Source organism: Ruditapes philippinarum, unplaced genomic scaffold (genome assembly GCF_026571515.1).
Source record: "Ruditapes philippinarum isolate M1 unplaced genomic scaffold, ASM2657151v2 ctg739_1_1_1_1, whole genome shotgun sequence".
In the NCBI taxonomy this organism is placed as follows: domain Eukaryota; kingdom Metazoa; phylum Mollusca; class Bivalvia; order Venerida; family Veneridae; genus Ruditapes; species Ruditapes philippinarum.
The window spans coordinates 13,555-85,643 of record NW_026857088.1 but is presented as its reverse complement, the minus strand read 5'-3'; the positions used below and the strand labels follow the sequence as shown (position 1 = coordinate 85,643).

The following is a 72,089-nucleotide window of genomic DNA, read 5'->3' as shown; positions in this document are numbered from 1 at the left end:
TCATTTCCTGTAAACAAAGTATACCTGATGAAGACTTTTGAGTCGAAACGTTGTATATTTTTCAAATAAAATAATTACATTTTTAAATTGAAACTGGAGTTGATTTCTATATTCAAACTTACAATATGATAATCATTGTGATTTTAAAATAGCATTATTATACATGGAAAATGAAAGCAGACATTATATTGCGCGATGAAAGTTACCGGAATCGGTTTTAATCCCTTAAATTTTGTTACAACAGAATGGCCATTATGTTCAACTTTTAATCATACGAAAGGTTTTGTGACGTAAAAATAATTTATAAAGTATATTGTTTTTTATATATATTTAAAGAAAACACAGACATATTAAATAGAAATGATTCCAATTTTTGACATGTATATATACTTGTCACGGTTCAAAACTGTTCACTATTTAGGGGAGATATTGGGTAAGCGGATGGATAGCTCAATCGGTAAAGCCGCGGTACGGTATTCCGAGGGTCCCGGGTTCGAGTCCCGATCAGCCTGCACATTTTTATACTCCTCCGCTATATTGAAATGGGTACAGACAACAATGTGAAATTAAACTCGGAGTTTATACCATCACGGTATCCCCTGTTGGGCCCCAAATGTCACAAGGAGAGAAAAATGTGCAGTCTGGCCGGGACACGAACCCGAAAACCTCGGAATACCGTATCGCGGCTCTACCGACTGAGCTATCCGGCCGCTTATCACACCAATTCCCCTTAATAGTGATCAGTTCTGAACCGAGACATACTAGCTAGTAAATGTATTATGACTCTCAAATTTTTTATTTCAATATAAAAACAAAGTAGATATTTTTATCACTCTCAAGTGTTAGGATTTCGCCATATCGACAGAATATATGTATTATGACTCTCAAGTGTTGGGATTTCAACATATAGACATGATCTATGTATTATGTACCTCAAGCGTTGGGATTTTAATGTCTAGACAAAATATTTGTATAATAGCCCTCAAGTGTTGGGATTTAAATGTCTACACAAGATATTTGTAAATTGACCCTCAAGTGTTGGGATTTCAACATATAGACAAGATAAATGTAAAATAATTCTCAGATCGTTGGATTTCAATGTCTATATAATATAAATGTATTATGTCTCTCAAGTGTTGGGATTTAAACGTCTACACAAGATATTTTTATATTGACCCTCAAGTGTTGGGATTTCAACATATAGACAAGATTAATGGACTATGTCTCTCAAGTATTGGGAATCAACATATAGACAAGATATATGTTTTATGTCTCTCAAGTATTGGGATTTTAACGTCCACACAAGATATTTTTATATTGACCCTAAAGTGTTGGGATTTCAACATATAGACAAGATAAATGTATAATGTCTCTCAAGTCTTGGGATTTTAACGTCTAAACAAAATATTTGCATAATGACCCTCAAGTGTTGGGATTTCAACAAATAAAAAAGATGTAAATATTATATCTCTAAAGAGTTGGAATTTCAACATATAGATGGAATATATGTATTATGTCTCTCAAGTGTTGGGATTTTAATGTCTAGACAAGATATTGGTATAATGTCTCTCAAGTGTTGGGATTTTAATGTCTGGACAAGATATATTTAAAATGCCTCCCAAGTGTTTGGATTTTAACATATAGACAAGATATATGTATTATGACTCTCAAGTGTTGGGATTTTGACGTCTAGACAAGATATTTGTCTAGTGTTGGGAATCAACATGTAGACAAGATATATGTATTATGTCTCTCAAGTGGTATGATTTAAATGTCTAGACAAGCTATTTGTATAATGGTTCTCAAATGTTGGGATTTCAACATATAGACAATATATATGTTTTATGTCTCTCAAATGTCGGGATTAAAACGTCTACACAAGATATTTGTATATTGACCCTCAAGTGTTGGGATTTCAACATATAGACAAGATAAATGTATAATAATTCTCAAATCGTTGGTTTTCAATGTCTATATGATATACATGTATTATGTCTGGATAATATATATTTAAAACGTCTCCCAAGTGTTTGGCTTTTTACATATAAACAAGATATATGTATTATGACTCTCAAGTGTTGGGATTTTGACCTCTAGTCAAGTTAATTGTCTAGTGTTGGGAATCAACATATAGACATGATATATGTAGTGTTATGATTTTAATGTCTGGACAAGATATTTGTATAATGGTTCACAAGTGTTGGGATTTCAACATATATACAAGATATATGTTTTATGTCTCTCAAGTGTTGGGATTTAAACGTCTTGACAAGATATTTGTATTATGACCCTCAAGTGTTGGCATTTCAACATATAGACAAGATATACAATGTATGTTTTATGTCTCTCAAGTGTTGGGATTTAAAAGTCTACACAAGTTATTTTTATATTGACCCTCAAGTGTTGGGATTTCAACATATAGACAAGATATATTTATTATTTCTCTCAAGAGTTTGGATTTTAACATCTAGACAAGAAATATGTATAATGACTCTCAAGTGTTGGGATTTCAATGTCTAGATAAGATATATGTATTATGTCTCTAAAGTGTTGGGTTTTCAACGTCTTAACAAGATATTTGCATAATGACCCTCAAGTGTTGGGTTTTCCACATATAAAAAGATATAAATATTATGTCTTTAAAATGTTGGAATTTCAACATATAGATAGGAGATATGTATTATGTTTCTCAAGTGATTTTAATGTCTAGACAAGATATTGGTATGATGTGTCTCAAGTGTTGAAATTTTAAGGTCTGGACAAGATATATTTAAAATGTCTCTCAAGTGTTGGGATTTTAACCTCTAGGCTAGATATTTGTATGATGACCCTACAGTAATGGGAATTCATTACATGTATATAGACAATATATATGTATAATGTTTCTCAAATGGTTCGATTTTAATGTCTAGAGAATATATATGTATTTTGTCTCTAAAGTGTTGGGATTTCAACATAAAGGCAAAATATATATATTATGTCATTCAACATAAAGACCAAATATATGTATTATGTCTCTCAAATGTTGTTATTTCAACATATAGACAAGAAATATGTATTATGTCTCTCAAGTGTTGGGATTTTAATGTCTAGACAAGATATTGGTATAATGTCTCTTAAGGGTTGCGATTTTAAGGTCTGGACAAGATATATAGAAAATGTCTCCCAAGTGTTGGGATTTTAACATTTAGACAAGATATATATTATGACTGTTGGGATTTTAATGTCTGGGCAAGATATTTGTATGATGACCCTCAAGATTTCATTATATAGGCAAGATATATGTATTATGTCTCTATAATGGTTGGATTTTAATGTCTAGACAATATATCTGTATTTGCCTCTTCAGTGTTGGGATTTCAACATTAAGACAAAATATTTGTTTTATGTCTCTCAAATGTTGTTATTTCAACACATAGACAAGATATATGTATTATGTCTCTCAAGTGTTGGAATTTTAACATCTGGATAAGATATTTGTATTATGACCCTCAAGTGTTGGGATTTCAACATATAAACAAGATATATGTATTATGTCTCTCAAGTGTTATGATTTTAATGTCTAGACAAGATATTTGAATAATGACTCTCAAGTGTTGGGATTTAAACATATAGACAAGATATTGGTATTATGTCTCTCAAGTGTTGGGATTTCAACGTCTCAACAAGATATTTGCGAAATGACCCTCAAGTGTTGAGATTTCAACATATAAACAAGAAGCGCCGCAATGCGACGAAAACCAGGTTTTCAACGACGAAATTTTGATGTGACAGTAATCAATAGGTCGAAGTGCACTGAAGGTATTGAGAAGACGCTGAAAATTCTATTGTAAGCAAATGTCCTTGACCTTGCTCCCAGATATCTAAGTGACAATCCAAAGCTGCCACACAGCAAGTTTGGTGTCAAAAGGTCAAAGCACACTCTAGTTATTACGTGAAATAAATTAACGACACCTGTGTAGCAATCCAAAGATCTATCTTGATGAGCTACCCATTCATCAAGTTTGGTGTTAATAGGCCAAAGCAAACTCAAGTTTTTGAGCTGAAACTGAATTTCTATTTTTAGAAACAGTGACCTTGACCTTGATCACAGACACCTACGTATTAATCCCACGCTGCCTCTTGATATAAGCTACATAAACACCAAATTAGGCGTCAATAGGCCAAAGCAAACTCAAGTTATTGAGCGGACACTGAATTTCTATTTTTAGTAACAGTGACCTTGACCTTGATAACAGACACTGCCTCTTGACATGTCTCTAAAGTGATGGGATATTAATGTCTGGACAAGATATACTTAAAATGTCTGCCAAGTGTTTGGATTTTAACATATAGACAAATTATATGTATTATGACTCTCAAGTGTTTGGATTTTAACGTCTAGACAAGATATTTGTATGATGACCCTCAATTGTTGGGATTTCATTATATAGACAAGATATATGTATAATGTCTGCAATGGTTGCATTTCAATGTCTAGACAATATATATATGTATTTTGTCTCTCAAGTGTTGGGATTTCAACATAAAGACAAAATATATGTACTATGTCTCTCAAATGCTGTTACTTCAACACATAGACAAGATATATGTCTTATGTCTCTCAAGTGTTGGGATTTTAACGTCTGGATAAGATATTTGTATTATGACCCTCAAGTGTTGGGATTTTAATATATATACAAGATATATGTATTATGTCTTTTACGTGTTGGGATTTCTAGACAAGATATTTGTATAATGACCCTCAAGTGTTGGAAATCCCAACCCTTGAGGGTCATTATAGAAATATCTTGTCTAGACGTTAAAATCCCAACACTTGAGAGACATAATACATATATATTGTCTATTTATTGAAATCAACATATGAGACTCATTATACATATATCTTGTATACATTTGGAAATCCCAACACTTGAGGGTCATTATAGAAATGTCCTGTCTAGACGTTAAAACCCCAACACTTGAAAGACATAATACATAAATCTTGTCTAAATGTTGAAATCCCAACACTTCAGAGACATAATACATATATCTTGTCTAGACGTTGAAATCCCAACACTTGAGGGTCATTATAGAAAAATCTTGTCTACACATTAAAATCCCAACACTTGAGAGACATACTACATATATCTTGTTTATATGTTGAAATCCCAACATTTGGAGGGACATTAAAGAAATAGCATGTCTTCACGTTAAAATCCCAATACTTAGGAGACATAATACATATATTTTGTTTAAATGTTGAAATCCCAACATTTGAGGGTCATTAAAGAAATATCTTGTCTACACGTTAAAATCCCAACACTTGAGAGACATAATACATAAATCTTGTCTATGTGTTAAAATCCCAACACTTGAGAGACATAATACATATATCTTGTCTATATGTTTAAATCCCAACACTTGAGAGTAATTATTCAAATATCTTGTCTAGACATTAAAATCCCAACACTTGAGAGACATAATACATATATCTTGGTTATACAAATTTATATGTTGAAATCCCAACACTTGAGGGACATTATAGAAATATCTTGTCTGGACGTTAAAATCCCAAGACTTGATAGACGTAATACATATATAATATGTATGTGTTGAAATCCCAACACTTGAGAGACATTATATATATATCTTGTCTATATGTTAAAATCCCAACACTTGAGAGACATAATACATACATCTTGTATACTTGTTGAAATCCCAACACTTGAGGGACAATATAGAAATATCATGTCTTCACGTGAAAATCAAAACACTTGTGAGACATAATACATATATCTTGTTTATATGTTGAAATCCCAACACTTGGGGGACATTATAGAAGTATCATGTCTAGATGTTAAAATCCCAACACTTGAGAGACATAATACATACATCTTGTCTATTTGTTGAAATCCCAACACTTGAGGGTCATTATAGAAATATCTTGTCTACACATTAAAATCCCAACACTTGAGAGACATAATACATTTACCTTGTTTATATGTTAAAATCCCAACACTTGAGGGACATTATAGAAATATCATGTCTTCACGTGAAAATCCCAACACTTGAGAGACATAATACATATATCTTGTTTATATGTTGAAATCCCAACACTTGAGGGACATTATAGAAATATCTTGTCTGGACGTTAAAATCCCAAGACTTGATAGACGTAATACATATATAATGTGTATGTGTTGAAATCCCAACACTTGAGAGACATTATATATATATATCTTGTCTATATGTTAAAATCCCAACACTTGAGAGACATAATACATACATCTTGTCTATTTGTTGAAATCCCAACACTTGAGGGACATTATAGAAATATCATGTCTTCACGTGAAAATCCCAACACTTGAGAGACATAATACATATATCTTGTTTATACAAATGTCTTTTCAATATGTTGAAATCCCAACACTTGAGAGTCATTATAGAAATGTATTGTCTACACATTAAAATCCCAACACTTGAGAGACATAATACATATCTTGTATTACATATCTTGTTTATATGTTGAAATCCCAACACTTGAGGGACATTATCAGAAATGTCATGTCTAGACGTTAAAATCCCAACACTTGAGAGATATAAAACATATATCTTGTTTATATGTTGAAATCCCAACACTTGAGGGACATTATAGAAATATCTTGTCTGGACGTTAAAATCCCAAGACTTGATAGACGTAACACATATATCATGTGTATGTGTTGAAATCCCAACACTTGAGAGACATATTACATATATCTTGTGTCTGTGTTGAAATCCCAACACTTGAGAGATATAATACATATATATTGTCTATATGTTGAAATCCCAACACTTGAGGGTCATTATAAAAAAATCTTGTGTAGACGTTAAAATGCCAACACTTGAGATACATAATACATATAACGTGTCTATATGTTGAAATCCCAACATTTGAGACTCAATATACATATATCTTGTTTATATGTTAAAATCCCAACACTTGAGGGACATTATATAAATATCATGTCTAGACGTTAAAATCCCAACACTTGAAAGACATAATACATATATCTTGTTTATATGTTGAAATCCCAACACTTGAGGGTCATTATAGAAATATATTGTCTACACATTAAAATCCCAACACTTGAGAGACATAATGTATTTATCTTGTTTATATGTTGAAATCCCAACACTTGAGGGACATTATAGAAGTATCATGTCTAGATGTTAAAATCCCAACACTTGAAATGTATAATACATATATCTTGTTTATATGTTGAAATCCCAACACTTGAGAGAGATAATACATATATCATGTCTATATGTCTAAATCCCAACATTTGAGACTCATTATACATATACCTTGACTACATGTTGAAATCCCAACACTTGAGGGTCATTATAGAAATATCTTGTCTACACATTAAAATCCCAACACTTGAGAGACATAATACATATATCTTGTTTATATGTTGAAATCCCAACACTTGAGGGACATTATAGAAATATCTTGTCCGGACGTTAAAATTCCAAGACTTGATAGACGTAATACATAGCATGTGTATGTGTTGAAATCCCAACACTTGAGAGACATATTACATATATCTTGTGTCTGTGTTGAAATCCCAACACTTGAGAGACATAATACATACATCTTGTCTATATGTTGAAATCCCAACACTTGAGGGACATTATAGAAATATCATGTCTAGACGTTAAAATCCCAAACATTGAGAGATATACTACATATATCTTGTTTATACAAATATCTTTTCTATATGTTGAAATCCCAACACTTGAGGGACATTATATAAATATCATGTCTAGACGTTAAAATCCCAACACTTGAAAGACATAATACATATATCTTGTTTATATGTTGAAATCCCAACACTTGAGGGTCATTATAGAAATATATTGTCTACACATTAAAATCCCAACACTTGAGAGACATAATACATATCTTGTATTACATATCTTGTTTATATGTTGAAATCCCAACACTTGAGGGACATTATCAGAAATGTCATGTCTAGACGTTAAAATCCCAACACTTGAGAGATATAAAACATATATCTTGTTTATATGTTGAAATCCCAACACTTGAGGGACATTATAGAAATATATTGTCTGGACATTAAAATCCCAAGACTTGATAGACGTAACACATATATCATGTGTATGTGTTGAAATCCCAACACTTGAGAGACATATTACATATATCTTGTGTCTGTGTTGAAATCCCAACACTTGAGAGATATAATACATATATATTGTCTATATGTTGAAATCCCAACACTTGAGGGTCATTATAAAAAAATCTTGTGTAGACGTTAAAATGCCAACACTTGAGATACATAATACATATAGCGTGTCTATATGTTGAAATCCCAACATTTGAGACTCAATATACATATATCTTGTTTATATGTTAAAATCCCAACACTTGAGGGACATTATATAAATATCATGTCTAGACGTTAAAATCCCAACACTTGAAAGACATAATACATACATCTTGTTTATATGTTGAAATCCCAACACTTGAAAGACATAATACATACATCTTGTTTATATGTTGAAATCCCAACACTTGAAGGTCATTATAGAAATATATTGTCTACACATTAAAATCCCAACACTTGAGAGACATAATGTATTTATCTTGTTTATATGTTGAAATCCCAACACTTGAGGGACATTATAGAAGTATCATGTCTAGATGTTAAAATCCCAACACTTGAAATGTATAATACATATATCTTGTTTATATGTTGAAATCTCGACACTTGAGAGAGATAATACATATATCATGTCTATATGTCTAAATCCCAACATTTGAGACTCATTATACATATATCTTGTCTACATGTTGAAATCCCAACACTTGAGGGTCATTATTGAAAGATTTTTTCTAGACGTTAAAATCCCAACACTTGAGAGACATTATACATATATCTTGTCTATATGTTAAAATCCCAACACTTGAGAGACATAATACATACATCTTGTCTATTTGTTGAAATCCCAACACTTGAGGGTCATTATAGAAATATCTTGTCTACACATTAAAATCCCAACACTTGAGAGACATAATACATATATCTTGTTTATATGTTGAAATCCCAACACTTGAGGGACATTATAGAAATATCTTGTCCGGACGTTAAAAGTCCAAGACTTGATAGACGTAATACATAGCATGTGTATGTGTTGAAATCCCAACACTTGAGAGACATATTACATATATCTTGTGTCTGTGTTGAAATCCCAACACTTGAGAGACATAATACATACATCTTGTCTATATGTTGAAATCCCAACACTTGAGGGACATTATAGAAATATCATGTCTAGACGTTAAAATCCCAAACATTGAGAGATATACTACATATATCTTGTTTATACAAATATCTTTTCTATATGTTGAAATCCCAACACTTCAGAGACCTCATACATATATCGTTTCAATATGTTTAAATCTTAACACTTGAGAGACATTATACATATATCTTGTCTACATGTTGAAATCCCAACATTTGAAGGTCATTATAGAAATATCTTGTCTACATGTTAAAATCCCAACACTTGAGAGACATAATACATCTTGTCTTTATGTTGAAATCCCAGCATTTGAGAACACTAAATGAGTCATTATAGACGTTTTTACAAGATATATATGTTTGTTCAGCAAAATAAAATGTAAATATAAATGTTAGTATTTAATTATACTTCGTTTCTAATAGATTATTTACAACTGTATCGCCAGTGTTATTTTACTTTATGCTTTTTTGTCCGTTTACTTTCTTTATCGTCCGCGAGTGTCCTATACTGTATATGCACGTAAGAATAGTTTTAGATGAAGACGTAAAAAGTCTAACTACCCTTACCATTTATTGCAATATCTATACGAAGAAAGTTATTTTTGAAGGATAATGGAGTAACAAACATGAATTATCATATAAAATATAAATGTATCTATAATAAAACGTAATAAAAGTGACATAAAATTCAATCTTTTTTTAATTCTTTCAAAGCACTATTAACTAAATTTATCAGATTTCCATTATCACGGATTTTAATTGTAAATTAAAACACGTGCCATTATATCCAATTATTATCAAGCTACCATCGCCAAATTAACCATCTGCTATTTATATCGTCCGTGTTTCGCTCTTTCTCTATAATTATTGTGAGCGTTTAGACTGTGCCATTGTATACACTCAAGTGTTGGGATATTTTGTTCCTGAAGTGTTAATAGATAGCCAATTCGGTGACTCATGCCTGAGAACCTGAGCACTGCTTTAAAAGGGTTAGTATTTATGTGTTTATTATTATTTGAGGTGATATTCATATGTTTCTATGAATACTTAAAGGTTATTCTTGTGAAATTATGTCAGGGTTCTCCTGAGGTTTGTCAACTTGTTTTTGCATCAACATTGATAAACTGATAAACATATAGATTACCTTTTGTTTGAAGATGTATTGTCTTGCATCATTGACATTTGAAATTTTAAATAGAGATAATTTACAGAAAAAAAACAAAACAAAAAAAAACCCATATATTATACAGTATATGAAATGGAAAATTCATTTATCATTTCAAGGGACAATGTGATTTATATCTTTCTTTATATTTTTAAATGCACAGGAATGATTATAATTGTTGTCTGCTAATAGATTTGTTTGCTTTAAATTTTTGTTGATTGATCCCCATTTTTGTGATATTCTATGATATTTTCACAAGTTGCAACTTTGCAATGCCTACTATTTTATAGTCCTATAACATACAATGTTTCTGTTAGTACTTAGGTACACTCCAGTGTCTTATCGACTTCTTCATAAGGTCCTTTAGCAAAACGCCCAGTGATTTTGAAGCGCTTAAGCCTATATAAACTGTTGTAATTTACTACAAAAACAATATTTTGAGTCAAAAGATATGCAGACAGTAAATTTAAACATTTTTGCATCAATGTGCAGCAAAAAAGATAAATGACTCACCTTCGAATGTAAATAAATCCAATCCAATACAATTTATACCACTTTCACAGCTATATACATTTGGCCATGTTACCTGTATACATGTGGGCGCGTTTTGCTAAAGAAGGTTATGAAGAAGTTGATAAGACGTTGGAGTGTACATAGTACTAACGGAAACGTCTTATGTTATAGGACTAACTATTTTATAGTCACTTTGCATTTAATTTCATAAAATATTAATTATTTTAGTTTCTTTTATGGTTTAAATCTCATAGTTGCTACAGATACATAACTTACTCATAGGCCACAAGTCATCAAGAGTTTGTATGGTTGGATATGGTGAACTATGTACTAGTACAGTTACACCTTGTGTTGGCTTAAGATACAATATAGTTTGTTAAACATTGGTCATAGAATGTCACAATATCATAAATTGCATAATGGATAGGAAGAGTCCACTAGGTTAACTATGTGACATCGTGAAAAAATATGGAATATCACAGTCTATGAATGTCTTATAAGAATTGTTATAGGTTAAAACAGTTTAATAGTAGACTTACATGGATCAGTATGTAAAAACGGTTCAATTAGTAAGAAATATACAATAGTTGTTTCATCTTTGGTCAACTTTTTGTAGTTCTCCGAAACTACTTGATAGAATTCAACAAGACTTTATGGGAAGCATCAATACCAAGGGGAGATGCGCATGTGGTCATCTTGTTCTGGTTCGACCCTGACAATACACAGCCCAATTGATTAGTAATGCAGTATGCATGTAGAGCAATAATTGTTTCCGCGCTACTTCAATGTAACTACTGTCTAGAATTTAAATTTAAAACTTTATGGGAACCATCAATACCAAGAGGAGATGTTTATACCATCGCCTTGTTCTGGTCAAATCCTTCAACCCTTGATTAGTTATGCAGTATGCATATAGAGCAATAATCTTTTCCTTGCTATATCTCTGTAACTACTTGCTGGAATGCAACAAAACTTTATTGGAACCATCAATACCAAGAGGAGATGGGCATATCATCGCCTTGTTTATGTCAGACCCATCAACAAAGAGTTATGGCCCCTGATTAGTTATGTAGTATGCATATAGAGCAATAATGCTATTTCTTTGCAACTGGTGGATTGATTTCAACAAAACCTTGTGGGAACTATCAATATGAAAAGGCAATTTGCATCTCATTAGCATGTCCTGATAATACCATTAAATACAGAGTTATGGCTCTGTTATGGCCTCAAATTTTATCATGTACAAAAAATATTACTCTTTATGCCATGATAAATAAATAAACAAATAAAGCCTTATGTTTCCAGTTGTTGTGTTAGTAATAACCAGTACCTGTCTGGGGATATAAATTCAATGAATTTGCCTATTTATTTATAATTCATTGGCGCCACCATTTTATGTTCAGCTGTTATATCTTTACATTGTGAAAATCATGTGCATGTTTCTGGTCTCGTAATGGGTCAAAATAGAAACTGAGCCACTTTGAAGAACCTGAAAGTGGCCAAATGATTGTCTATTTAAAGGGATGAGAATCTTAATTGGAAAATAACCTTATGACTAGGTTGTGTTTATAGGAACGGGTTCAATAGATTGTTTACGCTATTTTGGCATTTGGTTGTCTTTAAAAAAGGTAAAATTGAAAAAATTTCATATGTCATGGTTTTTTAAAAATTAAATTTTTACTTTTTAAAATTTATATTATTTAATTCTTATTTTTTTTTGGGTTATAGATTAAAATTATGGCAGATCAAATCATTGCACTTTTTTGTTGCCCTACCCCCAGCCGGAAAGGGGTGTTTGTTTTCGGGAAAAAATTTAATCGGCAGGCAATGAAGTTCAAGAGGTTGTTTTTAGACCTGCTGCAAAATATGACGCTGGTACAAAGCTTCAGGTAAAATTGAATTGTCATGGTGCTAGTTTCATATTAATTTTGGCTTCTTTAGACCTTTTGATTTCTTCCATGCATCATTTATACACTTATCTGAAAAGGCATTTATTTGGTGATTATACAAAAATATAAAGATAAAATCAATATTTACACTGCTTTGTTTGATGATAAAGAAAAAAAGAAAAAAAAAGAAAAAAGAAAGCTTTACAGTTATCACAAGAAGAAGCTCTTACCCCATCCCTGTCAAAGAACAATGATAATGTTATTCCATTTGTATCTACTTATAATGCGTCACTACCAAATATTGGTAATATTATACATAAATACAATGTATTGGGATCTGCTTAAATTATCAAAGAGTATATCTGTACAGTATGTTTATCAACATTTTAAGCCTATATTAGCTTATAAGAGAGCTAAAAATATTCAGGACACTTTAACTGGCGCTAATTTTAGCAGCAATCTGAATGTAACTTACTCGTCTACAAATTGTAGTAGACGCAGGTGTTCTCACTGCAAAAATATTAAAGTTGGCTCTTCATTTAGTAGTCATATTACAGGTAATACTTATAGTCTACATAAAAATACTGACTGTAAAACTAGTAATGTCATTTACCTCATTTCTTGTAAAAAGTGTCACATTCAATATGTGGGTCAAACTATGCAGCCTGTTTCTAAACGCATGAATAGCCATAGGTTCGATATAAATAACTTTGTTGACAATGATTTTTCTACCAGTGTAGCTATCCATTTTAATTCTGAAGATCATAACTTAAATGACTTTTCTTTCATGCCTATAGATATTGTTGAAAATAACATGGAACGTTTGTGTAAAGAAACTTACTGGATCCATAAGTTAAAAACACTTAACCCATATGGTTTAAATACTAAGGTTATATTTTAAATTGATCTGTATAAAATGTGTGTACTTTTTATCTTGACAGTTAAATACCATGCTAGACACGTATTCGTTTTTTCCTATTTTTGTTTTTTATATATTTGCTATAGGAAATCCTTGTATTACTTTAATCCGTTTACGTGTCGGCATTATTTTATATGTACATGTATGTTACGTTATCTTGATTAACGTAACGTCATTTTTCCGCCAACGTATGTTACGCTATAATTATTACGTCATTATTATTATTATCCTGATGAAGGTGTTGTTCACCGAAAAGCGTAATAAAGATATAATAATATTTTGAAAAACTGTATGTGTTGTTGTTGTTTAAACGTTGTTTTATTTTCGATGATAAAGGAAACCAAAGCGTTTTTCTGTCTCTTGTTTGATGCCCTAAGCATACAAATGTAATTCTTTGTAATATTTAAACAAAGATTCATTTTCATTTATTCTTACATTTGTATACACAACAGTGTACCTATATTGAGATTGAGCAGGCAGCCAGCACATATGCAGTGATACTGAGCAAGCCGTCGTGGATGTGGGGCGCAGAAATGGGGGCCAATGAAAAGGGTGTGTGTATAGGAAATGAAGCTGTCTGGACCAAATTGAATAGCGAAGATGACCTTGTAGAAAGATTACTGGGCATGGATTTGTTAAGGTTTGTTTTTTTATTTGCCTGCAAGTATTATGGTATGGCTTTGTTGTTTCATTTTCTGCACAATAAAATTATTTTGCTTCATACAGTACATATATTTGGTATGTAAGTACAAATGTGATATCAAAGAGAAACATTCGCTAAACACAAAAAATATCGAAAATATGAAAACCTGTTCTGTTGAGGTTGTTATATTGGTAAGTATATGATATCAATGAACAAGTAAAGTACAATACGAATTAAAATTAACAAGTATTTGATAGAGTTATTGCCCTTTTATGGTAAATTGTTTATGAAATGAAATAAAGGTTTATACCCAATTGTTTTTGGAGATTTCACATGATGAGCGAATGTTTAAATTTTAGATTGTTAAGTATGATATGATATACAACAAGAAGTTCAATCGGAATGTAATTAGCATTATAGCATAAAATCGGCTATTTTCCCCTCTTTTGCCCATGTTTTAACGGGGCCAAAACCATGCGTTAACATAGTCACGCGCTCTTGTTATAGCCCGGTTTTACCTATGCGCAATACATACAGGGCCCAGAAAACAAACAAAAAATGACGATTTGGCCTGTTTGCCAGAGTCATGCGCTCTTGTTATATTGGAATTATTAATTCGAGGGCCTCAGTCGAATAACGGCGAGCAGCATTCAAGTAATTATGCCGGCAATACGGCGTATAGACATCGCCGCTTATCTTGGTTGTCGCTCTTTCTTAGAAACGGACGGTTGTCAATGTAAACAAAAAGAATCTGTCATTCAGTTTAATCCCCCGATTAACTTACAAAAATGGAAAGCACAAAATGAATATAAGAAAACGTTGTTTTATTGACGTTTATATTGATAAATGTTCTGTATGTTTCTTTGAGAGAATAATGTTTTATGCCTGATTTTTTTTAAACTCATGCTTAAAAAAACGATTCTGAAATTGAATTTGATGTCACTGATCTTTTTCCTACCGCCAATCTGTAATCATTCTAGGAAATTCTGAGGCGCCTGTTTTTACTTTGGTAGAGTAATGTTATGTTTTTCTTAAGTTAATATATCTCCAAAGTTAAACTTTGTTAAATCAATTAAAATTCGAAATTTCGTTCGGTTCTCAAGTTGTTGGCCCCGGAAAAAATAAAACGCATACGTAAAACATGTAGAAATGGATAAATACCGTTCAAGCACAAGGATTTAATGTTTGTGTTTTATATATAATATACATCATGAATCTGTTTTAAAATTTTATGCTATAATAGCGTCAAGGCATGTTTATTTCGTGATGTAACGTCTGCAGAGTCCCTCGGAACTGTTGGAGCCCTCGCCCTACCGGGCTCGGGCACCAACCGTTCCTCGGGACTCTGCAGATGTTATAACACGGAAAAACGTGCGTTAACCCTATAAAATGATTATTTACTACACTCAGTACAGATCAGATTAACATGAATTTTTTTAAATGATTTCACTTTCAAAATCTTGTTTCAACAACTGTACTGTTTAATTAAAGATGAGGATTAAAGAAGGGCATGTGATGAAATGAGAATTAATTAAGTATGTTTGTTTGATGATATTTTATAAATAATTAATTCATATAAAGGTATATGCACTACAAATCAAATAGACTAATTTCACATGAAAATGTTTCAGGTTAGGTTTAGAAAGGGGAGGTAATGCTCGTGAAAGTGTTGATGCGATTACCTCCCATTTAGAGAAGTATGGTCAGGGTGGTGCCTGTGTTGAGGGAGGAGACTGGTCGTACCACAATAGTTTTATCATCGCAGACAGTAATGAAGCCTGGGTACTGGAGACTGTATGCCAGTACTGGGTGGCGGAGAAAATTACTGGTTTGTGAACATTAGATATTGAGTGACAAAATGTTTTTAGTTTTTATGCCCGCCTTCAAAGAAGTGGGGGTATATTGCTTTGCAATTGTCTGTCTGTCTGCCGGTCTGTAGACCAAATGGTTTCCGATCAATAACTCAAGAATAACTCACTTGGGCCTAAAAACATATATTATGCATATATTATTTGGTAAGATTTGTGGTAATTTTTTCATAACATTGCTGCACACAACCTTTACGGTTACTAGACATGACCAGTAGATAACCCCTATTGATTTGTTGGTCACTCAGTCAAAAGTCAGTCACAATAACCTGACCACATGACTAATTGGCTGCCGATATGGGCATACATGTTTTACAAACAAATCTTGTTCTTGCAATTTTGTAGGGAATGCCATAGTGTAATTTGATTTTTTCAAAAATTGCATTTTGAAATGATCTGATAGGCTGATGTACACCTATACTTGATGTCGCATTGAAAAATATTAATGTCAAAAGTTGTGGTAAATTTGTAGCCTTACCTGAGAACTTGAATATAGGTCAACTGATTACCAGTTCATAACTTGAAAAATGTAGCTCAATGATTATTGACACTTTTTTCTCTGTACCTTTTCAATCCCTGCAACTGTGTAAATCTACAAACACCTTTATTTTTCTGTTGTTTGGTGTTATAATGATTAACCTTTCAAGCATATTAAAATAAAAATGTTATTAATGACTTGTAAAGCTTTGTTCTTTGTTGTCATTTTTTTCATATTAAACATTCTCTGTATTGCTGTATTTAATATGTATTGTAATATATCCAAGTATTTGCTTGGCCATATTGCTGCAACCCTATTGTAACAGTTGAGAATTTAGAGCAGGAAATTTAAAATCCATTCCTCAAATTTAACTGTGTACGGGACAAACATCAACTTTAATATTTCACAAATTTATAATTTCAGAAGGTGTACGGAACATTTCCAACCAGCTTACGATAACAACAAAGTTTGACCTATCTTCACCAAACTTGGTGGAGAAAGCCACGGAGGCTGGTCTGTACAAAGAGTCAGATGGACCTTTCAACTTTGCGAGGGTTTTCGATGAATCTTCTCTTGAGACTAAGAATTCTAGATACTGCAATGGCACAAGATTATTGAAAAAATATTCTAGCAATGGTATATATTGTTTAAATTTGTTTTAAAAAATTATTGGAACTTCCATTGTTATAGTTCTGGATGTATATTAAGCATAACTTAGATTGTAAATGTGGTTGACATCGAAATGGAGGTATTTGAGAGATTTTTTAACATGAATATTATGGTGTGAATAAAAGAAAGGATAACATTCACAATTGTCTTGTTGTGTAAAGTTAGAAAGATATTGGTTACCCTTCACCATGTGATTTAAAACCAAACCAAATAAATCATAAACATTTGATATGTTTATTAGCTCACCTGAGCACGAAGTGCTCAAAGGTGAGCTTTTGTTTTACTACAAGTGTGAACTTTTACTTGCTTGCTCTTGAGTTTAATTGCTCAAGAGTATTTCTTTGTTGAAATTTTTCCAATTCCGGAAACATTTAAGAAGTTGATTATGTTTTCTATCTTAATTTAAAGAATATTTAATATCAGACATTTTTTTTTGTGCCAGGAACTTTTGGTGTTGCTGATATGATGAAGATTTTGAGAGACGAGGACAGTGGTATCAACATGGGAGGCGGAACCTGTGGTAGTCAGGTGTCACTGTTGCCTAGCAACACAACTGCCTCCTCCCACACATCACCATGCTGTCATTGGTTCACTGCCACGCCCAGTCCAGATGCCAGTCTGTTCAAGCCATTTATATTTGGCCCAAATCCTAGTGTTGGAAGCCTGGCCGTTTCTCCAGACTACGGGGATAAAGATCCGAGGGTCGTAAAACCGCGATTCCAGTCTAAGGTCGAGAGGCGGCATGAACTTTTTAAAGGTCACGAGAAACTACAATCATTGTTAATACATGATGAGGCGAAGGCAAATAAAATCATACAAAATTTAAAAGATTTAGAGTCCAACTGTATTGAAGATATGGAGGAAATTTTAAAGAACTTTGATGAATCCAGTTTTGCTAAAGTTTCCAATTTATTTGATCATATGTGCAACATAGAACTTAATTTTTACAAAGATGCCTGAGGTGTTTTGTGATAAAAATATCAACTTTCAAAAGTTGTTAAAAAAGAAGTGATATGTTTACTACACATGTAGTTTTCAGTTTTATTTTATTGTAAGAAAATATTAAGATAATGAAGAGTAATATTCTATTTGGTTTTTTTAAACGATAAATATAATTATATGATATTATGATTCTCCTAAAAATGATCCATGTTTTGTGGAAAAAAAACACCTCAAAATGAATTTTGTCTGTTAAATCACAATTTTAAAGATATTTATTATAATGGCATGAAACTTAATGAGATTGATTTTTACTTTAATCTTGAACTAAATGATACATTAATAGCCACTAACAGTCGGAGACATTCACATTGAAATTTGAAAGCAATTAGGGCTCTAGTGACTAAATGTCATTTACACTTGTAAATTTGGATTTTTAAATGTTTGCTTGCTGAACTTGTGCTAATTTTGACCACTGCACTAAATAACTATTAGATATCACTAAATACTCATCATAATCAGAATTATCATAACCAGAATTATCAAGATATATTTTCACTTTGAGTTGCATATATCAATAACTAATTCAGTGGGCATATAAATAGTTTGTCTCCACAACATTCCTATAGAAATCCCTGCATGTCAACTGGCAAATAACTTTGATGATTATTATTTATTATATGATTGTTTGTATATACCCTGTACCTTGCATTTGTCAGTAATTACCATTAAATGGACTTAATTTTACTGTAATCACTATGTTAACTATAATAGTGTACTACGTCTAATATACAATGTCTAACATACTCTGTGTAGTGTAGTATGTCTAATAGACTATTGCTAACATACTATGCTTTGTGTAGTATTATGTCTAACATGCTACCTAATACAATACTTTGTCAAACATACTATGTTTGATGTATTTATATCTAAAATATACTATGTCTAATAATTTATTGTGTCTAACATGCTATGTCTATTATAGTATTATGTGTAATATACTAAGCATAGTGTAGTTATATCTTAAATATAATGTGTCTAACATACTATTTCCAGTATAGTTGTATCTCTAATATATCTTTGATACTATGCTTAATGTAGTTATACCTGAGAAATTGTTATATTGTAATACTATTTCTAACAATTATGTCTAGTGGAGTAATATAACATACTTATTATGTCAAACACAATACTTCAACTGTTATACATTAACTGTTATATTATGTCTAAAATTCTATGTTAAAAATTTAAAACAGATTAATAGTAAACAATGAAATTTAGTAGCTGTAGTAGATATATATATACATGTACATGTAGTTATGACTATCTGATATTTTTGTATTGTAACTGGCTTATATTTGTTGTGAGAATTATTAAGTTATATATAACAGACCTAGATAGACATATTTCATTAGATAAGTCCTTTGATTATGATTTTTTGCTGGGTGAACTTAGAACAATATTATTAATGTGTAGTGATAAAGTACTAAATGTGTCTTAAATTATAGAAGCAGAAATTAAGGAATTATAGAAGCAAAGCATTAATCTATCTAGTCAAGTGATATGATCAAAATATTGTTTACTGTATTAAATAATTACGATAAAAGTGAATACATTTGTTTTTATCACATACCCATGCTGATTTTGCGACATCGTAAAAATGGTATTGCACAGTCATGCATATATTTTGAAGTGATTTTATTGGCGTTATACAAACATTGCATAAATACGTGCTAAAAGTTAGCATAAAAATATAGGCGTGTCAATGAAAAATTATTCTTTTGTACTTAAAACAGTATTTATTTTGGGTATGTGATAAATGGAATATTATATTCGTGTAGGTTCATTACTGAATTGTCTTTCAGGGAACAAATAGTTAATAATGATGAGAGCAAACTGATCTAGCTTGTTATGTAGTGAAAGGTATGTCTTTCCGACTTTGAAACAGACATTTTTTATGCCACTGCAGCATCTGCGATGTGGTAGCATATAGCGATTCACCTGTGTGAGTTTGTTTGCGTGTGTGTTATATATATTATATAGTGAACTTAAAAAATCTTCTTGTGAAAAACCACTAGTCCAATTTCAACCAAACTTGGCTGGATTGATCCTTGGGTGAAGGGCTTCCAAAGTTGTTCAAAGAATTTCATTCCATGCAGAAATCTGGGGGTCATTTATTTTCACTATATGTACATATAGTAAAAACTTAAAATACCTTCTTGTAAAGACTCAAAAGGCCTAGAGCTTAGATATTTTGCATAAGGCATTGTCTGGTAGACCTCTACCCAGATTGTTCAAATTATAGCCCTGGGGTCAAAATTGGCCCCGCCCAGGGGGTCATTGGTTTTCCTTGTATGTATATAATAAAAACTTATAGTAAAAACTCTTCTAGCAATTGACAAATGCTAGAGGTTAGATATTTTGCATGAAACATTGTTAGTGAACCTCTAGCATTATTGTTTAAATTATAGCCCTTCGGTCAAAATTGCCCCGCCCCGGGGGTCATTGATTTTCAATATATACATAAAGTAAAAAATCAAAAAATCTTATTGTCTGAAGGTACAAGGCTTAGAGCTTTAATATTTGTTAAATGATATCATCTATAGGTACTCTACCAAAGTTGTTCAAATTTTGCCTCTAGTGTCAAAATTAGCCCCGCCCCAGGGGCCATAGGTTTTCCTTATATGTATTTAGTAAAAACTTAAAAAATCATCTTCTCTAAATTTACAAAGGCTAGAGTTAAGATATTTTGCATGAAACATTGTGTAGTGAACCTCTAGAAAGATTGTACAAATTATAGCCCTGGGGTCAAAATTGGCCCCACCTCCAGGGGTCATTGATTTTTCTATGTACATATAGTAAAAAATATTAAAAATCTTCTTGTCTGAAGGTACAAGGCTTAGAGCTTTGATATTTGGTATATAATATCATCTATGGGTCCTCTACTAAAGCTGTTTTAATGATGCCCCTAGTGTTAAAATTGCCCTGCCCCCAGAGGCCATAGTTTTCCTAATATGTATAAAGTAAAAACTTGAAAAATCTTCTTCTCTGAATTGACAAAGGCTAGAGGTTGAATATATGGCATGAGACTTTGCGAAGTGAACCTCTACCAAGATTATTCAAATTATAGCCCTTCAGTCAAAATTGGTTCCGCCCCGGGGGTCATTGATTTTCATTATGTACATATAGTAAAAAAATAAAAAATATTTTTGTCTGAAGGTACAAGGCATAGAGCTTTGATGTTTGCTATATAATATCATCTATAGGTCCTCTACCAAAGTTGTTCAAATTTTTCCCCTGGTGTCAAAATTGGCCCTGCTGTGATTCTCATTATGTACACATAGTAAAAACAGAAAATAAAACAAATGTTTTCTGACTGGGAGAAAGCTACAGCTTAGATATTTGACTTAAAATGTTGTTTGGTGGACCTGTATCAAGATAGTTTTGAATTAAACCCTTGGGTCAAAATTTTGCCTTGCCCAAGGAAACAGTGACCTACTTTCTTGTCCTTTTGATGTACAGCAATGAAATTTTGACCATGTGCACAGTTTTAGTTGTAAAATTGAACTTTGATATCAGATGACCTAGATTTTGATGATGTGACCTACTTTCTTGTCCTTTGATGTACAGCTATGAAATTTGAACCGTGTGCACAGATTAAGATGTTAAGTGAACTTTGATATCAGCTGACCTAGATTTTGACAAAGTGTCTTACTGTTTTGTCCTTTGATGTAGTCTTGAAATTTAGGCTGTGTGAAATATGACCTTCACCACCAAATTCACCAGACTCGAGTGCATTGATATGTTCCTACTCTGATCTTTTATTGGATTAACAACAGATTTAACCACTAATCTGATAATAAGAATTAGATAGGTCAGGGATGGATGCATTATGACAATCTTCAAAATTGTATAGAAACAAAAAAATCTGTTCCTACACTACTATTTAGTGTTGTATTAATGCGGTGGCATAGCATTTTTCTTAAATGCAATCTTGTTTTTTTTTTCAATCTTTAATCTTATAATGAAGTGAAATGATCAAAATATTGTTTATTGTATTAAATGAATGTGCAATATAAGATTTAGACAATTGTAACTATTTGTTTATACTGATATTTTTTGTTATGCATGTAGATAGTTGTTGTTGTTTTGTTGTAATAAATCAAAGTAAGTTATTTTGAAATTTGTTTTTATACCCCCAAAAACGAAGTTTGGGGGGGGTATATAGGAGTCACCCTGTGGTCAGTCAGTTGATTGGTCGGTCGGTCCAGATGTTGCATTTTCCTTGTCCGGAGCATAACTTGAAGACTAATGGTTGGAATTCAATATAACTTCATACAATGGTCAAACACATTGAGAGGAAGTGCAATGCACAAGAACCATAACTCCGTCATGACTCATTATAGAGTTATTGCCCTTTGTTACTTTTCCTTGTCCGGGGCATACCTTGAAAACTACTGGTTGGAATTTAAAACAACTTCATACAATGGTCAAGCACAATAAGAGGAGGTGCAGAACACAAGAACCATAACTCTCTCTAAAGTAATTACAGAGTTATTACCCTTTGTTATTTTTCCATTGCTTATTTTTGTCCGGAGCATAACTGGAAGACTAATGGTTGGAATTCAATACAACTTAATACAATGATCAAGTACATTGAGAGGAAGTGCATTGCACAAGAACCATAACTCCATCTTGACTTATTACAGAGTTATTGCCCTTTGTTACTTTTCCTTGTCCGAGCATAACTTGAAAACTGCTAGTTGGAATTCAATACAACTTCATACAATCATCAAGCACATTATGAGGAAGTGCAGTGCACAAGAACCCATAACTCTTTCTAGAGTAATTATTGAGTTACTGCCCTTTGTTACTTTTCCATTGCTTTTTCTTGTCCAGAGCATAACTTGAAAAGTACTATTTGGAAGTCAAGACAATTTGATACAATGGTCGAGTATATTGAGAGGAAGCACAGTGCACAGAATAATAACTCTTTCTTTACTCATTTAAGAGTTTTTGCCCTTCGTTACTTTTTAATGTCCAGTGTATAACTTGAAAATTAATGTTTGGAATTCAATGAAACTTCATACAATGGTCAAGGGCAGTGAGATGAAGTGCTGTGCAGAAGAAGCATAACTCTATTTTGACTCATTACAGTTATTGCCCTTTGTTACTTTTTGTCCAGTGCATAACTTGAAAACTAGTAGTTGGAATTCAATACAACTTCATACAATGGTCAAGCGAAATGAGAGGAAGTGCAGTGTACAATAACCATAACTCCATTCAGTATTTGTAGAGTTATTGCCCTTTGTTCCTTTTCCGGTGCATAACTTAAAACTAATGTTTCGAATTCAATGCAACTTCATACAATGGTCAAGCGCAACAAGAGGAAGTGCAGTGCTCAAGAAGTGTAACTCTTTCAGGATTTATTACAGAGTAATTCAATAAAACATTTATCAATGGTCAACCATATTGTAAGGAAATGCAACATACAAAAACCACAACTATCTTTAATTAACTCTATTTAAATTCTTTAACAAGGTATTCTGTTACATGTAACTTCCTCATTTCTGAAGCATTCTTGCGGGGGTATAAATCACATTTAGTGAAAGTTCTAGTTTTCTTTATAAAGGAATGACACTTAATTTTCAATAGGAAAATTCACCTATATTTTGTTAAATTAGATTAGAAGGTACATCCCTCTTCATTAGCCACTTACTATTCCACAGATTAGAAGGTACATCCCTCTTAGTTAGCCACTTCCTATCCCACTGATAAGAAGGTACATCCTTCTTAGTTAGCCACTTCCTATCCCACTGATCAGAAGGTACATCCCTCTAAGTTAGCCACTTCCCTATCCCACTGATTAGAAGGTACATCCCTCTTAGTAAGCCACTTCCTACCCCACTGATAAGAAGGTACATCCCTCATCCACTTCCTATCCCACTGATAAGAAGGTACATCCCTCTTAGTTATCCACTTCCTATCCCACTGATTAGAAGTTACATCCCTCTTAGTTAGCCACTTCCCTATCCCACCGATTAGAAGGTACATCCCTCATCCACTTCCTATCCCACTGATTAGAAGAAACATCCCTCATAGTTATCCACTTCCTATCCCACTGATTAGAAGTTACATCCCTCTTAGTTAGCCACTTCCCTATCCCACCGATTAGAAGGTACATCCCTCTTAGTTAGCCACTTCCTATCCCACTGATTAGAAGGTACATCCCTCTTAGTTAGCCACTTCCTATCCCACTGATTAGAAGGTACATCCCTCTTAGTTAGCCACTTCCTATCCCACTGATAAGAAGGTACATCCCTCTTAGTTAGCCACTTCTTATCCCACTGATTAGAAAGTACATCCCTATTAGTTAGCCACTTCCTATCCCACTGATCAGAAGGTACATCCCTCTTAGTTAGCCACTACCTGTCCCACTGATTAGAAGGTACGACCATCTTAGTTAGCCACTTTCTATCCCACTGATCAGAAGGTACATCCCTCTAAGTTAGCCACTTCCCTATCCCACTGATTAGAAGGTACATCCCTCTTAGTAAGCCACTTCCTACCCCACTGATTAGAAGGTACATCCCTCATCCACTTCCTATCCCACTGACAAGAAGGTACATCCCTCTTAGTTAGCCACTTCCTATCCCACTGATTAGAAAGTACATCCCTATTAGTTAACCACTTCCTATCCCACTGATTAGAAGGTACATCCCTCTTAGTTAGCCACTTCCTACCCCACTGATTAGAAAATACATCCCTCATCCACTTCCTATCCCACTGATTTGAAGGTACATCCCTCTTAGTTAGCCACTCCCCTATCCCACTGATTAGAAGGTACATCCCTCTTAGTTAGCCACTTCCCTATCCCACTGATAAGAAGATACACTCCCCTCACCTGGCTACTTCTAACCCCTACCCCCAGCTCTCGTGATACAGGAAAAAAGGTAAGTCCCCCATCTTACGTAGCCACTGCCTGATGCAGAAGAGTAGGTACATGTACATACCTATCTTTCTAAGCGGCAGAGCCACTCCTTATTGCACAAAATTGGCATATCCTTCCCTTCCTTAGCCACTTGTTCCCACATTATGTGGTGACTGTAAAAGCAAAATAACAACAAATACATGTATCTTTAACAACATCTTTTTTTAATAATAACATACAAATATCGCAGAAAAGAATGGTATAAAAGTACAGAAAAGTACGGATATAAATATACATGTAGATCAATAAACGAGGACGGAATGTAGTTCTGTATAAAAATTCTAACCTAAATTATTTTATCAATATTAACTGAAATCTGTACCTCTAAAGTAATAAAAACAAAACCTGTAATATTTCTCTAATAAGTCATGATTTGCATGTTTGTGTTTCCCTAATTGAGCCTCCAAATAATCATTATCCCTTATTGAGCCTCTCAAAAATTCTACTACTGACCAATTGGGAAAAAAATGAAAAAAATTGCTCATACCGAGACTTTTCTAAATTAATTATTTCTACAACATATTCACATGCATAAAAAAATGGATTCCAATTTACATGTTATATAAGCCTAAGGTATCAATTCTGACCTTAGAAAAAGTATACAGAAAAATTCAAAGAAGGCAGAGTTAAAGAAAAAAATCCCTTTCCCCTGAAAATAAAACAACACACGTTTTATATACATAACAAGTGTAATAGAAAAACATGAAAAAATACAATCAATATGAATCAATACTTCTGTAATTTATGACAAAAATGATAAATTATATCTTCGAAATTTGAATTAAAATGAAGAACAGTTATATAAAGTGTATAAAGCAATATACCGTATGTGCTGCACTGGGGTCGGTACTCTCCAGTGTCTCAAAGAGCGGATGGATTCTTATTTAGCCTGGAACACGTATGCTGCCTTAAATTTACCAGATTTGTCTGAATAAAAAAAAAATGTTTCAATACCTGTATCATAATGGCAGAATATTAATCTATTTCAGTAAGAGCTAATGATGTGTACACGAAAGTATTTCTAAACAGTTGAAACCCTTCTTAAAATAGCAGCACAATTTTTTTTTCAGAACATTTTAATCTGTTAATAGATTCTATACAAAATTACAAAATTCATGGTGGTTATGACATTACTTGTTGCAACTTTTACATAAATCGACAATCGATGTATGGAAACTATTTTTTTTTTTTCAGTCAATGAATTCAGTAAATATTTTTCATCAGATATAGCTTTATACACTTTATAACAACCAAAGAAATTAAAATTGTGCATAGAAAAGTCTTCAATTAAATAGATGTGCATTTTATTGTCAAACATTTTGAAAAATAAAACAAGAGGGAAAATATGTAAACATTTCGTAATAAAAAATATCTGCGATGAATACCGGCATGTGAATGATTGAATATTCTTTTTAAATATAAAAGTGCATTACCCAAGAGTTTGACTTCATCAACAAATGCAAAAAAAGAAATTATGTTTCTTTGATCTTGTTATTTTCTTCACATGATTCATCTCTAATCTATATGTACAGGCTTGTCTATGAGACAAAAGTTGGTGTACAGAATTATGCAAAGAAAGAAAACGATAACAATATTAAATGGTTACATTCTCTCAAATATTGAGGTAAGACACTGGTTATTTTGTAAAATCAAATACAAACAAAAAATACATGAAAAGAAAAGTTACGTATAAACTTACATATATCAAATGACAACAAACTTGTTCCCTATAATATATGAATATCACAGATACCTTTAATAGATTACACAATATATATATACCTTCTAAAATCTAATTCTGCTGGTTTAAAAAATGAAATTTTCTATCTTCTTCCTAGGAAATATTCCCATATGTGACAAGAATAAAGTTCTTCTTACAATATTATTATTATTCATTCAATATTTAAGGCTGGTCAAATAGTTGAGGGAAAAATTTAACTTTAAGTCAAATAGTCCACTTGCCTAGCTGTCCTGTACAAAATTACACTAAGTCAAAATGTCCAATGGAAAAATAGCCAAGAGCACCCATCTTGGTTAACAGGCTTAAAAATGAGCAAAGATTAAGTTATTTTCTTTCATTTTTTTTTCATTATTATTAAAAATAGAATGCAAATAAGAACAATTTGTATCTCATAATGCTATATGACTTTTCTGATAAAGGTCACACATAACCTTAATAATTTATATAACCTCATAAGAGAGGTCACAGTTTTAGAAAAATACAAAAAAATATCTATAAATAGTAACATTAACAAAAGACAGTAGGACGGATTTTACAAGTAAAACAAACAACATCACACAGTGATATATATAACAGGCCACAATTTGCCAGAAATCAGAAATGTACGAGACAAAGACCAGCTTTGTGCTATTGAGATTGACACTTGAGATATTGAAAAAAAATGTTAACATAATTCATGTAATTATGTTACATCAACAAAGAAATCTTTCATTTAATACAAATACTTTTTTGAATTTCTTATTTTGTGTGTAACCTTTATCATTATCTAACAGGTAAAGGTGGAGCAGAATTTCTTAATGGTATTATTAGGTGCAAAAGTTTTTTGTCACAAAAATAAAATTTCATTTATAAAAAGATGAAAATAATATAGTACAATGTAGTAATATTTAGATAAACTACGCAAAAATGCATGTGCAAAACTAAATAAAGTAAAATTTAAAAGAAAAATACATTTATTTGTAGGTTAATTCTGCACTGCAGTTAGTAAAGCATTTATTTTTTTAACAATTTTAGTAAAATGTTTACTTTTCTAACAATTAAATGGCAAGTAAGTATACTATATTATGATACGCTCAACACCAATTAAATTTTGGTACAGTTCCATAACAAATGCTGTTGTAGTTATTGTCAACATATCACAGTTAGAAACAAATAAAAAAAAACTTTCCAAAAAAAAACTCTTGGTGAAAAAGAACCTCCAAACCAATTATGCTTGGATCTATATACTTTGTAGATTCACATATATTTTCATGTTTTATCTATAAAAAACCTTTACAAATTTTATTAGTATGTATAAAAAATAAATATGAATAAATTTTGATTGTCTGAATTAACCAAAGGAAAAAAATGCCTTTTCAAAAATGTATACATGTACATATGCAAATGAAATATACAAATAACCTGCATAGTGTGTATAAAAAGTTTTTCAGTTGATTTTTCTCTGAGAATGTCTCTTATTTCATCTACCAGTGAAAAGTTTCTTTGGAAATATACCCTACTAATGCATCTACTACTGGCTTAAACACTAAGAGTATTACACAATATGTATTGCATTTCAATACTAACCTATTATAGATAATCAATTTGATTTTTCCTCGCTGAATTCAAGTTAATTGAAGCATTCCCAAATATTGTAGTTATAAGTTTTTATATGTGTATATAATAAAGTTCAACTTCAGCTGTAATTTGGTTTCACATTGCAGATCAATATCATATATAAATGTTTTTTAATCAAAGCAGAGTTGTCAACAGTATGGTAGAGAGTTTTTGTATTTCTACTGTATGGTACAGGCTTTTGAGCCATCAGCTTCACCCCCTCCCCCTCCTTGAATAGTCGCCGGAGTTTGAACAGGGCGCCCTGGTGGTACACGTCCTGCTAGCAGGGCTTCAACATCCTCCATCTAGAACAAGAGAGTAATAAGGTACAAAAACAGGGAAAAGTAAAGCTTAGAAAGTAAAGAAATAAAAACCATATCATAAATTGACGGCAGCCATGTATATATCAAGAAGATATCAAAATGATTATCCAATGAATAGCTATGTTACAAACATGCAGTATCATAATGTATAGAGGATATTTGTTTAGTTCAGTGTAAGTTCGGAATATATTTCTACGATTGAGCACAAAAAGGTAAATTTCACGAGTGACACAGCCACATGTGAAATATGAACTTTTGGTGCTAGCGACTAAAATATATTTCAATCTAACACTAAACTTAACAAATTTTCTTTTTATTTTATGCAAAGAAACGTTTCAAAAACATTTTAACCTAATACTAAATGAAAATCATGCCAAACAATAATACAATGTTACATCATTTACAACAATATGTCATAAAGTTGGTTTCAAGTACTATACATGCTGGTATTTCACTGAAACAATGTTATGGGCTTAAATTCAAACAGTGAAAAAATCAAATTAATAATTTCACTGTTTCAAACAGTGAAATAATCAGTTTTATATTTCACTGATATATTTCTATAAACCATTAAAAAGCATGTAATAAAGAAATGTAGTCAAAAACACTATAAGAACACATACCCTCATTGCATCATGTCCCATTGCCTTCCTCTTCTTCAGGTAGTCATTGATACTAGTCTGTTATGAAATAAAATCAAATAAGATCAAATATATAAAATGTGAACCACACATTGAGCTACTCTTTGTTCATTTCGGAATTCAATATTTTCATAGCAAAAGTAGCAAAATATTTCAGACTTTACTGTATGAGAACTATATAATAGGCCAAAATTGGCTACCCAATTAGTTAAGACCAATAAATTTTCTGAATGACCAGTCTCAATACTGGCAGTCGCTAAATTTCACGGATTCTAATAAATTTCATAATTTGATTCCATATGCAAATTGAAAATGGAAAGGCCTAATGTTTTAAAATTCATAGAGTATAAATGATCATTTTGAAAATTTTCATATTAATTTTTGTTATCTAGTCTATCTCTTTAGACACCAGTTTTGATAAAGTCAAAGTATACATAATAGAACTATACTGAAACAAAAAAGAAACTTTCGTCAAGATGTTAGTACAGTTTCTCAATCTTTTGAAACTCGATTTTTACGTTGAATAAACATATCGGGCTTTTATACCGGGATTAGCTGACCGATTTTGCAAACAAAACGAGTTTTACAAGCTACTACATGTATATAAGTGTGTACATCTAAGTGGTACCCTTGAACAACTGGCACATACTTTGCGAAAGTTTCTTTTTTTGTTCAGTATATTAAAATACATTTTGTAGAATATAAAAGTTAAGTTAAATATACCAGTTTTTTGTCTGATTCAGCAGCTTGTTTCTTGTACATATTTGCCTCTTCTTTTGCTTTATTATCACCAATTGGGGGTAATGGAGCTCCAGCGTTGCCATTGGATACACCACCTTTCTTATCTCCCTTGTCTTTAGCCTTTGGTGCAACCTGAGAGGTAAACAGTTTTTCTATATCATAAACACATCATATTTATTGATCACATGACTTTACTTGTTCTCAAAGTAATCTTATAAGTCGTTGCATATAATTTTATATTTCATATCCTTTTATCTCAGTGTAATGTTAAAAGTCATTAAATCTTTCTTTATATTCAATACTCTTATATTACTAATCATAAGACATCATTACAGTATGTGACTGTACAAATATTGTCCAGTATTTGTAAATACATGTGAATACAAAGTAACAAGCTGAAATAACATATACAACTTGCTTGAAGGTTTGACTAATATTGTTTTTAGCCAGGTATAAATACTCTTCAAAATATATAAAATATATATGGTTCTAGGAACATATTTGCCGGTGTGTCTATAAGCTTAGCTTAAAGCTTCCTACACAATCAAACTCAAATAAATTCAGTATAAAGCACATGTATAAACTTAACAATTTTGAATGACTGATAATTTGCATACATTCAATAGGATTCAAGCCTCTAAATAATAAGGTAAAGTTGGACAAAATACAAAAACAACAACATATTGTTGATACATTAGCAATCTCTATGAACATGAAATTATGGGGTTTCCTTGAAAAAACAAGTGTGCTTAAGGGCACAAAAAATATCAAGGGAAAAACTAACACATCTAATAAGTCAAAGTTTAATCTCCCAATTCTAATCTTAAATCTCTTGTCAGATGAAAGGAAAAGCATCCAAATAATCAACTTACTACAGTTTTTTCCCTGCCCATTCTGTCTTTCTGCCTTCCCCAGACTTCAATGTAAAGAGATTCAGAGTTCAGATATTCAATGAACTGTTCTGTTGCAGATTTGACTGTGATCTTATTCTCATGTTGGAAGTCTGGGTTGATTGTTCCAGCAATCTCCTTTGTCTGAGTGTAGTCCTTATCCAGGTAAAACTTGTATCTACAGAAACTCTGAAATATATACAAAACCATTTATTAAAGGCTCGTTATTCCTCATAAATGCTTTTATTTTCATTTCTCAAAATATCATTAACTTTGGTGTACACTCATATGCCAATTATCTGAACCATCTTTTTTATCTGTTTCTTTTTGGCAATAAGTACAGTTATAGTGAATTAGTATTTTGTATGGAAGTCAAAATACTGCTTTGTTTACATTTTACAACTTTTACATCAAATTATTTCACATTTATCACTACTTTATTCAGGTAACAAGCATCTCACCTTCTTTAGAACGATTATTTAAACATTATAAAAATTCATTTTTGCCCTTTCTAATGAAGTAAAAATGTATTTGTTTGTGATGCATAATGCGCCTTAAAGATTTCTTCATAAATTTGGACCAAAAACGGCTGGACTTTCTCGTTTTTGCAACAGTGGCTGGACACGTTTCTACAACTCAGTAAGTACTTTAAAAGACATAATGCCACATTTATGAAGTAGTAACATGCTTTAAATGGCATTTTTTCACTAAATTTATAGAATTTGTATTTCAACTTGGATGGATGATGTCATTTTGCAACTTGAATGAATGACTTTAAAAATTTAAATCCTATTATCAGAAACAGTACTAAAGGAGACAAAATAAATCCATATTATACATTAATTATAGATTTCAAAGGAATAAATGAAACTAGAACTGCCACTGACTTGGCGTGAATACCCCCGCATACCACTTTATCAGAATCAACAGTGGCCATTTAGAGCTCAAGGACAACCTCCCTGCCAAACCTGAGGTTAGTAAGCCAGTGCATTGCATTGCTACAAATGTGAAAATGTAAAAATTAATACACTGAGGACCTTAAGCATTTGCTTATTGTAGTAAAAACCCCTGTGACCTTGACCTTTGACACAGTCACTTAAAAATCAATAGAGGTCATCTACTAGTCATAAACAACCTCAATACCAAATATGAAGACTGTTGACCAAAGCCTTCTTAAGCAATTGAGCCAACAAGCTTTGTTAGGTCAAGGTCCCTGTCAACTTTTACCCAGTGACCTCAAAATCAATAGTGGTAATCTAATAATCATAAACAACCTCCATACAAAATATGAAGACTGTAGGTCAAAGGAAACTTAAGTTATTAGGCGGACAAGCTTTTTTCATTAAAGGCCTGTCTTACCTTGACCTTTGACCTGGTGACCTCAAAATCAATAGGGTTGTCTTCTTGTAGTGACAAACCTCCAAGCCAAATATGAAGACTGTGGGTCAAAGGAATCTTAAGTTATTGGGCCGACATGCTTTTTTTTTAGTTAAGACCCCTGTGACTTTGACCTTTGACCCAGTGACCTCAAAATCAATAGGGGTCATCTACTCATCGTGACTAACCTCCATGCCAAATATGAAGATTGTGGGTCAAAGGAATTTTAAGTAATTGGGCGGACAGGCTTTTTCAGTCAAGACCCCTATGACCTTGACCTCAAAATCAATAGGGGTCATCTACTCATCGTGACTAAACTCCATGCCAAATATGAAGACTGTGGGTCAAAGGAATCTTAAGTTATTGGGCGGTAAGACTTTTTTCAGTCAAGGTCCCTGTGACCTTGAACTAAAACAGTGACCTAAAAATCAATAGGGGTCATCTACTCATCATGATTAACCTCCATGCCAAATATAAAGACTGTGGGTTAACCCTTTCCCCCATGAGCATATTGTGAAAAATGGCCGTTTTCACTGAAAAGCCTCCTGTTACAAGTTCAAACTGCTATGAAACTATGAAAAATGCTTCAATACTAATCAAACTTGGCACAAATGTTGACTGGACCATTGCCTTTGTAATGACATGCTCAGTCTTAAATTTCCTGTTACCATGGCAACGAGGGGACATCTCAAAATTGCCAAAAATCACTATTTTGCCTCGATTTTTCCCATCAAAATTTATTTCAAAGTGCTGCAACTGCTCAAGGGATTGAGATAGAGTCAAAGGCTTTTCAGCGTTGGTTAAACGTTACATTATGATCGACCTGGGGTCATTTTTAGCCTCTCACAAGTCCAAAATTTTCTTGGCGATGAGGGGGACTCCGCCCCCCTTCAAACCCCCCTAACAGAAGGGGGCACATCCCCCTTCTGGCAACCCCCTGATGTATCTTTTGGATGGGGGCGGCGCCGAAAAAGTGCTCAATTTTTTAAGCAATATTTCTCAAATGAAAACTTATGTTTGGGGCCCAAATAGGACATTTTTCACTATTTGAGGCCTAATAAAAGGGGGGGTGGAAAGTGCGTTGTTTCGTGTATATATGTGGTAAAGGGTTAAAGGGATCTTAAGTTATTGGGCAGACAAGCTTTTTTTAGTCAAGGCCCCTGTGACCTTGACCTTTGACCATGTGACCTCAAAATCAATAGGGGTCCTCTAAGCACCATGAATAACCTCCATGCCAAATATGAAAACTGTGGGTCAAAGAAATCTTAAGTTATTGGGCGGACAACGAAAAACCGCCAGAGGGCCGGACGGACAACCTGATTCCAGTATACCCCCCTTACAACTTTTTTGTGCGGGGGTATAATAAAATATTTCTATTCAGCAGACAAACTTAAGCAAACTTTTGTTTCTTTTCCTTTCTTTTAACTTCAGTAAAAAACACTTATCAATGGCAAGCTTACATTTATAATTATAATACATAAAGGTATATTAAAAATATCACCTTGTCAATATTTGATGGTAGACCTCTTGCTGATTTTATCACAATCTTACAGTAAACTGGTTTTCCTTTCTGAAAAATAGGAATAAACATTTTTTATATTAAAACATGGAGAGTAAAATGAATACCTTAAACAATTCTAAAAAAAAATCTAAAACTTTTCAAGAAATAAATGTAAGCAAAATATATTTCATCTTGAGTGGTTTCTTTGTTTATTTGTCCATTTTTTACCAGTAATTAAAAGTTTATCCTGCAAGTGATATCAACTGTCACAATATTTTTTTGCCTGATCCTCACACAATGGAAAAACTACAACTTTGAATAGAAAGACAAAATACCATGTTATTTATGTTTTGGTATTTTTATGACAAATTATGACAAATTAAGCGATTCTTTCTTCAAATGATTATGGTCTTACTAGGTCTAAATCCATTATCAAAACATTATGAAACTAAGTTATGCCTTTTCTATATATGAAAATTCATATTAATTTCTAAGGCTTTATGTGCATTTAAACAAATACTTAAAATACCAAGTTACAACAGTTACTGAATAATTCATTGACTGTGCTTAACTTACCAATTCTTTTGGATCTTCTACAAAATCATCCTCTGGGACAGGTGTGAAATCTTTGGTACATGGTACAACAGCGACGTCAAGGTGACCTTGATCGTTACCCTTGTAATCGGAGATAACGAGGTTCTCCTCCAGGTCTATATTGTACGCCATTGACTGCAGCAGGACATGAGTGGTACCAATCAGCTTCTCAACATCGGCTGGTTCCCAAAAAGGATCTTTATCCTAAAAATACACATGTGAATAAATCATCAAAAAAGATTTTTACCTTTTTCAATATCAACCACTTTTTTATACTCATGGTATTTCTGTCATACATATCAACAGTTTAAGTCCTTAACCAGCTGAATTTTTGTAAAGAATTTGCCCAGCTTTGAATTTGATTTTTTATACAGAATTTATTTTAGTTTGTGTAGGAAGCTATAAGCTTATAGACACAACTTTGAATCTGCTCCTAGAACCAACCAGTACTGAGCAATGAGTGTAAAGTTTCTTGCTCAAGGAAACAACGATTTGCCTTTGATGGGGTTTGAACCCATGCCGCGCTAGCGATCATTAGATTACTTGTCTGACACGTTAATCACTCTGCTCTGCCACCACTTATATCTTTGTATTTGGAAAAGTCCATTTAACTTTGAGAGATTACAATGGCAAAATACATAGAATGAGCTACCAACAGTATAATAGACTGGTTAGAAAGCAAGAACATGCAGGTAGCGCTAGCTTTATACTAGTGACAAAGGCTATCTAATTGAAAACTTTGAGAAGTTACAGAATAAATAAAGGCAATATTAAAGCTACAAACCTGTGGGACGTCCCAGTCAGCATCACCCTCCACATAGTTCTGGTACATTTCTTGCATGAGGAACTTCCTGTTTATGAACTTGTTTCTGTCCCACAGCCAATCATTCCCACTGCCATCCAAAGCTATCATCTTTACCATCACCTAAAACATAAAATACATAGAACTGTCATTTTGTTTTATCTGAATAACTAAGGAGTCAATATCTCAAAGATGAGTTAGAGGAAAACATCTCATATATTCACATGTACCCATTAGGCATGACTGTATTTTTTACATTACTTTAAGAAATAAAGAGCAATGATTTTATTTACAATTTTAATCAGTTGGTAAAGTTACAGTTCATGTAATTGAATAAATTTAAAAGAGATAAGGTAGCTGAAAGCACTTGTAACATATATGAAATAAACCAGCTAAAATACTGAAAATTAATGTATATATAAAGTTTACAACAAATTTAAAAAGTGAAATCAAATTTTACAAAGAAGTGAAAAATTTTGCAATTTTTTTCTTGTCGCACACATACCTCAGTCTTGCCGTCCTTCTGGCCCCTGGCCTGTGGTGATACAAGAGTTATCTCAAACTTGACGCCTTTCTTTAGTTCCTCAGCCATAGCAGTTGCCTCACCCACCATTGGTAACATCTGAATCAAATCTTCTTGTAGCAGTAGATCATCTGTAACATAATTAAACATATCTTGTGATAAAACTCAATATTTCTCCCTCTGAATTTCCCAAATGGACCAGTCTACTCAGCTTCCATTTTTGAACCAGTCCACTGTTAATTTTTTTGGACACCAAGGCTAAATAAGGATATACTAGTTATGGTCAACTAAATAGAGAGTCTGGTCCGACTGCAGACTGGTAAGACACTTTACTTGACTGGCAATGGCTAAATTGCAGTTTCTGTTCTAGCTTTGTACATCACTTTATCAAATTAATAATTTGGAAGAATCTGGAACAATTATAAATATTACTTTGACTTACAAATATGAAATTATTACTGCATTTGCAAAATAAAAATAATGTTAAAGAACAACAATTATTTTAGTGTATTTTAATACTCGTCAAGATATTTAATGTATTTTATTTTATAAACAAACTCTTCTTTAGGGACCAATGTTATCTTCACAAGCACTCTATATTCTGTTTATCAGTAAAATGGGCACAGACCACTATATTAATAAATGACTGTAATGGGACTTCTTTTTCAGATATGCAAAAAAACAATTACATTGTTTTTTTGTTGGGTTGAACCTTGCACCAACACAATAAAGGTCATATGGCAAATTTCCAGCTAAGTTGATGGAGGAAGAGGTTAAGTGGCCCTCTGTGCATTATTTCAGGAAAAACAGGCATGTGAGTAGAACCACTTAAGTTACATAAGCTTGCTGGATAGCTTCCTCACAAGAAAGAATTCAAAGTCCCTGGCAATGTTTGAACCCACAGCAGTGAGAGGCAAGTGGTTTGAAGTCAACCAATTTAACCACTAGGCCATGGACACCCCATAAAATTGAAATTTAGCAGCAAACTGTGTTCAGTGTGGTCTGACTGTACAGATGAGTAACCCGACTTTCTTTTGTATTATAGGCAGAGACACAAAGAAGTCAGCATAATGCAGGGTAGTGAAATTTTTATCTACAGGATACCTGTGATCATTATAGTAAATCTAGTGTAGCATTGGAAAGTGGAAGATATAGAACATAATGTAAAATGGTGGCTTTAAATACAAAATAAATGATACAATTATGTAATTAAACAAAACAAAAACAATTTTAGCCGTGTCACGACAAAACCAACGTAATGCGTTTGCGACCAGAATGGATCCAGACCAGCCTACGCAGCCACGCAGTCTGATCAGGATCAATGCTGTTCGCTTACAAACCCTATAACAAGTAGAGAAACTGATAGGAAACAGCATGGATCCTGATCAGACTGCGCGGCTGCGTAGGCTGGTCTGGATCAGGCTGGTCTGGATCCATGCTGGACGCAAGCCCGCTATGTTGGTTTTGTCATGGCACGGCTCATTTCAGCATCATTCAGTACAAACAGAAAACTCACTCAAAGCTTTTTGTAAATTTGTTCTCTATAGCATTTAGAGTCTACGAAGAAAGTGAATTCTGCAGAATTGAAATATAGCAGGATGTTTCTGGTACAAGATTGCACAGTCCTTATCACAAGGGGACAGAACACATACAACCTTTTCTAAGAAAGGTCATTTTGAATACAATACTTAACTATCAGTGAAAGTTTAATTAATTCAAAGTAGCACACCTAGATATTAAAAAAAAATCATTTACATGTAATAACTAGAAATGTGTCCATAGGACACGGATGCCCCCCCCCCCCCCCACGCCACTGTTCTGTCAATCTTATGACTCTAGGTCAAATATTTTTTGACTACATGTGCCACAAGTTTAAAACTAAAAATCAACAAAGGGCAATAATTCTGTTAAATTTGGTCGCAGCAAAAATTCCTTCCTTTGCTACCATCTACACATTAAGGTGTAAGTTTAAGCAAAATCTGCCATCCGGTTTAAGAGGAGTTGCGTTCACAAAATTTCTACACAGTATATAATGAAAAAATCAACAAAGGGCCATAATTCTGTTAAATTTGGTTGCAGCAAAAATTCCTTCCTTTACTACCATCTACACATTAAGGTTGTTCATCCCTGAAAGTTTAAGCAAAATCTGCCATCCGGTTTAAGAGGAGTTGCGTTCACAAAATTTCTATATAGTATATAGTGAAAAATCAACAAAGGGCCATAATTCTGTTAAATTTGGTCGCAGCAAAAATTCCTTCCTTTACTGCCATCTACACATTAAGGTTGTTCATCCCTGGAAGTTTAAGCAAAATCTGCCATCTGGTTTAAGAGGAGTTGCATTCACAAAATTTCTATATAGTATATAGTGAAAAAATCAACAAAGGGCCATAATTCTGTAAAATTTTGTCGCAGCAAAAATTCCTTCCTTTACTACCATCTACACCTTAAAGTTGTTCATCCCTGTAAGTTTAAGCAAAATCTGCCATCCGGTTTAAGAGGAGTTGCGTTCACAAAATTTCTACATAGTATATAGTGAAAAAATCAACAAAGGGCCATAATTCTGTTAAATTTGGTCGCAGCAAAAATTCCTTCCTTTACTGCCATCTACACATTAAGGTTGTTCATCCCTGTAAGTTTAAGCAAAATCTGCCATCTGGTTAAAGAGGAGTTGCGTTCACAAAATTTCTATATAGTATCTAGTGAAAAAATCAACAAAGGGCAATAATTCTGTAAAATTTGGTCGCAGCAAAAATTCCTTCCTTTACTACCATCTACACATTAAGGTTGTTCCTCCCTGTAAGTTTAAGCAAAATCTGCCATCCGGTTTAAGAGGAGTTGCGTTCACAAGATTTCGGGACGTATGGACGGACAGACTGACGGACGGACTGACGGACGGACGGACAAGTGCAACGCTATATGCTCCAACATTGTGGGGGCATAAAAAAATTGACAGGAGAACAAAAAGTGACAAACTTGCCTTAGACACCTTGAATTCACTTAAAAGTTACATAAAATTTGTCAAAATATGGAGAAAAATAACCTAACTTGGTTTGAAACAGGATAGCAAAATGGTAAAATGATATATCCATTTCAGCCATACCTTGTAAAAGACCTTGAAACATCACATGAAGAGTGATTATTAATACATTTCTGAAACTATTGACATATTTTTATTATGTTTGGTTTTATTCACATTTATTTATAATCTGCATATATTCAACTGACTGGATGTGTGCTACTTAAAGTCATGCCAAAACTGTATTAAAGGTTTTACGGAAATTACCATGATTTTCAAGTAAATACCTTGATATCATCTTTGCATTTTTCGGATTCATTTCTAGACAGGACCACTGACATTTAAAAAGACACAATGTTTGTATCAATTTGTCACTCGAACAAATTCAATTCATTTTTTTTTCAATTTATTCCCAATGAATATACATTTCACTTTTAATCACAAAGGTTATGATTATATAAAATTAACTTCATAAATAGCTTGTGATTGCGTTCATTCATAATATAGTGACTGTATTCTATTCATAGCATGAACACAAACAAACATGAAAGTGAGCTGTAAACACATTAGGTTTAAAACATACAGTCGCAAAATCTGAACAAAAACAAAATAAAAGCATAAGCATGGGAAGCCTGACTTACTCATACCTTTACTGCCTAGAAGAAAAGTGTTTAGGATTATGAGAAATAAAATTTTAAAAAGCCTATATTAATCATGAAAATAAGGCACCAGTCAATTATAACAACAGCCCCTTAACCCCCAGCCATGCCCAGGGGTGATTATTGAGGAATACCAGAGGAATGACCCCTTTGTTTTTAACCTTCAGCCTGTCCAAGCACTGTCAGATTGATGTGTTGGTTTTTGTTTTAGTGCCAAATTTATAGCTTAGAATATCACTAATTGCAGTGTATGGTCTTTAGCCTGACTGGTTATCCCCAAGGGGCTGCAAGTGGGTACAATTGACTGGTGCATAACCTAATGATAATGTTAAATTGCGAAACATTCAATTAATGCTAAAATGCCTATTTATCAAAAGATTAATCGAGTATACCCTTGAATTAATTGAAATCCACCAGATTTTCATTGTTACCAGGACATATATCAACCATGCACAATTTTCATGATTCCATTCAAGATAATTAATTGCATTTTTTTATAAGCACTGTATTGTCTGTATGTAAGTAGGTTATCATGAATGTAAAATAATTTTAAAGTATAGTGACCTTAATATACATTAATACGGAAACAGGACATTTCAGCCCCAAACCAAATCGGCCCCAAACAAAACCGGCCCAAAACCAAAAACCCAGTGCATAAATCAGCCCCTGGACGTTTCAGCCCTTTTCCATGAGACATTTTTGCCCTACTATACTATATTGCTTGATTGATAACACAAACAATTATGACACTTTAATTCTTTAATTAATAATTCATTATCTTTTCATCTCGTGAACTTTTTAGATATACAATATTGTTTTTAAAGTTTTTAATTCTTATACAAAATAATAATTAAATAAAATTAATAAATAAATTAATTAATTTATTTATTGAAGTGCTTTTAATATTCTGATTTAAAATACAGGTTAGACTTAATCTGAATGGGGCCGATTTGATAAAAAGCTGAAACATCGGGGGCAAAAACATCTTGGGTAATTTGGGGCTCTTGGGGCCGAAATTACTCAAATCCATCAATATACATCACTCAAAACTCACAAAGAATCATATATACAGTACAATTTAAGTTCAAATCTAAATTTAATCATATCATAGCCCAACTCCTAGCCTACCCTACCCTATGTGCTGGTGTTATGTAAGGATATAAATGAGCATACCATACCTTTAGAAGTTCCATCACTAGCTGTCATCAGTCCGGATTGTTTGGCGATCTCCTCTTGTGCGGTATCAAATGTTGGGGTGTCTACTTTCTCCCCGGCATTTACCTTCTTGGCATAATCTTGTGGGTGGTGGAAAACATACAAGTGGTTTGGTCCAAATGACACTCTGTGAAACAAATATTACATTATTCTATATTCTAACACGACCCGCATTTTTCCCTATTGTACAAAGAAGGACTGAAAGTGTGTGTTATTATGCAATAAAATCACTGTTGATGTTATATATTAAGAGATGTGACATAACCATTAGATATGTGACGTAACCACTAAATATGCGACATGCTGAAAATAAGTACAGAAACAAATCAGGCGCAATTAAGCTTAATATTAGGTACGGCAGTATTTATAAGTTGTTGTCATGTTAGAATCGAAATATCATATGTAAATTTCTAAAGTAACATTTTCATTTATACTTAACCTGTTCTGTATATCAAACTAGCTGATTATACCTCTACATTTATCATCACCAACATCAGTATGGTAATTAATATTCACACTTAATATTCATTGCAAACCAAATCCATAATCAGTTACTTTCACTAACATACATCATAAATCCCTTTCTCTATCAAACATTTTAACTTAAATATTTTCTATTTAGTTATTTTCCTTCGTTAACCTTTCCAAGGGGAGCGGTGGCCTAGTGGTTAAAGTGTCTGCCTCTCTACCCAGAGATCATAGGTTCAAGCCCAACTCAGGTCATGACCATGTTTCTTCATATTTACACCAGTACTGGTTGGTTCCAGGATGCGGACTCCAAAGTGATTAATATAAGTTGCAAGATCTTGTTTTGCATCGAGCTAATATAAAATATTTAAACCAAATCTTTAAATTAAATTATTCCTTTTGCCCCAACCCCTCTTCCTCATCACTATAGCATTGAATAAATTCTTGTTGTACTTTAAAAAAAAACAAGAGGGCCATGATGGCCCTGAAGTCGCTCACCTGTATATAGGCCCCAAGAGCGGGGCCAGTTTAAACCCCAGGGCTTTTATTTGAACAAACTTGATGGACACCCATTAGAAGATGTTTCATGCTAAACATCTAAGGTCTAGCTGGTCAAGTTTTTTCTTTACACATATAGTTAAAAACAATGACACACCTGGGGCAGGGCCAGTTTTGACCCAAGGGCTTTTATTTGAACAATCTTTGTAGACACTTACTAGAAAATGTTTCATGCTTAATATCTAAACTCTAGCTATTCCGGTTTTTTCAAAGAAAATTTTTAAGTTTTTGCTATACACATAAAAGGAAAATCAATGTCCCCAGGGGTGGGGCCAATTTTGACCCCAGGGATTTTATTTGAACAAACTTTGTAGACACTCACTAGAAGATGCTTCGTGCTTAATATCTAACCTCTAGCTATTTGAGTTTTTTCAAAGAAGATTTTTTAAGTTTTTGTTATACACATAAAAGGAAAATGAATGACCCCCGGGGCGGGGCCAATTTTGAACCCAGGGCTTTTATTACAACAAACTTGGTAGACACTCACTAGAAGATGTTTCATGCTTAGTATCTAAACTCTAGCTATTTGGGTTTTTTCAAAGAAGATTTTTTAAGTTTTTGCTATACACATATAAGGAAAATCAATGACCCCCGGTGTGGGGCCAATTTTGACCCCAGGGCACTTATTTGAACAAATTTGGTAGACACCCATTAGAAGATGTTTCATGCTAAATATCTTAGCTCTAGCTTTTTGGGTTCTTTAAAAGAAGATTTTTTAAGTTTTTACTATATGCATATAGGGAAAATCAATGCCCCCCTGGGGCGGGGCCAATTTTGACCCCAGGGCTTTTATTTGAACAAACTTGGTAGACACCCATTAGGGGATGTTTCATGCTAAATATCTAAGCTCTAGCTCTTTGGGTTTTTTAGAAGAAGATATTTAAAGTTTTTTCTTTTGGTTGCCATGGCAACCAGAGTTCTGCATGGAATTAAATTCTTTGAACAATTTTCAAAGGTGACCACCAAAGGAACATTCCTGTGAAGTTTGGATGAAACATGCTTAGTGGTTTATGAGGAGATGTCATTTAAAGTAAAAGTTTACAGACGACAGACGGACGGACGCCGGACGAAAAGTGATCATAAAAGCTCACGCTGTCACTTTGTGACAGGTGAGCTAAAAACTCCTTGGATTTACCTGTCATTATGGCTGAGCTTGGTTTCCTTGGTAATTTTGGCACCATTGATCATAATTTGTGCAGATGGACTTGGTTTAATAGCAACATTGCCATCTTTGTTGGTAATCTCACAATGGTCTTTCTGTATGCTGAAATGTTATAATGTATCCATGTCAGTGATGATTATACAACTACAATAAGCAACTAAAAATGATCTGAAATGGAACACAATGGACTAGCTGATATTATTTGACATCTTGGCAAGGTGTTGTTCTGTTATAAATAGTCAGATCACCATTTATTATCAAAAAAGTTGCATGTTATATTCTGTCAGGTAGCAACATCTACACTGTTCTTATGAATCAAAATAAAAAAATCTTTCTTTGACTTGCCTGCGTTTGTTAAAACTCAGTTATTGGTTAAAAGTGGATAACTGGACATGTTTATTGTCCAGTGGTAAATATTATGAGGTATCTTGAGGTCACTGTTAATGTTATAAGGATACATCTATACCTGCTTAATTTCAAGAAATGTTCTAATAGACAGCCTGTCTAAGACAGGGGTCCAGTTCTGGTGACATACATGTACAATTAATCATGATTGAAAAAACATCTGTTTTAAACACAAACCATTCTTACTTAAGAAGGCAGAAACCACAATCATCAACCAATATATGGACTGATTCTGACATTAAATGGTGGATGAAGACTATAACTAAGATCAAATTTTACAATTCCTATTTAATGAAGGCAGAAACCAGCATGATTCTAACAATAAATGATCCGCGCAGTCTGATCAGGATCCATGCTGTTCGCTATCGGTTTCTCTACTTGTTATAGAGTTGGTAAGCGAACAGCATGGGTCCTGATCAGGCGCAGGCTGGTCTGGATCCATGCTGGTCGCAAACGCACTATGTTGGTTTTGTCGTGACACGGCTCAAATGTTGGATGAAGACTATAACTAAGTTTAAAATTTTACAATTCCTACTTTAAGAGGGCATAATACAGAAACTTCAACCAATGTTAGGAATGATTCTGACATTGAATAGTGGATGAAGACTTTAACAAAGATCAAAATTTTACTTAGAATGTTTAACTGTGCACTATGTCATTCCACCAGTAAAAGATGTAAATTTTAATCAAACAATCAACAAAAAGTTATGAAAGAAATCATCCTCTTGTGTTATTGAAGTAATAAATTTTCAACCTGTCCTTTTTCATTTAACGTGTCTATGGAGAATGTTTACACATAACTTATTTAGAATTATAATTCATAAAATATACGAGTCAACCTACCTCAGTCCATTCAGCTGTATTTCTGGAGGTGGGGATGCAGTCTTGTTACCTAACCTGTTTTTACCTGAGGATAAATAAAAATAAAACAATTTAGGACATGCTTGAATCTATGAAAACAATTTTATAGAATAAATATGACAAACTTAACAAAAGTATGTTGACAAAACAGTAGAACCTGTTTATATAGACCAGACATGTGAAACTGATACAATTTGTCTTTTATAATGAAGCAATGAATTTGCTCTGTAACTGCTCAGATTATACGCTGAACCAAGGATGGCAAAATCTATTTTTGACTAACTTTTATCTGATTTATGTGAAACATTTCTTTACTTGTCTGTTTGAAATTTATGAAATTTATTCTCAAAAAATTTCATTATCCGTACAAAATGTTGGACAACCTAGGCAGAACTGACAATGGGGTTTGCCATCCAAGTGACCATTAACTACATGTTTTTTTTCTTACCAAGTGACATGTCAGAGCCAGATTCTGGTAGCAAATTTGTTTAATCTACAGACATTATAAATGATGGCAAGTGCTATCATAACTGAAGTTTGTAACTCAATGCTATGGTTACCTGGTTTGATAAAGTGAACTATCATGCCAGTGAGGGCCGGATCCTCATTCAAGTTCCAGAAATGTGGAATAACTTTCTTGTCTCCTTCCTCCTTCTGGTGCATTTGCACTGTACCCTACAATATTAACGCAGTATTGTTAAACCATTATGAAATCCCTGGCAAACGGTCTGATTTGCAGTTTTTCACAAATTTATCAGATGCCCGAGGGTGGTGCGATCTGAAATCTTAAAGTTGGAATTTAGAAGTTTATAACTAATGTACATGTTCAGGCTAACCAGACATAAAATCTAGGTTTGGGCATTCAACTTTCAGAAGAAAAGAGTTTATCAAATGATTAGCCTTTGTCACCAAAGTCAACAATATAGGTTTTGTTTGATGACAAGGTTATAATACTGTTGCTCATTTCTATATTTTGATGTAGAGATCACTCAAAATTAAATATACATGTAATATTCCAGACTCAAAGCAGGGCAAATACTTTGCAATAATTCAGTGGGTTAAGGGATATTTACCGATCCTCCAGACTGTGCTGACTCTGCCATTCTCTGCTCATAGGACTTGGTGAGATTTTCAAGCTCCTCCTCCTTTTTACGTAACTCCTCCTCCATCTGCCTCTTCATCTCTTCAATCTCTGTAATACATGTACAAAATGTCTATTAATAGATTTTTTCACAATTCTAGCACGAGTTGTCTCCCTTTACCAACATTTGGCAGTTATTTTGGTCCATATTTTTCTATTGTTAAGAACATTTTTTCATTGAGTAAATTATGTTTTGTTTTGTTTTTCTTTTTTTCTGGAAGTTATCAACATCATTAATACTAAAACAATACATTATCCTCAAAATACATATAAATTTGATATAACACAAAACCTCAAAAATACAGTAATATTATAAATCTGTGAATATAATAAAACTGTAAATTTATGAAGTTGGACTTGATTGTAAATATTTTAAAAATATCAGTCAGAAACAAAACAATAACATTAATTATCTAAAAAGATGATTACAAAAAGAGAATGAGATCAACAATTTACAGTTTCTAAAAATAGAAAACATCCAGGATTGTAAAGCTACTCTAAGAAATTCTTGAAAAAATACATTTTAAACCATTATAATAGTTATTTTTCACCATATTCAACCCCTACAAAGAACTACCAGTAAGGCATTAAACCAAAAAACCAAAACATCAAAAACGGACAATATTTTTTTTTCGGTTAAAAAATGACCTTACCACCTCCGGAACATTGAAAGTACTGTTGCCATAGCAACTGAGCAGATTCATCATCTATCTTCAGAACCATTGTTTAAATCCTAGTTACCATAGTTAAAATTTTAAATTATGCGAAAATTTCACTTAAATTTACAAAACTATATTTTCATTAGGATGAAAATTAGAAAAAAATATGCTATTTTGTTAGCACAGACATAGTTGATAAGATAGAGCCAGAAATGTTAATGTTAATAAAACTTTATGTATTTTCTGCATTTCTTTAAAAGAACATGACTGTTTTTTCTGATTTTTTCATTCTTTTAAATATTTCTTTTTAATGAAAATCACATTAAAATCCAGTCAATGCAATTTTGCTTATTTTTCAGTGGGACACTCTCCTAAATATTAAGTTTATTTCCAAATGACACTGAATAAATTTTCAAACAATTGAAATTTCCCTCATCACAAAAGTCAATGCGAATATTTGCCCTTGAATCAAAAGTTCGATATATGTAGTACAAATTTTACGATTTTCTCTTATCTTAGTGAAACTTGATCAGTAAGAGAATAATTATCATAATTTTATTATGTATATGACCTATTGAGATTTAATTCTCCATCGTAAAATGGAAATAAATGGACCCAAGTATTATGGCTGACAAACACTGACCAACATATAAACAGGATGCAAAATATCCCCAGCATGTTGGTTGTTGATAAAACACAAGTTACTTTTTGAGCTGGTACCTCAAATTCTAATACTGGACAGATTCTAAAACTACCCGTTTATTTGCCTCTGTATAACATGTTTAAATCAATATTTTTTCAGGAAATACATTGAAATTCAATCCTTGCTTAATATTAACAATTTTATTTTAGCCTCTGCATCAATTACATAAACGTATTTAGAAAATTTACAAAAACTGAAGCCCTCAAATTTGAATGATATCATATTACATAATCTGAAATATGAAAATTACATGCATATGGCATAAAATACAAATTATTTGAATTTCTTTTCCATATTTTAAATGGGTACTAAATGGCTGAATCCATATTATAAATCTTACGACTAAGGGAATAACTCAACACACGTATCTATTTAACTACAGAGTCTATCTAGAAGTGCAACTATACATCAGTATGCAGATTTTATTTTTGGGATAAATTTGGATAATCTACTGTTGAAACAATTGTTGGAAGAACCTGTCTTACACCTCCAATGTTAGACAAGTGACGTTGCATGCTTTAAATGATGTTATTCCTGCACATATTTAATGAATGAATTGCCTGGTTACAACATTTAGCGTAAACTTGGCAAGGCCTCATTTCTGCCATAAACAGTTACCCTCAAGATAAATATTTCGGTCTTTAATGGCAACTGGTACAAAATCCTTACACTCCACAAAACATAACATTTGAAAAATATTTTCATGCCATAACTGAGTCAAAATATATTGCAGTGCAGACCAACTATATCAAAATATATTATAACACAGGTTTTCCTTTGGCTGTATAGTTGCACTTCTACTGTGGTAGGTCTTGTTCAGACGTACTCAAATATATGAGGGCAAACTCATAATATACAATATGGGAGTCTGTCTATTGTTGTAATATATACACTAGTCACCTTAGTGCAGTAATGGATTAACTCATTATATAATTTAATAGGAGTTAACCTGCTGCTGCACTGTAAGGTGACAACATTATTTCATGTATGCAAATTATACAATATCTCTAGGATCTATCACAACACTGGTATAACTATATCAAGTTAACAAACATGTTCAAAATAGAGTTAACCCACAAATTTAGAGTTAACCCACAAGTTCAGAGTTAACCCACAAGTTACAAAAGTGCTGTTTTGAACCTTTGATCATGTAAAATATGTTTTTGTATCATGAATATATAATGTATATTTTAACCTGACTACAAAGGTAAAGAATATAGTGCTCACACATTGCTATATATTAGTCCATACGAAGGTGACCTTTCTGATATCACATACAAAATTTCTGTTTTTGTTTAGTTTCAGTTGTACATTAAAAATTTTACAGCCATACTTCTGGAAAAAAACCTATGGTGTCACTCAGCCATTTACTTTTTAAAGCACAAGCAAGCACCCCAGTAGAACATTACATGGAAAAATTGAAAATATCTTTCCCTTGCCATGGTGACCTTGACATCATTGACCTTAAAGTTTATCATATGGTAGAAGCAGGTATCTTAAAAATGTTAATAAATAACCAAGTTATGATAAAATTTACTGCTTGAAAATTTTACCTTGAAGGTCATGATAATTTAGGGTTCAAGGTTATATATGCAAGTACCTAATGCAAAGGTTTAAAAAACCTAAATGTTCAAGTGTATGCATGAAAGGTCACCTAGAAATGGACTATAATAACCAACATATAACAATTTAAATACTACTTTACTTCACAAAATCTATATTTTCAAACAGTGTTTTTGCAAGAAATCAAAAAAGAGTATTTTTTTATTTCAATTGTTAATACAAACAGAAAAGAAAGTATTAATATCTTAATACATGTTGACCTAGTTACTTAAAAGAAACTGGTTAAAAAGTCAAATATGAATAAACTATTTTTATGATTACTACCAAGTAAAAAAATCAATCAATTAATCAATCAATCAATCCTTTGAACTTTAAAAACTATCAATGAAAGTACAAATTAAACATCTGAAAATCATAGAAAGGTGGTAGACAGTGATTGACTATATTGACTTAAGTACTGTAACAGGGACAAAAAAATTAATATCTAATTAATCTAAGTTAACAACAAGGACTTGTGGTGTAAAAGATCTTCACATGGAAGATGTAATTTGGTGCCTTATATGATATTTTAATGCAACTTAATTTCATATTCTTGTGGTTAAATGCAAACCAAAATAACAAAATTTTGAAAGAAAGAAAATAATTTGAAAATAAGTCCCTGTTACAATAACAATTAGAGTATATACATGTAAATGTCCGAGTCAGTCTTTCTTTTCATGATTCCTTTCTAAAGATACCAAGTAATTGGACAATTTTTAAATTTTGAAGTATTTGTTTTGTATGTACTGTAAATTCATAAGGCAGTTTTTGAACTTTGCCGAGTAAGGGACCTCACGGAAATTCAGTGCCTAAGGCACACATGGACTATAAATAAGCCCCCCCCCCACCAAAGGTAAAACTAACCATTTAGATTGCCCTAAAATGAAACATTTTACCCTATTTGATGATAAAACTAATAAGCAATGATGACAAAGAAGCCATCACAACCACTAAGCCACTAGGACATCTAATAGTGTACTAAATAATTATAGTAAGTATCAATCATAAAGAATCATGAAGACTTTGACAAGTACATATATATGTAAGGGTTATATAAATACTGTTTGTTGTGACATACCATGATCTACAAGTATAAGACATATATAGCTGTTATAATTAACAATTTATTAACAAACCAATTAACAAAACATTATATGGGGCTAGTTACCACACACATTCAATATTAATTGAAAAGCTTCAAAAAAGCCTAAAGCTTGAAGAAAAGCATTTTATATTTTTTAAGGAAAACATTAGCTGTGCATGCATATAATATACATTAAACAAAACAATCATTTTCTATAACTGAACAAAAATCACAGATATTTAACAAAAAGAGTTAATGCAGCACGCCTCCAGATTCATGCTAATTTTCATGAAAATTTTAAAAATCTATTTAAATGTATATTATTGTGAAGTTACCAAAAGGAAGCCATTTACACATGTTTTGTACGTAAACTACCAAAACAGGTCAAAATATGCAAAAATAGCTCTTAATGCGTTAGTAACACAGTAGAAATATTGTTGTAAATACTGAAAAAAATCCGAGTCATTAACCGCACATAACATATGAATTATTACTTGATTCTCAAATCTGATTACCTTTCCTTAAATCTTAGTACATGTTTCTCAAATTTGATTTTTAAAACATATTTCAGCTCATCTGGAGGCATGTAGCTTTAACAAACTATACACATAAAGAAATAAACATAACTGAAATAAAAAAAAAATAACAATAATTATGTCCAACAAAAAGAAAACAAAACTTAAAAAAACTTAAATATAAAAATTTGTTTATTATTATTCCCTGCATGCATTTAAAAGGATCATTGCTATGCTTATTTAACAACTTGACATTTAGTATACATGAAGCCAACCCAAAAATGGCGGAGGAATGTGCTATCTATAGAAATCAAAGGGGAGTAACTCTACCTTCAGATCCTCCACCACTGCCAGCTGCAGGGGCCATAACCACGCCTCCTGACTTCAACATTTCCATCAGCTTAGCATTCTCCTCTCTCAGTTCACGTATGAGTTTGTCTGTGGGGCTCTCGTTGATGGTGGCTGTCGTTTTAATGGCCTTTGCTCTGTCGGCTATAAATAACAGTTAAACTTTATCGAAAGTACCTGGTTATCAATCTTTCAAGCATCCAGCTTATGTATAGATAGGAAATTCATATAAATACAAAAAAACCCCTTAAACTTCACCAATAAGACTTTTGTATTTGTGACTTTATGTGTATATATAATAAGTTCAATAAAAACAAACTATTTCTTTAGCTTTCAACGTTTTGTTTTTGTTTTTTTTGTTGTTTTTTTACTTGATGTGTAAAATGCTGCTACTTTTTAATTAAAAAAAAAATTAATGATTAGGGCTAACACTTCAATATTCTAAACTCTCTGTTGGCTTTAATATGTACGTGTTATTTATTAAAAGCATAAATAAAACTTTAAAAACAATGATATGATTGCTCAGTAAATCTGTTACATACCAAATCTGAGTGTAGACAAGGTTTCCTCATAGTTAATATCAGCAGGACTCAATGCAGCAATCTACAATATAAAACATTATACAATACAATACTGCATTTCATAGAATGTCCTAAGTTTATCCCAATTCCTATGACCTATAACAAACAATAGGACTAATTTAAGACTGTTTCAATAAATATTTTTGTCTTTTGTAAAAGTTTTAGACTTTAATTTAATTCATTATCATGAGAAAAGTTACAAGATACAATGACATGCACTTCAATCTGCAATGTGTAAATGTTCATCAGCATCATAAAAGAAATTGAAGAGTTTAAACATAAGTCATGTGTTAGGTCATTTTCTTTGAATTGAAATGTCCAATCAGTTAAATTTGTATCACATACAACTTTCAATGAAACACAACATTGATTTGTTTCCAAACTAAATCGTTCCATTTCTTATAAAATAGATAAATGACATGTCAATTTATTTTAGAAATAACTTTTTGTTTTTATCCTGAACTAAAGAAAAGAATATTTCTCCAAAATGCTCTCACAGATTTGCAAGCCGGAGATTTTTACTGCTGAAGAGTACAATGCAAACCATTTATTCCATGATATGTTTTAAGTAAGTGTATTTATAATACCTCTCCTTAGGTAACAAGTTTACAAGTTTAATCAACAGTAAAAACGAAGTAAATCCACAGAAAAAACAAAGGATCTCTGCATGATGTCTTAGGAAGTTGCCTCATGCTTCATCCTGCTAGCTGGGGACATTTTAATTACTGGAAATAGAATATGTATATCCTCACCATAATTGTTTTGCTGTTTCCACCCAGGGCATTCTGTAGCAGTCTTGTCAAGGTGGAGTCTCTGTATGGAACTGAAACATAATATAACAATATTATTCACATCATTATATAAATATCCCAATGAAATCCAATTTCTTTTTTTAATTATATGTAAAATGCTCACAGAAATCCCCCCCCCCCCGCCCCCCCAAAAAAAAAAATAAGTATCAATTCACAATGATGACTCTTCTTTATATAAACAAGAGGGGCCATGATGGCCCTGAGGTCGCTCACCTGTATATAGGCCCCCAACCCCCCCCCCCAACGTTGCAGGGCCAATTTAACCAAGGGCTTTTATTGGCACAAACTTGGTAGACACCCATAAGAAGATGTTTCATGCTAAACATCTAAGCTCTAGCTCATTGGGCTTTTTAAAAGAAGATTTTTTTTAAAGTTTTTACTATATACACATATAGTTAAAAACAATGACACCCCTGGGGCCGGGCCAGTCTTGACCCCAGGGCTTTTATTTGAACAAACTTTGTAGACACTTACTAGAAGATGTTTCATGCTTAATATCTAAACTCTAGCTATTTGAGTTTTTTCAAAGAAGATTTTAAGTTTTTGCTAGACACATATAAAGAAAATCAATGACCCCCGGGGCGGGGTCAATTTTGACCCCAGGTCTTTTATTTGAACAAACTTTGTAGACACTCACTAAAAGATGTTTCATGCTTAATATCTTAACTCTAGCTATTTGGGTTTTTTCAAAGAAGATTTTTATTAAGTTTTTGCTATACACATATAAGGAAAATCAATGACCCCCGGGGCGGTGCCAATTTTGACCCCAGGGCTTTTATTTGAACAAACTTGGTAGACACCTATTAGAACATGTTTGATGCTAAATATCTTAGCCATAGCTTTTTGAGTTCTTCAAAAGAAGATTTTTTAAGTTTTTACTATATGCATATAGGGAAAATCAATGACCCCCCGGGGCGGGGCCAATTTTGACGCCAGGGCTTTTATTTGAACAAAATTGGTAGACACCTATTAGAACATGTTTGATGCTCAATATCTTAGCCATAGCTCTTTGAGTTCTTTAAAAGAAGATTTTTTAAGTTTTTACTATATGCATATAGGGAAAATCAATGACCCCCGGGGCGGGGCCAATTTTGAAGCCAGGGCTTTTATTTGAACAAACTTGGTAGACACCCATTAGAACATGTTTCATGCTAAATATCTTAGCTCTAGCTCTTTGGGTTCTTTAAAAGAAGATTTTTTAAGCTTTTACTATATGCATATAGGGAAAATCAATGACCCCCCGGGGCGGGGCCAATTTTGACCCCAGGGCTTTTATTTGAACAAACTTGGTAGACACTCACTAGAAGATGTTTCATGCCAAATATCTAAGCTCTAGCTCTTATGGTTTTTTAAAAGTAGATATTTAAAGTTTTTTCTTTTGGTTGCCATGGCAACCAGAGTTCTGCATGGAATTAAATTCTTTAAACAATTTTTAAAGTTGACCACCAAAGGAACATTCCTGTGAAGTTTGGATGAAATTGGCTTAGTGGTTTATGAGGAGATGTCATTTAAAGTAAAAGTTTACGGACGGACGCCGGACGAAAAGCGATCACAAAAGCTCACCCTGTCACTTTGTGACAGGTGAGCTAAAAAAATTGTCACAATTTCAACATGATCGGACATTTTTTTAAATTATTAACTTACCAACAACTTTCTTTTTCCCCATGGACTGGTCAGCCAAAGCCTTAATGACATTTCCTAGGGAACTGAGGGACTGGTTGATGGCTGAGCCTTCCTTAAGTCTGTCCCCTGTAGCCCCTGTAGAGTCTGCCCTCTCACTGAAAATATGTTCACAGTGCTAATTAGACCACAATTAATCAAAACATCAAAATATAACAATCATATTTTTGGAATATCTACCCTGATGAAGATGTATAATGGACTTGTCTTGAATTGAATTTGGAACAATTTACTAGTAGTTTAAGGGAATTTTCTTTATCAAAATATTCACATTGAGCTGACAACAGTATAAAGCCTGAACAGGTTTTACAAATATCCAATAAAGAACCCCAGTATGATGCAAAGTTGATAAAGTAAATATCCCACCAAGAACAAGTATGATAGGAATATTGGAATAGTTAATATCCATCCCTAGACCAGTCAGACAGGAAGTTGATAAAATAGATATCAAACCTTGAACCAGTCTGACAAGAAGTTTATAAAAAACTAGAAATGTGTCCATAGGACACGGGTGCCCCCACCGCGCCACTGTTCAGTCAATCTTTTTACTAAGTCAAGGGAAATAACTCTACAAATACTGGATAAATCCACAAGCGAAACCCAAGGTGCAAATCTAAATATGCTGAGCAACCTGCCCATAAGGTTTAATGACTATGTCAAATTCTTTTTGAGTAACTTGCGACACAAGTTGAAAATTGCAAAAATTTTCTAAGTGAAGGGCAATAACTCTAAAAATACTAAATAAATCCAGACGAAAATATCTGATGCACAACTGCACATGCTGATCAACATTCCTGTAAAGTTTCATGACTCCAGGTCAAATACTTTTTGAGTTACATGCGACACAAGTTGAAAATTGCAAAATTTTACTAAGTCAAGGGCAATAACTCTGAAAATACTTAAAATATCCAGACGAAAATGCCCAGGTGCACAACAACACATGCTGATCAACATTCCTGTAAAGTTTCATGACTCCAGGTCAAATACTTTTGAGTAACATGCGACACAAGTTGAAAATTGCAAAATTTTCTAAGTGAAGGGCAATAACTCTAAAAATACTAAATAAATCCAGACGAAAATATCTGATGCACAACTGCACATGCTGATCAACATTCCTGTAAAGTTTCATGACTCCAGGTCAAATACTTTTTGAGTTACATGTGACACAAGTTGAAAATTGCAAAATTTTACTAAGTCAAGGGCTATAACTCTACAAATACTGAAAATATCCAGACGAAAATACCCAGGTGCACAACTACACATGCTGATCAACATTTCTGTAAAGTTTCATGACTCCAGGTCAAATACTTTTTGAGTAACATGCGACACAAGTTGAAAATTGCAAAATTTTACTAAGTCAAGGGCAATAACTCTGAAAATACTAAAAATATCCAGACGAAAATACCCAGGTGCACAACAACACATGCTGATCAACATTCCTGTAAAGTTTCATGACTCTAGGTCAAATACTTTTTGAGTTACATGCGACACAAGTTGAAAATTGCAAAATTTTACTAAGTCAAGGGCAATAACTCTACAAATACTGAAAATATCCAGACGAAAATACCCAGGTGCACAACAACACATGCTGATCAACATTCCTGTAAAGTTTCATGACTCTAGGTCAAATACTTTTTGAGTTACGTGCGACACAAAAGTGAACGGACGGACGGACGGACGGAAGGACGGACGGACGGACAAGGGTAAATCTAAATGCCCGCCACTAACGTGGGGGCACAAAAGATAAAACCTTGAACCAGTCTGACAGGATTCACAGGAGGTAAATTAAACACCTACCTTCCAGCAAGATCTACCAAGTTCACTGTTGATGTCCTTGTCATACTTTGTCCTGTTTCATTAGGCTGTTTCTGTGTGAATGTGATGGCAACAATTGTGTGGGCACGACTATAATGCAAAGATTGAAAAAAAAGTCACACCACCAGGTACAGTAACAGTGTATGTGATAAAACATGCATTTTTTTTGGATAAAATAAGAAGCCTTATTCTATAGCTTGATATTTCAATATGTTTTTTATTTGTATTTTTTTTCTTGTTTTTACACTAATTTTAATATATTATGCATATGGGATTATAATAGTTGAAAGGCTTACTGGCTTGATAACCATGTGATGAAATTCTTTAGGAATTGAAAAATAATAAACAATGAAATATTATCAATGATAACAATGCTAAAGGTTTTCATTGATCAGTAAAGTTAACATCTCAAAGTCATTTATTATTAACAATACAATGGCATTAACAAGAACTGTATGTAATTAATATACATTCACACACACTGCCTTGACACAGAAGAAGCCTTACTGGAGGTGGGGACTAAATTATTATCTGGATTAACACTAAAATTGGCAGGGCTTCCATTAAGTTTCAAAATTTGGAAGTAAGAGACTGCAAAATCACTGACACTAGAAGTCAATTTATAAAGGTAAAGAAGGAAAAGCATAACATGTTGGTGGAAATCACATATCAAAATCAAGGAGTAAATTACATCAAAATTTCATTAATGGAAGCCCTGACTGGTAAATAATACAGCAATTAGCACTGTACTTCTAATCAAGCCCTTTTATGTATTTCCTATGCTTATTCTAGTGACATCATCACACTTTACTGTTCTATTTTTAGAAATGCCCGAAACTTTTTAGTCTCAAGGAAAGCCAAGCATGATTTAAAACAGTCAATTTTAGCAGTTATAAACATACCTGCTGGTAGCGTTCATGTTGGTGGCCGCAACGGTTCGGTTTCTGGTTCCATCATTGATCTTACCATCAATCTCTTTATAACTGTTGACACCACATGCTGTCAGATTCTCAACTTTAATATAAATACAGAATAATGTTAAAAGACAAGGTTACATGATTTGCTTCTATCCTATACTTTTTTTAACAAATTAATACAGATACAATGTTTAACGCCACATGAATATTTTCACACAGATGCATGCATGTGACATTATGTTTGGTTTTCTTATTTCAACACCAGATGAACTTTAAACAAAAAAAAAAGCTTCAAGAATCCTCAATATAAAGGATTCTCGAAAGTTTATACCTCAAGTTGACCTTGACCTTTAACATATCAACTTAACAGAATCATCTGAGATAACCTTCAGTATGACCTTGACCTTTGACAACTTAACTTAAACTGCATCTCAAAGTCTTGTTCTATAAAAACTCTTGTATTTTTTAGAAATTGATGAAAAAACAATAATTCTCTGTAAGAATTCAGATAAAATAAATTAACATTTAAAGCAGGAGATATTATATAATTCATACCGTAGAATCCTTTGGATGGATGCTGTCTGACCTTGAGGCCTCCTTTCACAGTCATTGATTTAGCATTAAGCAAGTCACGCACTTGTTCATTATAAATTTCCAACATACTCAAAGATACCTGCAAGAATCAAGGGGAGTTACTCTGGTTTTATCAGGAAAATAAATAAAGACTAATAAATGTTATGTTCATTTTTTTCACTTCTTAACCCATTACGTCATATACACGCCTTTTAACGCCTTTTTCACCCCCCCCTTTTGTTGTCTCAAATGATGAAAAAATGCCTTATTTGGGCCCCCAACACTTGTTTTTGTTTGAGAAATGTTGTTCAAAAAAGTGACCTCTTTTTAGGCGCGGCCCCCCAACCAAAAGATACTTTAGGGGGTTGCCAGAAGGGGGATGTGCCCCCTTCTGTTTGGGGGGTTTGAAGGGGGGCGGAGTCCCCCTCATCGCCAAGAAAATTTTGGACTTGTGAGAGGCTATAAATGACCCCAGATTGATCATAAGGTAACGTGTAACCAACGCTGAAAAGCATTTGACTCTATCTCAACCCATTGAGAAGTTGCAGCACTTTGAAATCAATTTTGATGGAAAAAATCAACGCAAAATAGTGATTTTTGGCAATTTTGAGATGTCCCCTCGTTGCCATGGTAACAGAAAATTTAAGCCTGAGCATGTTGTTGCAAGGGCAATGGTCCAGTCAACATTTGTGCCAAGTTTGATTAGTGTTGAAGCAGTTTTTATAGTATTATAGCAATTTGAACTTGTAACGGGAGACTTTTCAATGAAAACAGCCATTTTTCACAAAATGCTCATGAAGTAATGGGTTAAAATACAATAGAATTAACATGAAAAATAACAGACTAAACATCAACGTTATGAGATTTAAGGGCAATTCATTCTACTACATAAGGGCAATTAATTCTTCAACAGAAATACTAAATATTAAATGATAATTTCATGAAATTCATTTTCAAATTCAAACTGAAAAAAAAAAATAGTTTGTACCAATATTTAATTAAGTTGAATTAATTATAATGATCAATGATCAGGTAAGAATTCTATTGTTCAATGTAGTAGCTAAAATATAATTTATTATGTACAGTTATAATATACCTGATAATCCTCATCTTTTCCTGCAGTTTTCCTTTTCTCTTCAATACCCTTAAATATCTCATCACAGAAAATTGGTACAATACCCTTGTTGGACCCATAGCCCACCATAGAGTATGACTTTCCAGATCCCGTCTGACCATAGGCGAACAAGGAGCAGTTATAACCCTTCCATGCATTGTCAAGAACACCACGACCCAGGTCATCAAATACTCTTTGCTGAAATATGTAATAAATAGGAATGAGCTTATGATTATGTAAAATAATTCTGTATGAAGCTGAGTCAAATAGTGCAAAATTGTGCACATAAGCACAGTGTGACCAAATATGGTGGACATTTGTGTTATTTTTCCTTTAGTATGTAAGATAAAGTAGAAAGTTAAAGGCGCTTAAACAAAGCAGGGCCTAGTGAGTCAGCACATTGCATGCTTGTGAAGAACTCTATACTTCTACCTGTTAAATTAACTTCTTGGTTTAAACTCTTAAATTAACTTGCTTAAATTCCTTAAATGGACTTGTTGAGCTGCCATTTTTGGAACCGTAAATTTTGCGAGCATCCAGATGAAAATTTATAGTTTGTTCGCCACCAATAATATAAGCCCTGATCAGATAATGCATAGAAATTCAGACTGGTCTGTCTCTTTACTGGTGGCAAAGGCTAAACAATTTCCATTCCAGCAGGTTAATTGTTCAATGTATTATCAAGCCATTAATATAAGACTTTATACAATGTTACTAGCCGTTTGTGGTACCAAAAAGGAATCAGTGCCTTCAGTGCTTTGATAAGCCAAAATACCTGTATGATACATGTTTATGCCACCAGTATTGAGCAAGGCTGGCATGCACACTAAATTCCTTTTACAAATCTAGAGTCTTAAGTAACACTTCATTGATCCTATGCGGTCTTACTTAAGGTCCTAGCCTAAGACTAGTAATTGGAACTGTTAATTGTTATGTTAAAACAATTCAGTATCAAATTATGAATATAGAATATGGCCTCAATGCAAAGAATGTAAAGCAATCAATAACATAAATTACTTTATACATTATTTATTCAAGCACCATTTTAAAGACAACTAAAGTAGCTTATTTGAATCACGTTCATGTGTTATTCCTGGACCTAACCAGTTCTAGTGTTATATGAGAAATATATCATGACCATAGCAGGGCTCTAACCTACCACTTCTGGGTTAAAGTGGCTAGCACCTACACTGTAACAACTAGAAAAATTCTACCATTATGAAATTATGGTTTAGTTCATTTAAGCCCCAGCTTCTGAACATAAAATCTATTACATGTATTTCTGAAAAGATTTTCTGAATAAAAAATTTAAGTAAAGATTTTCATTTAGATGTGACATGATGTTACATTTTGTCTAATAAATAATTAATGTTTCCTTTTACACATACATTAGGATTTCCTATTTTTCCAGGAAATTATCCAGGAAAGAAGAACTAGTTTGAACAATACAGATTACAAAGTAGAACATCTACATATCATGTAGCAATAGAATTATCGGCTTTGCCCTTTATCATCAAAGAACTTTGATGGAATGGGAAGATGAGCAATTATCAACTAATTGCCACTAGAGAATTACATATACATTATCGTCACCTAAGTGCAGTAATGGGTTAAGTCCTTCTTAATTTAATAGGAGTTAAACAGTTATTGCACTATGGTGACGATATAAATTGTACTAAGGTGATGATACATGACTGTAATATAGAGCCAGGCCACAGACTATATATATAAATTATTGTTGTCTCACTCAGAACAGGTTTTTCTGCAGCTGGCATTTTGTAAAGAACACCACAAAAAGCAATTATAGTACATCTGGAAAATTAGACCAACACTACATCATTATCATAATTTTTTTCAAATCCCTTTCAAGTAAATACTTTTTATGTTTTATTTTAGTTTTCACATAAAATTATACACTCTTATAGACTATGCTAGCTTCCACTGATAGTTTAAAGAAATATTAAATCTCGAATCTTTGATCTAAAACTTCAATATAAATCATAATACATTTTTACATGCTAATTCTCAATAAATATCAGTAGTTAAAATGTACACAGCTCTACAAAAGAACATTACAATGTCAAGTTTCCTGTGAACTTAAGCTGACAATGTACTGACTAAAGCCGAGTGGTGCACGAGGGCCTAGCACTGTGTCTGGCAGCTTGAAAGGCAGGCCCTATGCTAAGCACCAACAACCATTTTCAGGGCTAATACAACCGTTTCATATTGTCTCACTTTACTGTACATTTTGGTTCTCATTGACAGCTATTCCAGACTTTGCATGCATATAGTTTTACTGATACAGTATCAGGTTCTTTTATCATTTTTCTTTCTTAAAATTAGCACACATTTGCCAGGATATTTAATTCAATACAAACGAGTATATTATGAATTATTTCATGGTACTGTAGAAATTACATGTAAATCATTAGTTTTGGAGTTTTGGATATTATAATGTTTTACTACAATAACATCAATCAAACAGTGGAGGTATAATTGAAGTGTGAATAAAAAAATTTCTTAAGCTATAAATATAAATCATCTTGTTCAAAGACATTGTATTGTAACTTATCCAGTATCTTTACAGACATCAATGGACTATTGTGGCTTTATGGCCATTATTTGGTATAATACTTGTTTATTTGGTATAATACTTGTTTATTTGGTATAATACTTGTTTATTTGGTATAATACTTGCAAAAAATAAACATGTGACTGCGAAAAATTACTTTTAGGATCAGAGTATACAGCGAAAACTTGAAATAGGATAAAAAAAAAATTGTGATAAAAAACAACTTTTGGTGAACAGTATAGATAATCTCCAATAAAGTGAAGCCAAATAAAATTTCCCCAATTTCCATTTTTATGTAGACATAAATGTAGATAAAAATCTATTGTTCAAACATGACCCTGATGGTCCATGCTATCTACCACAAAGGAATTCTATTCACCACAAATAGATTACACCTCTGCTTGTTTTATACAAATCGTTTCCAAACAATTGAAATTTTATTCATTTATAAAACACTGATAATAGATTTTGAAGTCAACATTAATATCAGAGGCCTTATAATAGTCGTGTTAAGATTATCTTTGAGATTATGAAAGTACTACTTAAATTAAATTCTAGTTTTCATTAGAAAATACTACATGCTAACCAGTTATAAGTTAAAGTACAAAATGCACTTTTAAGGCTGCTTCCAAAAAGTAATGGCCATTTGTTTTGTTATAAAACAAGAGCTACTGTCTAGTTTCAAACAATGGACTAGATGATAAACTAATTAGACGGAAAAAAATTGTCTTTCTTAACTGATACAGCTCAAGTTTTAAAACCCCCACTTTATTCAAAAGTGCTTGATTTGTTTTATTCCCCTGTAAAGGAGCATAACAGTCCAGGCTCTAATTTAATTTGTTTGCAGATCAATTCAAGTATTTTTTTAAGCAATTTCCCTTAAACTTTGAGTGGACTATTCCAAATTCAAAGTACTGGGCAAATTCATTATAGAAATTCAGCAGGTTAGGGTGAAGTTATCTATTTCTTATTATTTCTCTTCACAGACCTTCTTTTTACATACATTGTAATTTTAACCAATTTTGTTGTTTTTGATGTTTTATGTATTTGTGTTTATCACTAACAACAATACCTTCAAATGTATATTATTAAAATTGACATAATATTGGTATCTAATAAACTTGTTTTTTGCATTTTTTGTATAGATTATTACATAAAAGATTGGTTTTAAATGAGACACCTTGAAACAACTGTGATATAATGTTATTGTAACAGATTAACAGAATGATTATAGAAAATAATGCTTTATCGTCAATGTTGTATTTCATGCATAAGCGTGATTAACAATTTGGTAAATAAATATTTTACTATTAAGGTGAATAAATAAGAATGAAACATGCATGTGCATGATCCAAAGTGTATTAACATAGACATGAATTAGTTTTGTAAAACTTAAGATAAACAATGCTTATCATCATGCTCATCAAAAAGAGGATTATTGTTTTAAAAATAATTGTAGCAAGAAAAAAAGATTAGGCAAAAAAAAAAAATGAAATTTGAAATAATTCCATACTCGTGACCAAACACTTTGTTATATATTTTTTAATAGTTTACAAACAAAGTAGCAGACAATATCTCTTACAATTTACAGACAATGTTCATTAAATATGAAAGACAATATAACTTATATAATGACTTTAAGGCTGTTGGCAGCAAATGAGTCTACCCATAAGACCATTGCTGCACTGATCGACAGGGCTGTAGACCAAGGTCACAGCTAGGTACCTCATCTTAGCTGAGGTGGACATGGTCTGTTCTCTCATTGGTCCGCAATGTTTCTTACCAGTATTTTAAAAAATTTCCTGATAATGATGAATGGTGTTGCACAAAATGAAAGATTGGTAAATCTCTTTTACATATATTTTGTGTGCACACTGGGTTATTAAGTTTTCATTCTTATTATCATAAAAAATAGGAGTAACTATATTTTTAACAGAATTGTATTTGTAAAAAAGTAGCTTTGAAAAGAAAATCTGAATTGAAAAAGAAAAACATGAATTGAAAAAGAAAAATAAGAATAATAATTAAAATTTGAGCAGACCATTATAGCCTTCAGGGTTTACTAAACTAGTATAATAATACAATCTTAATTTTACTTTTAAAATTTAAAAACCAAATTATAACTTCCTGATACCAAGAAAATCTTACTGAGATTTTAAAATTTGAAAGCTTATTTCATTTTAAAACAATAACAATGAGATAAGGGAGTATATGAACCATATGATAAACAAAAGTATAAGTGGTATTATAATCACTGTATTTGCCTAATCAATGAATGACAATGGTATAATAAAGAACAATCTTTTGTACTCTGTATTAAGGTCACCACCACTCACCCAAATAAACAAGAATAATCACTCCGCTGGTGTTTTTTTTCATATTGTATTTATTTAAAATAGATACTTCCTTATAGATTGTGGGTGTTTGTAGGTAGATTTCAAACCTCAACTAACATAATGGTCTTTGAAATAAAACAAAGAAAAGTAAGATAAATATTGATGCTAATATTGGATCTTTACACATGCCCACCTCACTTCAATATAGGGCATTGTCAAAAACTACAGCCCTTTGAATAAGTTAACTTACATTAAATATTTTTCAGTTTAAATTCTTTGCAGTACAGGTTTTCTGTTACATGTTTAACAGTGATGGATGACTGGTTTAGAAAAAGATAAAATTTGATGATTTTATAGCTCTTTATTTACCATTTAGTACTAAGAGCATAGCTAGGAGCTTTGAGAGGTCATAAAAGTCCTTTTCACAAGGATAAATCAGAGTTCAAACACTTAGAGTAAAATGACAGTAGAAATTTTGAACTTATCCCCAATTTGGAATAATGTTAAGTAGAATTTGTAACCATTTGGCATAAAGTTGTCAAAGTCATAGAATGAGCCTGGATAATACAGAATTTTCTAAGTTCAAAATTCAAAAAGGGCCATAATCATAATTCTATCAAAATCCATGTTAAAGTTATGGGCCTTAGACAGTGACCTCCTATTATGCCCTCATATAAGTGTGTGAAGCTTCAACCCATTCGCTTCAGTATTTTTAGAGATACCAACTTTCAGGTAAAAATTTAACAAAAGAGTACCGAAGACAAATGGGTGAGTACAATGGTTCTCCCTATTCTTCAAACAGTCGAGTAAAAATGGAAAGAAACATATAAATACATAGAGAGGATATTTGTTTAGTTCTGTGTAATATCAGAATATATTTCACCGAGTGAGCACCAAAAGGTATATTTCACTCGTGGCGCAGCCACGAGTGAAATATGAACTTTTGGTGTTCACAAGGTGATAAATATTTCGATCTTACACTAAACTAAACAAATTTTCTTTTTATTATATGCAAAGAAACTTTTTAAAAAGACATTAAGCCTATAACGGAATCAAAAGCGACAAATAACAATACAACATGTCATTTACAAAGTCATGTCATTAAGGTGGTTCCCAGTACTGTGCACGCTGGTATTTCACTGAAACAACGTAAGGGGCTAAAATTCAAAACAAATTTGATAATTTCACTGTTTAAAACAGTGAAATTGTCAGTTTTATATCACTGATATATTTCTATTATCCACCAAAAAATATGTAATAAAAAGATATAATATATAATACCTGGTCAGCATATTTTGATCCGGAAGCTTCCAAATAGCCATCTGACCTCTCATTATATTCACTGTGTGACCAGTAGGAATGATCAAATGCAAATCTCTTGGGTTCACTATTCAAGTCCTCAGGATTCTTTATTTCTGTAGAGTTGCCATTCATGGCAATGATGAGGGTTGCATTTCTTGCAGTCTCGCGTGAATTGTGCACAATGGTTAAGGAAAATTTAAGATATAATTTTGCTTAAACATTTTTTTTTAAGCTTGATTGTTCAGAAAGCTTATAGCTCATCTGAACCATTGTTGAGTCCGCAGCCTGAAACTAACCTGTACTGATATTGAAACTTGATTATGATCCAGTCTAGAATTGTACTCATGATCCCCGAGTTGAGAGGTAGACACATTAACTGCGGGACTCGCTCCCTTCCAGCATAACTAAACTTTTAATATAATTTAAAGCACCATAATCAACTTCAAGGGTGATAACTCTGCTTAAAATTGAACAAATGGTACATGTATATTGTACCATCATGATTTATTAGATTGAAGTAGCAACTTTAAGCATCAGCAATGCTTTACCTTCCATAAAATGATTTGTTGAAAAAAAAGAAAATATACCATTATCTTTAAAACCTTACAGCTAGTGTACTATAATGGAGTTGACTGTGACAGGACCAACCCTCCAATAAAGCTACTGGTAGAATTTAGAAAACAGAAGCAAAGACATATACAGATAAAACTGTTTCAAACAATTGCATTTAAAGGACAAACATTCTTATTTATCACCTACATGTATTAATAAAACTGGAACTAGAAAAACCACACCTTATAAAATATTGTTGTGTAACAGGACGGACAGTGATCGCAATTAACGTCCTAGTTATTTACCCAGGTTCATTTAAGATTACATTAAATTCAAATAAGAAGAACATAGGCATTTCAGAGTTCAACAGTTTTATTGCAAAATAGATTGTAGATAATCTTTCTCTATGCCAAAATATCAAATTGATTTCTTAAAGTACCAAGAAATGAAAATGTTAGTTTCCAAAAAAAAAAAAAACATTGGAAAAATAGAGTATAATGACAAAGTCAGGTGATAATAGGTATACACTACCTTTGGTATCTGTAGACAAGGCAATAAAATGACCGTAAAAATACTGGCTTATATAGCCACTTCTCTCTGCAATCACACAATCCATGAAAAATGCATGACTTGAAAACAAATAACAAAAAGAGGAATGTTACAAAATATTGAGTAAACAATATCAAGAATAAATATTTTGCTGTACAAATGAATTGAAATGTGTTCAGTTAAATTTAGTGAACAACCCTCTATTAGATAAAAACCTTACATAAGATATGACTAGCATGAATATCCTGAAATAATGCATTAAGTTATGCTTACTGTTACTACATGTATAGATAGAAAAAATATTGCCGGCTGAATGATTTTGAAAAGATACCAAATGTATTGACAATTAATTAATAAGGCTAAGGAAAAATATTCATTGTTTATATACATCTTTTATTCTGAAAGTAAAATGTAATGTAAGGCATTCCTGCTACAGTCGTCATCATAAATGTACTAGTTATAACAGAGCAGGACAAACACCAACTTTTTTTTTAACTTGTTAAACTTTTGTGTTTTCTGTAAAAACAATGTAACAGTTTCATAAGATAAATGACCATGAGGTGGTTAGGCATTGTCCTGAACACTGGCTATCAAGTTGGTTAATTATTTTGAAATGGGCAGCTCGAAATACCCAAATATACCCAAATACACCAAAATATTGCCCAAACATACCCAAATGTTGCCTAAATATACACAAATATTGCCCAATTTATTAAAAATAAATTTTTTATACTAAAAAAGTGCTGTTTTAATCATGAATACAATATACACTTTCACTAAGATATAATTAAACATACCCAAATATACATTTTCCTGAACCATATTACATACAGTATAATTATGTACTCCATCAAAGCTATTTTTAAATAACATGGACACTTGTATATGATATGAAATTTCAACAAAATTACACCTTAAAAATGTAAGTGTAGACAACAAATATCATATCTTGATTTAAAATTGCAAGTACATTCATAAAGAACCTATATAGAAGATAAGCAAATGTAACAACTTTATTTTCTTACAACATCTTAACTGCCCATTTCAACGGAATGAATGAAAGTTATAGCAGGCTATGTCATATTATTATATAAATACTTATTAATTCATCATTATAATCTATATTTCATACAAACAAAAATAAATATTGCTATATTTGGGTATATTTGGGTGTATTTGGGTATTTCGTGCCGCCGTTTGAAATAAGGGCTTAGACTCATTGATTTTACTTGCTGTACATGTATCTTAACTTAAAAATATACATATCTATCAGTGTTACATGTTCAATGATGACAGTCAATAATCAAAGGAAATAACATTTATGTAAATCTACTATGTTAAAAGTGGTGCTATGTGTGCAACACATCTTTTGATTCCTGTGATATCGGCTGGGATGCTGTACCTGCTGGGAGTGATGTGTAATTTCTGTACATGAAGATAATTAAAATGTTGCATATATTAAAGCTGCAACATATCATTGAAGTTATCTCTCAACCAGTGTCGAACTTAAATTTCACAGTAAAAACTGCAATCAACTGAAAAACTCGACTTATTGAATTTGATGAAGTACGTTCTATAAATAAGTGGAAAAGGAAGTGGCTAGCTGTACTGAGTATTGGCTTAATAAATAAGCAATTACTGTAATGTTAGCCAAAAGTTCTAGCCATATGTAAGTCACATACGGTTAGCCTACACACACAGTAAACTCCAGTCATAAGGCATTTTTTTTTCAATTATTAATATATGCAATGATGTAGTTAGTAACTTGCACATCTTATTACATTTTCATAGAAGAATGAACATACAAATGTATATTTTTTCTAAATAATTTTACCTTCAGAGAGACATTCACATATTCTAATTTTCAGTAAAACTATTTGCAATGACATAAAAATCATCACTTGCCTTCAAAAAAAGACTAAAAACAAATCCATTAACGATATTAAAAAAATTTCTTTGAAGTAAAAGGATATAAATGGTCGCACACGAACTGCAACTTTCACGTTTTCAGCCGCCGCCATCTCGATTTCTTCTTCAAAGTTTGATTTCAAAATAAAGACACGTTTAACAACTTATGCAGATGTCAAAATAAGTTAAATAAGAAGCTTTAATCCACAACACCGAATAGTATATTGACTTAAATGTTCCAATATTTTGCACTGAAAGTATTTGACAGTTGCGAAATGAAGAAATCACCCGACCAGGTGCTCGAAGTATGTCACTTCCGTAAACAAACAAATGTATTTATAGCAACGGGAAAATGTTGAACACCACTAAATATTTTTCTTCTACAATACATGTATGAAATGAACCAGGGATATTTAAGATATCCATGACAATTCTCATTTATCATTTCATTTCTTGCATGGTTCTCATTATTTCATAATTACATGTTGAATAAGGTCTCAAATACATAAAAATATGGTACAATGCGCATTGTAAATTTATATAAGGATTGTTACAATATCATAATTATGATGTTTAAAGGTCGATCATAATTATGATGTCAGACACAACATGAATTAAAAATCCAACTGACAACCCTACATACTTGCATAATGTTCCATCTTTAAGTGGATTTACTTGCCCATTTTTCATGAATATATTTTCAGGGGCAAAAAGTAGCATGAAAAATAAAAGAAAAATGGCCCACTTGCTACAGTCCTTCTAACTGGGAAGATGGATATCCTTTTCCAATTTTCAAAGAACTGCTTATGTTATAATAGCACTACTAAATGATTAAATTTCATTCTACTGTTTATCACATTCCCATCATACACAACTGCATATAAAGCCTCAGATATTAATACATGTACATCTTTCTTTCTGTAGAAAGAACAAACATTTCAATGTTGGGGCCATATCCAGATATTAAAAATAAGTATGAAAACTATGGAATCCAAAATGTGCCACCTTTGCAAATGTGTTTTAATATGTTATGATTTTTGAAAGCCTTAAAAGAACAGATTTACATACTAGCTGACAAAATTGACTTACAAGCTAGAAGGGCGATACCAAAATGACCATGACAAGCAGGCCTCTAGAGGCAATTTTCCTTCAACTACAGATTTGTGAAGAACCTTATAACAAATTTTGTTGCTAATCCGCAATGGAATCATACAAATGGAATGGTGATTGTTGGCTCCAGAACATGGTGATTTTTAAGAAATTTCGTAGACTTTACATATTGAAAGAATAAATTGCAGACACAACAAGAACTGTCGGAGGACAGTAACGCTCGACTATTCGAAAATTTGTCACAAGGGTGTTTCATTGATTATAATAATGCTTACCTATATGAATACATAAAATTGTCCGAAAAGGTACAAACCCTTCAAGTTTCAATACATTCCCTTCAGTAGTTATGGAGATACAAGCTTACACACAAAAACTTAACCAAGAATTTATGAATCCAAAAAGGGGCATTATTATGCGAAAAAGAAAATCCGAGTTATGGGACTTGTGCCAATCATCTTAGATAATCACAGACAACAAGAGTGTTAAGTTTCAATCCATTCCCTTCAGTAGTTATGGAGATACCAGCTTACACGCAAAAAATTAACCAAGAATTTCTAAGTCCAAAAAGGGGCATAATTATGTTAAAAAGCAAATCAGACTGATGGGACTTGTGTCAATCATCTTAGATAATCACAGAGAACAAGTGTGTGAAGTTTCAATCTATTCCCTTCAGTAGTTATGGAGATACCAGCTTACACGCAAAAACTTAACCAAGAATTTCTAAGTCGAAAAAGGGACATTATTATGTAAAAAAGCAAATCAGAGTTATGGGACTTGTGCCAATCATCTAAGATAATCACAGAAAACAAGTGTGTGAAGTTTCAATCCATTCCCTTCAGTAGTTACGGAGATACCAGCTTACACGCAAAAACTTAACCAAGAATTTCTAAGTCGAAAAAAGGGGCATTATTATGTAAAAAAGCAAATCAGAGTTATGGGACTTGTGCCAATCATCTTTGATAATCACAGAGAACAAGCGTGTGAAGTTTCAATCCATTCCCTTCAGTAGTTATGGAGATACCAGCTTACACGCAAAAACTTAACCAAGAATTTCTAAGTCGAAAAAGGGGCATTATTATGTAAAAAAGCAAATCAGAGTTATGGAACTTGTGCCAATCATCCTAGATAATCACAGAGAACAAGTGTGTGAAGTTTCAATCCATTCCCTTCAGTAGTTATGGAGATACCAGCTTACATACAAAAACTTAACCAAGAATTTCTAAGTCCAAAAAGGGGCATTATTATGTAAAAAAGCAAATCAGAGTTATGGGACTTGTACCAATCATCTTAGATAATCACAGAGAACAAGTGTGTGAAGTTTCAATCCATTCCCATCAGTAGTTAATATGGACATACCAGCTTACACGCAAAAACTTAACCAAGAATTTCGAAGTCGAAAAAGGGACATAATTATGTAAAAAAACAAACCAGAGTTATGGGACTTGTACCAATCATCTAAGATAATCACAGAGAACAAGTGTGTGAAGTTTCAATCTATTCCCTTCAGTAGTTATGGAGATACCAGCTTACATACAAAAACTTAACCACAAATTTCTAAGTCGAAAAGGGGCATAATTATGTAAAAAAGCAAATCAGAGTTATGGGACTTGTGCCAATCATCTTAGATAATCACAGAGAACAAGTGTGTGAAGTTTCAATCCATTCCCTTCAGTAGTTATGGAGATACCAGCTTACATACAAAAACTTAACCACGAATTTCTAAGTCGAAAAAGGGGCATAATTATGAAAAAAAGCAAATCAGAGTTATGGGACTTGTGCCAATCATCTTAGATAATCACAGAGAACAAGTGTGTGAAGTTTCAATCCATTCCCTTCAGTAGTTATGGAGATACCAGCTTACATACAAAAACTTAACCACAGGGACGCCGACGCCGACAAATGGGTGACTGCGAATAGTCGAGCTAAAAAGGGACTATAGCTTCTCATGGTCATTATTCGAGGGTTTGAAATTTTCTTCGACTTATTTTGCCATAAATATGAACCTCCAAACTATTGTTAATAATGGCAAATCTGCAAAGAAATTAGGGGGAAAATTAAGGACAGCCACTGAAAATTGTGCTTCTTTCAACAATTTGTAGATTCTATAATTATATCCTTAGGAGTACTGTTACTTTTACCAAGCATCTTCTTAGAAAATTCCCTCTCTCAGTTTACAAGGCCATAACTCTGACAAACAAGAACCAGTTGAACGGGATGATGCTCCCAGATTGGTTTTGGACACAGAAAAGTACACCTCTTGTAGTTTCAGAGTTATGTGCCTGACAAAGTTTAAAGTGCAATAATTCAAAACTTATGCAAGACAGAGTAACTTTTCTTTGCACTGCACATCTAAACAATGATATCTATCTACCTACAAAGTTTCTTGTTCATATCTCTTATAGTGCAAGAATTATGTCCAGAACAAAGTTCAAAATGTAAATATGACCAAAGGGCAATTACTCCAAAATTAGGCAAGGCAAAGTTACAGTTCTTGTGCACTCCACATCAACCCAATGGGATCTATCTACCTACAAAGTGTCTTGTTCATATCTATTATACTTTTAGAACTATGTCCTGGACAATGTTCATGCAAAGTGTAAATATGGACAAAGGGCAATACATTTAACTCCAAAATTAGGCAAGGCAGAGTTATGGTTCTTTTGCACTGCACTTCTACCTAATGAGATCTATCTACCGACAAAGTTTTAAAGTTTTATGTCGAAATCTCTTCTATTTTCAGAGTCATGTCCCAAACAAAGTTCAATGTGTTAAAATGAACAAAGGGCAATAACTTCAAAACTAGGCAAGGCAGAATTACGGTTCTTGTGCACTGAACATCTACCCAATGAGATCTATCTAACTACAAAGATTCAAGTTGATACCTCTTGTTGTTACAAAGTTATGTCCTGTACAAGAAAAGCAGACGGAGGGACAGACAGACGGACAACCTGACAGATGGATAGACCGGTGGACAAAGTGGCAACTATATGCTCACCCTTAGGGGTGCATAAAAATATTGAAGGGAAAAATGCCAATGACAAGCACCACTAGACTTGGTACTGATAATTCCTGTAGAGTTTGGATGAAATTGCATAAGTAATCTGGACAAGCTTCTGTGTAGCTTGCAACACAAAAAAATAACCCATCTTTTTTATTGAAGGGCCATAACCCGACCCAAAATCATTCAACTGGAAAACCAGTGTAATATGCCCAAGTACTTGAGCTCCAGAAGATTTTCATAGAAATTGCATTAGTTGTATAAGAGGAGACAAACTTTAAAAGTAACAATTAAAAATCAAATTAAAGGGCTATAACTCTGACAAAAAGCATTGAACTGGAAGTGCCAATAGTAACTAGACTTAGTACTGATAGTTCCTGTTAAGTTTGGATCAAATTGTGCCAGTAATTTTTGAGGAGAAGTTCTGTGACTGTTGGAATAGACAGAAGACGGAGAAGTGATCCCTATATGTCACTGCTACTTTGTAGAGGTGTCACAAAAAGGGGGTATAACTTGGCAAAAGTTAATTTTAGGATTATCTGAAATGTGTCATAATTTGATAGTAAACATGTATACAAAGTTTGAAGTGAATAACTAAAGGTTTCTGAGACAAGGGAGTCATGATGGCCCTGCATCACTCACCTGAGGATATCGACCAGATTTAGTTTGCAGGATATTCTTGCTCAACAGATCTGAACAATTTCAGTGATTATTATAAAGGGCTATCTTATGGTCATCACTATACAGTGTCATCAAAATCTACCTTGTGGTAAAGAAGGAA

General features: G+C 32.7%; 2 protein-coding genes across 2 annotated transcripts; one reads left to right on the top strand and one right to left on the bottom strand.

Annotated features, from left to right (window-relative positions):
- The first annotated feature begins 12,705 nt into the window (after window positions 1-12,705).
- LOC132748744 (secernin-3-like) lies at window positions 12,706-22,548 on the top strand. The gene is given in 6 exon segments (XM_060738378.1): window positions 12,706-12,790; window positions 12,793-12,857; window positions 14,229-14,416; window positions 16,051-16,247; window positions 17,189-17,401; window positions 17,877-22,548. Coding segments are annotated over 6 exon segments (1,266 nt in total). The 3' UTR covers window positions 18,395-22,548.
- Window positions 22,549-25,507: 2,959 nt separating this feature from the next.
- LOC132748737 (kinesin-like protein KIF28P) lies at window positions 25,508-67,523 on the bottom strand. Its single transcript, XM_060738356.1, has 23 exons — window positions 67,266-67,523; window positions 64,171-64,365; window positions 57,964-58,179; window positions 56,850-56,967; window positions 56,280-56,391; window positions 55,360-55,467; window positions 53,527-53,660; window positions 51,823-51,893; window positions 51,032-51,092; window positions 50,472-50,633; window positions 45,511-45,629; window positions 44,998-45,112; window positions 44,420-44,483; window positions 43,145-43,273; window positions 40,947-41,110; window positions 36,076-36,224; window positions 35,553-35,693; window positions 34,751-34,972; window positions 34,175-34,243; window positions 31,279-31,485; window positions 30,389-30,538; window positions 29,648-29,704; window positions 25,508-29,006 (listed from the first exon to the last, which is right to left on the bottom strand). Exons 1-23 carry the CDS (start codon window positions 67,311-67,313, stop codon window positions 28,881-28,883), a joined length of 2,937 nt encoding a protein of 978 aa, XP_060594339.1. The 5' UTR covers window positions 67,314-67,523; the 3' UTR covers window positions 25,508-28,880.
- Window positions 67,524-72,089: the final 4,566 nt, after the last annotated feature.

Excerpts from the sequence above, each read along its gene's own strand:
- LOC132748737 (XM_060738356.1), bottom strand. The coding sequence starts at position 67,313 with ATGGCGGCGGCTGAAAACGTGAAAGTTGCAGTTCGTGTGCGACCATTT. Across the intron at positions 50,634-51,031 it reads CTTGTCTACACTCAGATTTG|CCGACAGAGCAAAGGCCATT; the intron begins GTATGTAACAGA and ends TGTTATTTATAG. Across the intron at positions 36,225-40,946 it reads TAGTGATGGAACTTCTAAAG|ATGATCTACTGCTACAAGAA; the intron begins GTATGGTATGCT and ends ATTATGTTACAG.